General features: G+C 46.3%; 1 long non-coding RNA gene across 2 annotated transcripts; it reads right to left on the reverse strand.

Moving 5' to 3' along the window:
• Positions 1-28,709: 28,709 nt before the first annotated feature.
• On the reverse strand, positions 28,710-57,826 carry LOC124228129 (uncharacterized). Of its 2 annotated transcripts, none has more exons than XR_006885642.1 (3): positions 57,536-57,826; positions 57,300-57,433; positions 28,710-31,184 (listed from the first exon to the last, which is right to left on the reverse strand). It is a non-coding gene; the product is annotated as an uncharacterized LOC124228129 (long non-coding RNA). The 2 variants fall into 2 exon arrangements; XR_006885641.1 differs by lacking the exon at positions 28,710-31,184 and adding an exon at positions 54,920-55,679.
• Between the last annotated feature and the right edge of the window lie 13,508 nt (positions 57,827-71,334).

Raw genomic sequence — 71,334 nt, forward strand, 5'->3', positions numbered from 1 at the left:
TCAGATCACATCAGAAAACATCCCTGATGGCCATAGATGGAAATAGCCAATCCTCCTGTCACCTCTCATGATGGATGCACCTCCCTGACAGTTCTCAGCATCTCTACCTTGTTTACACTCATTTGTGCCTGTTGTCCCCCTTACTCTCCAACCCTCTACTAGCGCCGCTCAGTAAACATTCTTGGAATGAGTGAACAAAGGAAGGAAGGAATGATGTTGACTCTGCACAGCTTCTGGTTTTCTTGGATGAGCTCCCATCATCCCCACACTGCCCGCACTGTCTCACTCAGTGTGGAAGCACCACCTGCCCTCTCTCGGGCACACACCTGCAGACATACACTTTAAACGGACCCTGTGCCAAGTCCTGGGAGGTAGCATTCAAGGGAGATTCAGAACTCCAGCTGGCCTTGGCTGAAAGGATAGAGTAAAATGGGAAGAAAGGGGAAGTGGGCAGAAGTAGAGGTATAGGGCAATGGGCAGTGATGGTTCAGGAAAGAGTTGACACAGCGAAGGCTGCAGAAGTTAGAGGAATGGAAGATCAGCCAAAATAGGTTGGCTGGGGTCAGACTGAGAGGCTCTTGTTTGGGACAGCAGGCTTTGTTCTAATGAACAGTGGGGAGTCACAGAAGATTCTATGACATGATTTAAATAAAGTACTTAGTGCACTGTGAGTGTTCAATAAATGTTAACTATGATCATCATTGTTCATTTAAACTCAAGTCTTAGGTCTAGGAAGGTAGCCCCTGAATGTTTAGAAATGAAAATATCCAGGTAATTATATTCAGCTTCTACTTTCACCACCAACTACTGTGTGACCTTAGGCCAGTCCCTGGACCCCTCTGGAACTCTCTGGACCTCAGTTTCCTTATCTATAAAGTGAGGGAGCTATACTTGGTGATCTCTGACTTTTTCTTTCTACTCTAACAGTCCCTGATCCTGAGACTCTGCTAACAGCTTTGCCTCCAGCCCTCAAAGACCTGTCCTTTCTGTAAGTCCCTATTCTTACATTATGCCATGCAAATCCACAACCTCTGTATCATTCTCCATTGTTCCAGTTTCCAGAATTTCTCATCTACCCAGAAAATATGTCTTTATTTAGATCTCCTCATGAGAACCTACCAAAGAACTGAGTTCTTAGAAAGTTCTCAATAGTTATTGATTTAGGAGGAGTCACATCATAGGGAAAACCGAGAGTCAAAACTCAGCCTTGTCTCAAAAATAGTGATAAAGGGGCCGGCCCAGTGGTGCAGCAGTTAAGTTCGCACGTTCTGCTTCTCAGCAGCCCAGGGTTCACCAGTACGGATCCCAGGTGTGGACATGGCACCGCTTGGCAAGTCATGCTGTGGCAGGCGTCCACATATAAAGTAGAGGAAGATGGGCATGGATGTTAGCTCAGGGCCAGTCTTCCTCAGCAAAAAGAGGAGGATTGGCAGTAGTTAGCTCAGAGCTAATCTTCCTCAAAAAAAAAAACAGTGATAAAAATGAGGAGGAGGGAGAGGAAGAGAAAGAAGAGAAGAAGCAGAAGAAGGAGGGGGAGGAAAAAGAGAAGGAGGAGGAGGAAGGGGGGAAGGTGGGAAGAGGGAGGGGATGGAGAGGGCGGAGAGGAGCTAGCACTGAGCGTCCAGCACGTGCTAGGACTATGTTCAGCACTCTACATGTGTAGCAGACACAGTTGTCAGTCCAAAGATTCAGATGTTCAGGAAATATCACTCTCCTCTATTCTTCAAAATTAATCTAATTTCACCGTGTGCCCCTATCCCATGTGGGCGGTCAGGAAATTCCTCCTGATCGTTGTAGGGCCTCCTTCACACTCTAAGGTGTGCCCAATCCCAGGGGTCCCATGTGGCTCCCAGAGGACAGAGAGCAGCTTCTCCTCTCCGCTCACTCCTGGCTGCTGATGCCATCCTTCTCCTCAAGAGTGTGATGGCTCCTTACAGTCTGGAGGCTGCAACCGCACAGTGTGGGCACTGGGAAACCTTTGACAACACCAGCACCCCAAGACCCAGGGTCCCATATTCCCACCTCCTTTCTTCACATTCTGCTCCACTTCTCTCCAAGCCCTGCCGGGGAACTGGACCAGAGTTCGAAGCTCCTGGACCCATAGATCCCCCTGTCCCTTCCTGACTCTGCCCAGGGAAATGTCCTTCGAGTTGGCAGACACCCCCTCCACCCCTCCTCCCGCTCCAAAATGTGTTCTCCTCCCTCAAGGCCCAGCCTCCCTCCTACTTGCTCATGACAGCTTTTCATCACTTACTACACCTGGAGCCTAAATCTTTTACAGAAATGAAAAGGTCCCCTTTCCTAGAGGGCAAGGAACATTTCATCTTCAACCTTCCTAGAAGGTGAGGGGAAATATGGGTGGCTCATCCTTCTAGCATATGGAAGAAGGGCAAGGAGAAACCACAGAAGGACGAACTGACCTGCAGTGCTCACTGTCCTCCCTCATTCCTTCAGAGATGGGGCCAAGTTCAGGGCAGCATGCCCTGATGGGGGCCACGTGAAATGCCTGCAGGCGTGGGGCCAAAGCTTTCCAAACACTCTTCACCTGGACTTAAGGCCTTAATTTCCAGCCTTCCCTCCTCCTTCCCCTAAAGACGAAAGGTGATTCCTGCTCCCTAACCCTGTCCTCCATTCGAAATCAGCCTCGTAGGCCCGACTTGCTCCAGTTCAGTGCCTCTGCTGGCCTCACCCACCTCACCCTTAACTCCCGCCAGCACATTCACATGCAAGCTCTGGTCCCACCCAAGTCTGGGGCTCTCTCAGGGCCTCCCAGCCTTGTTCCTCACCTGGAGCCTGCTCCTGAGTCCCCCGGCACCTGATTCCCTCCATCCCCCAGAGGCGACACCAGAGCTGGCCCACCTCGGCTCTCCTTTGCAGCTTCTCTGGGTAAGAACCCTGCAGTGCACCGTCAACAGAAAAGGTTGATGCTCCCCCAAGCCCGGCCCAATCCCCCAAGACGGGGACTAGACACCTTGCTCTCCGTATTCAAGGATGGTGTTCTCCTTTTGTCTTCCCAGCAAGACACTGTAGAACAGAGATCACCCAGCTTTTTCTATAAAGGGCCAGATAGGAAATATTTTAGGCTTCGCGGGCCACACAAAGTCTGTCACAATGAGTCAGCTGGGCCACGGGAGAGCAAAAGCAGCTGTTGCCAATAAGGAAACAGACATGGCCGTGTTCCAATATGACTTTAGTTATGGACCCTGAAATTTTAATTCATATAATTTTAACATGTCACAAAATATTATCTTCTCTTGATTTTTTCCAACCATTTAAGATGTAAAAACAATTCTTAAAAATGTAAAAAAAAAAAAAAACAGAAACAAAAACCAATGGGCTCACAGGCCTTACAAAAAGGCAGCCAGTCTGATTTGGCCCAAAGATGTACAAGTCCTGAATCTGCGGTCAGACAGCCTGATTCTGATCCTGCCTATCCCGCTTCTTGGCCCCAAGAGCTTAGACAAGTTACTTAAGGTCTCTGGGTTTGTCTCCTCCTCAAAAAAATTGAAAAATAATAGCATCCTTCTCATCAGATTGTTGTGAGCCTGAACCGGGATACAATACAACGAGATATTGGGCACAAATACCCCAAAGGATAAAATCTAAGTTCAGATAGCAGTGACTGTTTGTCATCACAGAAGAAAAATCTGGAATCCAGAAAGCATGCAATAGCAGGGCAGAAATCAGCTTTGGAAACAGAAAGGTCCTGGGTTCCACTTCTGGCCCAACCACTTAGAGCTGTGTGATCTTGGTGAAGTTACTCAAACTCTCTGAGCTTCACTTACCTCCTCTATAAAAGAGCTTGATAATACACCCACCTCATAGGCTCTTCGGAGGACTATTTCAATAGCATAAAAAGTAAAGTATTTGGCATATAGTAGACAAAAGAATGGTAGCTATTATTTATCCCAACGCCATCTTGCTCTTTTTTCTATTCCAAATTTCGTTTTTCAGTGAAGAATCCCATCTTCTTTATCAAAAGCCTGCCTCCTCTCTATCTCCAAAACATCTCTTTTGATCATTCCCCCGTGCTCCATCCACACCACATGCTCCCCTCTCCCCGAGGAAAATCTTGTTGTGGAAACTGGGGCAGCCCTTTGCATTGGCATTCTTTCTCCACGCTGAGAAATAACACTGGGCAGCGTGCTGGGAGTTGTTTGTTTCTACTTTCTCATCCTTCAAGTCACCCCCTCTGGGTCTGAGGCTAACAAGGGGCCAGAATGGGGAGAGGCTGCTCACCGGCCCAGCCTGGGAGGGGCATCGTCTGCCCAGGCCTGAGCGACAGCTGCAGGGGCCTCGGATCCCTGCCGGCTTTTTGTAGGTCAGACTGCTGATGTGTTCCCAACCTGGTGTGTCTCTGATCTGATATAAACAGCACTCACACAGGCCAGGCTTGTCTTCTTGCAGAGAAAGTTTACAGACATGTCATTTTGGGTGGAGGCCTGTTCAGGGCTGGAAGGCTGGCGTGGCAAAGGAGCTGTGATGGATTAAGGGAGGAGGGGGTGGTGGAAGGCATTCCTCTCGGCTGTCTGGCCCTCCTGTCTTTGCAGAGAGATGGATGGGCTCAGCCTGAGGTTTGAGGCCAAGAGATTGGAGCCAGGATGGAGGCCAAAAATAGGAAAAGCCAGGGTGAACACGAACCCAGAGGAGCTGTGTGGGGAAGCAGAAAGCTAGGTTTAGTCACTGAGTCTGATGAGTGAGGACAAAGTCCAAAGTCAGGACAAAGTCGAAGAGTTAGATCCTTCCATCCGTGTATGTGGAGCACCGTCCCTACACCAGACACTGGGGAAGGTCCTAGGACCTGTGATGAACATGACACAGCCCCAGCCTCCTAAAGAATTTGCTTTCTAGGCAAAGAGGTATCCACATACAGGACTGCTATGTGTTCCCCAAACCTGTTGCGTTTTATTCCTGGGCACACAGCTGATCTGTGCTTCCTGGCTTCTTTGCAATGTGAGCCATATGAGCAAGTTCTGGCCAATGGATGTACTTGACGGGGGGCACTGCCAGGCCATGCCCACAAAATGCTCCCACAGCCTTTTCCTCCATTGCTGGCTGAACGCAGCATGCTGCATTCAGGGCCCTCCTGGGCCCCGGGGATGGGCAGAGCCACAACACAGAAGGATCCTGGGCCCCTGAGTGATCCCATAGAAGGCCACCTGCTGGCCAGGAGCATCTGCACCAGACTTGGCGTGAGTAAGACATAAACACTTAACATGTTACGCCACTGAGATTCAATTAACCTATCCTGCTAACATGTTCAAAAAGTACATAATCTCCTAAGAGCTGTGATGCTTGATAACAAGATGAGTGAACAGAATGAAACCCAACCTCTCTTCCAGCTGGAGAGTTCTAGGATTCGTGCATTCTCCAGGCCCCAGTCAGAGATGTTCCACGTCACACCCCCACTGTTGCCAGAGTTCGTTACTGGGCCTCCCTGTCGAGTCCGCCTGCCGTCCACTCCTGACTCATCCAGCTCCTCCTACACCCCTGCTGCTCCAGCAGACCCTGGCTGTCCCCAACCTGTTTCTGCAGGGTCCCTGAAAGCTGTCCGTGGTGATCATCCCTAGTGCGAGTTGGGCCTTCCTCACTGGGCTGTCAGCTCCTGAAGGACAAGGACCATCTGCATCGACAGTGTCCAGCAAAGAACAGAGAATAAAGTAAGGTTTTGATCTTTGCTTGATGCACAAACAGCTGAGCAGGTGGGTGGCTGTCACCTTGCCCTACTCTCCACATCCTTCCAAATGCCCCAGGCTTATCTATCTATGCTGCGGTAGGTTGTAAAGTGGCCACAAATTCCCTCCAGGCTCCTTTGCAAGGGGATTTGGCCACTCTGTCCAGCAAACACTGGGGTTTATTTCTCCACCCGTGAATCTGGGTGTGGCCACATGACTTACTTTAGCCTAGAAGACATTAGCAAATGTGATGCAAGCTGAGACTTGAAAGGCATATGTGCATTGGGATCTGTTCTCTCTCACTTCCGAGAAACCTCTGCCATCACGTGAAGAAACCTAGTCTAGCCAACTAGAGGATGAGACACTCCAGGGAGAGTCCCTGCCGTCATAGTGGAAGCCCCCGACAAGTGAGTGAAGCCATTCTAGACTGGTCAACTCCAACCACACTAGCCCAGAACAGAACACCACCCAGCAAACCCACAGAATCACAAAAAATAAATGTTTGGTGTCTTACCCAATCACATTTGGGTGTGGTTTCTTATGCAGCAAAAGCTGACAGATACACATGTCTAATCAACCCATGAGACCTTTCTGAGGATTCGGGAACCTAAAGCTGTCATCAGTAAAATCCTGCCAATTTTGCTCCACTTTCTCACCCCTGCCATAGCAGCCTTCCCACCTGTGAGACTGGGAAATGACAACTGGGGAAGTAGGTCATTGCCTTTTTTCCCCTGCATGCGGCACGGTAGGGAGGAACTGGCCTGAGGGGTCCTATCCCCTCACAGGGTCCCTCTCACCAAAACCTTCAGCACCGGTAAGACAAAGAAAAATAAAGTGACAGGTGGTTTCCATCTGCCCTGCACCCACGTGCGCACACACACACATGTGCACACACAGAGTGTTTGCATCCCTGCCAGTAGAACAGAACAACTCAAATTGATTCAGAAATTGGGAGAATCTAAGGTAGCAATGAGAGGAGGAAAATGAAAGTAGAAACAAATGAGTCTGTCTTTAAAAGTTCACTTCCTGGGGCCATCCCGATGGCGTAGTGGTTAAGTTCAGCACGTTCCACTTCAGCAGCCTGGGTTCACCGGTTCAGATCCCAGGCACGGACCTACATCACTCATCAGCCATGCTGTGGTGGCATCCCACACACGAAATAGAGGAAGATTAGCACATATGTTAGCTCAGGGCTAATCATCTTCAACAACAACAACAAAGTTCACTTCCTTAGGGCCTGAACAATGCACTGTTCAAATTGAAAAAGCAAGCTCTGGAACTGAACACTCTCCCCAAGCGTGTCTTCCCCGGGCAAGGGTCCCTGCACCTGGAGATGCACGTTTGGTTCTTCTCCCTGTGTTGTATTTAGCTTAATTACTTCATGTGCCAGGGACCATGCTGGGGGCAGGAGACAGATAAATAAAACAGAAATAATCCCTACCCAAAAGGGTTATAGTCTGGAAGCTTTGTGAAAGAGCTCCTAATTGCCCCATTTATTCCTAATGTGACCACTATTATTGAGCATCTGTTGTGTCTGGTGACACAGCAGAGACTAAGATGAAATTCCTGCTCTCATTGAGTTTATATCAGGTGAAGATCCATTGTACTTGTATGCCAACAAAGAAATCTGAGCTCAGAGAAGTGAGGCAACTTGTTATAAGTTACACAGCACAGCCAACATTCAAGCTCATGCTGCCTTCCTCCATCTGGGAGTGCTCATCCTATGCATCTCACTACAGCCTACCCAGAGAGAAGGATGGTTAACTCTGTCTTCACTTGGAGCAGCTGGAAGAGCTTCTTACTTGTCTGCTTTAGTCAGTGGTTGGTTAAATACAACATTAATGGCAGTTAATCCAGTTGTAAACAGTAACCATTCTTTAGCATTTAAATGGCGAGTGTAAAATAATGGTGCAGGTTAGACTTCCTCGGTTGCAAGCAACAAAAAGTAGCTCTTGCTAACTTAGGAAAAAAGAAACTTAAGGAAGGATATGGAATAGCTCCAAGAATCAAATGCAAAGCTCAAGAGCCAGGCTTCAAAAAAGTCAGCAATGAGAGCAGCATCGGGGCTCTGGGACCACCATCAGGAAGCATCAGCTTTGGTCATTTACTGTGCCCTGATTTCTGAATCCACTTTTTCATTTTGTATTTTCTGCTTCCCATAACTTCCCTCAAGACTCAGCTTCTTGAGGGAGAGAACCTGACTGGCCAAGCCTCATGCCCACCTCTGACAGCCCCACTGATACCTCACATCTTGGGGGAGAAACTTCCCCAAGTGGGAATCAGGGTGCCGTGGCCAGAAGGAAGTGGAATGGCTGCTGGGCGGGCAACTACAACTCCTGTCCATGACAAGAATCATTACAGGGTGTGTGGGCGTAGCAGGCAAGAGACATTCAAATGGTAGTGTGGTCAAGATGGTTGCACCAATATAAATCCTTATCTCACACATTTTTCTTACAGTATGACACTCCCTATGTTCTCTCCCCTGGAACCTTGGCAGACTTTCGTGACTGCCTCAACCAACAAAAAATGGCAGAAGTGATGTTGCCTGATTTCCAAGACTAAGACATAAAAAAACAATATGGCTCCCACCTGACTCACTTACTCAGGACATATGCCTTTTGAAGCTCTGAGCCACCATGCTGGACAGGATATATGGAAACATTACATAGAGGTAAAGAGAGAAGACCAAGGAGCTCCAGTTATCTGAGACTTCCCAGCCGGGCACCAGTCACATAAGCATAGAAGCCTTTGGGGTTACCCTAGCTCCAGTCACTGTCTGGCTTCATCTTCAAAAGAGATCTCAAATCAGAACCACCCAGCTGAGCCACTCCCAAACTCCTAGCCACAGAAAACACAAAAGGTAAGAAATGATTTTTATTAAGTTTTGAGATGACTTGTTACCCAACCACAGTAACTGGAACAGGCAGTACTATTTTAACAATGAGTTCGCCATCATATTAGGTAATAATCTTCCCATTAGTCAAGCATTTTACAGTTTATGAAGAACTTTCACATGCATCCTCCCGCTGGGTCCTCACAACAATGCACTCAAAAACATTGGTTTCCCCTGTCTTCTTCCAAATCCTTCCTCAGCCACCCGTCATTCTCTTCCACATGCATATTTTGAGTACTCATCAAGGCCAACCCTGGGCCTTTGTTTCTTATCTCTGTGCTCATTTCCTCTAGAACTCAAAGGTCCCATCTTCCAAACTAAACTATGGTCATGGCAATGGGGTGAAGAGACTGGGACCCATTCAAGAGATATGAATGAGCTAGACCCTCATAGTACCTCCCAGTGGGAGTACTACTGACATTTTGGGTAGGACTATTCCAACCATTGGTGGGACCCCTGCCTGCCAATTGCTGTTTCATTCCCCAGTTCTTGGGACAACCAAGAAAAGACCTTCTGCATTTCCCAACATTCCCCAGCTGGCAGTACTGCCTCCCTGTAGCTGGGAGCACTGAGGATGATCAGGGAGGTTGGTGAATGATTGGGATTAAGAGCTGAAAAGTAGTTCCAAGTTTCCGACTTAGGCAACTTGGCAGACGATGCCACTCCCTGAGACAAGACCAGGAAGGTGATCAGATTTGAGGTTGGGGCAGCTCACACAGTGCTAGAATCTGGACCATGACCATGGACTCTGCTAGGCCCTGGTAAACAGGACAAATAAGACCTCTGTGATCACACATTTACACTCTAGCAGGGGTGGCAACAAACAAGAGTGTGGCCAAATAAATCAAGAAACTCAGATTGTGCAAAGCTCTACAAAGGACATAAAGAAGGTGATGAGATGGAGCATCCTTAGCAGGGGGGCCAAGGAAGTCTTCTCAGGGAGACGGCCATTAAGTTGAGACTTGGAGGGTGGACCCAGCCATGGGAAGGGCTGGGGCAAGAGTATTCCAAGCTGAGAGACCAGCATACACAAAAGCCATAGAGCCGTGGATGTGGACAGGCTCAGCCCAGGTGAGTACCCGGGGTGAGAAGAGCAGAGGCCTAGGGGGGACTCTGGTGGCCCTGAATGCAGCAACATTTCAGGAGGACAGAGGAAGATTGACTTGACCAACCAGAGTAGGAGGATGAAAACAAAAAGCGTGCAGTCGCGGAAGCCAAAGGAAGGAAGCATGACGAGAAGATAGATATGGGCATGAGGGTCAAAAGCTGCAGAGAATCAAAGAAGAGAAGGGCAACTGTGTCTTTTGGCCGCAGCTGGGTCATGGGGGACTTTGTGAGCCATCTCAGCGGAGTGGTAAAAAGAACAATGGACAGGAAGATGGACTCTTGGTTCTAATCCCAGCTCTACCCACAAGGGGTCCTTCCCTTTCCTGGGTCTGGAGTGCTGTATCGGAGGCCCATTCTACCTGTGGCAGTCCATGATCCTAAAGACTTTGACCCCGGTCTTTTCATTTGTATTTCAAATCACTAGTACAACGATTCTGTTCCCATACTCAGGAACTTGCTGTGCCACGGGCACTGTGATCGATGTTTTCTCGGACGTGTTTTAACGCTCAGAACAACTGGGAGCTGGGTAGCATTACTCCTATTTTGCAGAAGAGGAACTCAAGACTCAGAGAGGAAAAGAGATTTTCCAGGATTCACACTGTGTCCCCCTGACTCCAGAACTCCTAAGTCTTTTCACCAATATCTCTGTCTTTCTGACCTGTGATAGTTCTTTCTGTTTTCTGCAAACACCCCAGGTATGTTGCCTCGTGGAATCAGCTCTAGGTTGGCTTGGAAAGCCAGGGATCAAGACCCAGACCTGCCCTGGAATCATGTGTGACCTTGACCCCCGTGAGGCCATTTCCTCCTCAGGAGGACCATCAAGCCTTGCTCTGAAACCTTGCAAAAGTGGAGGGGGATCAGGTGTGTTTCCAGATATAAAAACGCTTTAAAGAGGGAAACCGTCCAACCAGCATAAGGTGATGCTTATCCTGTGAGCACCAGCCCTTGCTGAGAGCAGAACTCGGAGAGCAACTGAGCTCTCCACACGTTCAGAACTTGTGGAGAAGAAGAAAGAGGTGTGTAATTTTTTTCGTTGTTGTTGCTTTAGAAGCTCGAAGAGGAATTGGGAAATCGTGACTTCCCAAGCTCACAGTTTTGAGTTTCTGGGGACAGCTGGGCCTGGAGATGATGTCATCTGCCATGAGTGAGAAAGCCTCTCTTTAGCAAAAAGAGATTTGCAGGAAGGGAATTTCTGCACTCTGCGTGTGGGCAAAGGATCACCAAATGGTCCCTGGCGTTTGCGCTTCGTTACCAGTAAAATGGGATCCCATCCTTGACCATCCACAGGGAGAAAAGGACATGAAACCACATGATACCACGTCCATTCTGACCCCAGACTGAGATCCTGCATGTGACACACTTTGGAAAACAGAATATAAGGAAATAATTTGAGAAGTACACAAAGATTTATAGACACACATTACATCACTATTTACTGTATAAAAAGTAGACACAGCCTAAAACATCTCAAGAGTGAATTGATTAAATCAATTTGATGGTCTCACCAGATATTAGAATACTGGATGCTATTGAAAGGATGTTTTCAAAGCCCTGTTAGTGGATTGAGAAAATGTTAAGAACGTGAATGTAAGGTCGGGGTACAAGGCTGCCCGTGCACCATGGCCCATCTCCAAAAGGCACATGAGTGACTGGTAGCAATGATGCCTCTGGGAAGAGAAAGTGCACGGCCAGCAACAGGGTCAGGAAAGACACTGACGTCTCATCATTCATCGTCTCATAACTTTCAAATCTTCAGATGGAAAAGGGTCCTAAACAACCAGGACAGTAATGGAAATAAGATCCACACTAAGACTTGTTATTATAAGATCCCACCAACTTCCAGAGAGAAAAGAAAAACAAGGTCCTATACAAAGGAACTGGAATCAGAAAAGCACCAGACTGTTTCCAAAGGAAGGAGCAAAATAAAGACATTACAGGTATTTGCAGGCAAAAAGTTAGTTTCTATGCACCCTTTCTTGGGAAGCTGCTGGAGGTTGTGCTTCAGCCCTACAAGAAAGTAGATCCAGAGGAAGATGGCACATCTAACATGGGCAAAGGGAAGATGGAGACGGAGCAGCATCCAGGCCCAAAGGAGCCCCCTCCAGATGGAGAAGGGGCCTGGGCGGTCCTGGAGGGAGGTCTTTGGGAAACAAAACCGACTGAGGGCATTTGCAACGTTAGGACCCTTGGAAAAGAGTAAGTAATGGAGCCTTAGAAAACTAAACAAGTGAAATACATGAGATAATTTTTAATTATTGGTAAATACAGTAGACTACTCAACTCAGGGTTGGAATTTATCCACAGTCATCACGCTGCCTGTGTTGGTCCCAGGGTTGCATCCAGGGCTCGTTTGCCTGTTGCAGAGACTTTAGAAGCCATAGGTCAAGAGAGTGATGACACGAGATGAAGTTTGCTTAAGTCCTTGAGTCAGCAGAGAGAGAGGACAGCCCCCCACAGTTCCACATCAACACCACCTACCCACCTCCCGCAGGAGATAGCTTGGCCACTTACTCCAAGGAAAGCCCAGCCACTGCCCTCACTGCCTCGCCTCTGAACACCAGCAGCTGTGCCAGCCTCCTTGCAGTGAGGGCTGGGCTCCACCATGCCTCCATCACACCCTCGGCAGCAGGTGCCAAAGCAGCTCCAGCACTCAGATCCAACCAGAAGGGACCCAGGCTCTGGTCCCCTCCACTTCCGGACTCAGGTGGAGTGCTGTGCTACGAGACGTGGGATCTGTCTTCTCCGTCAGCCAGGTGCTGCATACCACATCCAGCAAGTGCAGAGGAGTTAACCCTCCTGGAGCAAACTGACCAATGAGAGACAGGAGATGAGAAGAAGCCGGCGGGTACATATTGTCCCTTCCTGCCTGTGATGGATTGTTCTGCGGTGCGGCGCTCTAAAGACATCCTACAGAACCAGGCAACCAGATGGGTTCTCTTGTGATGCCGTAGCCGCCACAGCAATGCATCCTTGATCTTGTTCTCTCTGTCTGTCTTCCTTCCCTTCACCCTTGCTCTTGCCACCCTGGGATTACCCCTCGCACAAAGCCTGATTGTGGAAGCTTTGTCTCAGGCTCTGTGCTGTATGGCTAGACATCTCAGGAGGTGGCTTCTTGGATCTGCAAGAAACAAGTGCGTTCAGTGGGCAGAGGTGCCTGAGGACAGGAAGGGGAGGTTTGCTGGGCCCCGTGTTCAGGAGTCAGAAAGAGAAGCAGGACACCGACAGGGTTTCTGAACGGCTCAGAAAGGGAATCAGGAGCCGCAGACCAAGAAAATGGTTAAGATAACTTCATGAGACTCTGGGAACTTCATTTACCCACCTCTGTGATTTCTCTTCCTGCTGCCTCTTTCCCACGAAGATGAGCAGTAAAACCTATAACATGAAAAGAACTTCCAGACCTGCTTTGCAGGGCAGTAGGGAAGGGAGAGACAGAAGAGCAAGGGTCTGTATCCTGAGATAGTCGGGACTGGAGAGAAGGAGGGGATGCTAAGTTGTAGGGTACCCCATAACAGCGACTGAGTCAGGACACAGGCTGGGTCCTGGGCCTGTGGAAATGCCACCCACACCAACAATAATGACGAGAGCTGCAACACAGAAGAGTTGCTTCTCTGACACTCTGGTCCAAGAAACGTCATAGTTCTATATGTTGTTAAATTAAATTAAATTCATCTCAGCCTTGTCGGCCAAGATTGACAATAAACCCATTCTCAAGTTATTTGGGAAGGGAATGCGATGGGGGAGGGGAGGCCTCCCATTTCCACTGAGACTCTAAAATGATACAAATAGCTAACATTTTATTGAGCACCTATTATATGCCAGATGCTGTTCTAAGCACATTGTATGTATTAACTCATTTAATCTTCACAACAATATTTTCAGTTAGCTACTGTTAGCATCTCCATGTTATCGACGAGGAAACGGAGTAACTTGCCCAACATCATACAACTAGGCAGTGATGACAGAGATTTGTGCCACATTCTTAACTGCTACACTATAACGCATCTGATGTGAAGCTGTTACAGTCAAAAACATAGAGAAGGGTCTCTGATCTTCTGCTGCCACGGTGGCTGCTGCTGGTCCCCCTTGTCAGAAGCCCTGTGGGGTCCATTTGAAGGGAAGGGCTTTGTTGGTGACCACCACTCCTTCTGCATCCTGGGGACCTTTGCCATGGAGACATCAGCGGTGGCCAGAACACAATGGGCCCCAAGGCTCGGCCACTCAGCTCCTCCTGCTGTTTCCCAGCTCACGGGCCTGCTGCCACTGAATCCCTCCCAGCCCTTCTTCCTGGTGGCTCAGAAATTCCCATTATTTTTCTCTGGGATTGTGCCCCTGTCCTTTTCCCCTCTGGAGAATCAGCCTCCAGCCCCACCTCCACCAGGAAAGGACTGGACTTTCATCCACAAGTCAGTTCCACCCTGGGGCAATGGAGGTGCATCCGCCAAAGACATGAGGTCTTCCCCTTCCTCTTAGGAAAGGGAAAATACTTCTTTTTCTTGTTTTATAAAAAGATCCAGGGCCACAAGGAACTGTTGTAGAGGTTGTCCACTGTGCAACTCTAGGAGGTGCTGTTCACATTAATAGTCGTCATAGATTTAAATTATGAGGACATTTCTAGAAGACTGAAATGAAGTGCCTTAAGGAAGAGGAGGACGTTCTCTTGGGCTAGAGCTGGGGCTGAGAGGGGTCCACCGCAAAGCAAAGGGCGAAAGGTCGAAACACCATTAATTTCTCAATACCTCATCCTGCTAACATTTGCTGAGCACCGACCACGTCCAGCACATTTCTAAGTACTTTATATCCATTGTGTGGATTAATCTTCAAAACAGACCAGTGAAGTAGGCGACATTGTAATCCCCATCTTACAGAAGAGGAATCCAAAATTTAGTTAAGTAATTTGCCCAAAGCCATGCAGCTAATAAGTGGAGGAGCTAGGATTTGAACCCATGTTGCCTGACTTCCCAGCCCTCCATCTTCACCTCTGTGGGCCACAAAGGCGCACCAGGATTCAGCCTTGGGCAGAGAGGGACCAAAAGAGGGCTGCAAGCACAGAGGCGCTCAATATTTGCATAAAGTTACAGTCCCGCCAATGTCTCTTTTCCCAGAGTTCCATGATGGTGGAATCATATTGGGGGAGGGGGGGTCTGAGTGTTCAGAAATGTAATTGGATGCCAGTTTTCACCTGCTGGCTTGTGCAACTTTGGGCTAGTTGCTTAACATATCAGAGTCTCGAATTCTCTGCCCTGCAAAACACAGGCTGATGCTAATCGCCCAGCAGTGGGGAGGGTTAAACGACGTCTCCTATATAAAGTGCCTAGGATGTCTCCTATATAACTGTGAGTTTCTCTTCCCACCACCAACTCTCCCCATTCCTCAACTCCCCACCATTGAGTCTCTAAGAAACCCACCTGTTGGGTTAAATTCCTGGAGTGAGCTTTTAAAGATTTTATTTTTCCTTTTTCTCCCAAAGCCCCCTGGCACATAGTTGTGCATTTTTAGTTGTGGGTCCTTCTAGTTGTGGCATGTGGGATGCCTCCTCAGCATGGCCTGACAAGCGGTGCCATGTCCGCGCTCAGGATTCGAAGCAGCGAAACCCTGGGCCACCGAAGCAGAGCGCACGAACTTAACCACTCGGCCACTGGGCCGGCCCCTGGAGTGAGCTTTTAAAGAGAGACTTGAGCTGGGTTTTATTATCCGCTGCAGATAACTTTTTTGGTGTGTATCAATCATTTTCATTTGTAAGGTGGGTGGATTTTATATATCTATATCTAGCTTCTGGGAGAAAAATCTTTAATGCTTCAAGATGGGGTTTTAAAACATCTTTATAGATGAAAAAAAGCAAAAGTTTAACCTTCAAGGAAAATAAAAGAGAACATGAAGTCTATACTTGAACACACAGAGTCCAAAAAAAAACAAAAGACTGAGTTTGGTATTGCAAATGTATGACCTTGACATCGATTGTTCAGTCAGTGTAAAAAGGATTATTTTCATCTGTGTGGGTAGAGGAGGCAGCCCAATGCATCATAGGATTCCTCAGAGTCAGTGCCTGCCCACAAGGCTACCACGGAACCTGAAAGCCATTAGTAGAGATGTCTCATTGGTTCGCTCATTATCCATTCTCTCTCCCATCTACCCCCTTCACTCATTCATTCACCTGAAAATCTCTTTTCAACTGATTACTGTGCACCAGGCACTGAGTTAGCTGCTGAGCATTCAGAAATTATTGGCAGCCCCATTGCAGATAACTGCTTTACAGATAGAAACTGAGACAGGCATGCACACACAAACACAAGACGAAGTAAGTTTTATCTATAACATGCTATAAGAGCAATAAGAACAGGGGCAAAAATAAGACTCAATTCAAAGACAAACAGGAGAACAACATAATTTTTGTGTTTTGAAGTGCAAAGAGCAAGCACAGAGTCGACAGGATTTGACATCCCCTGGGGATGTTAGCTAAGCCTTGGGGGGTGAGGGAGGTGGTCTCTGAGCTGCAACAGTAAGACCAGCAGACCAGGAAAAGAGGTATCATGGACATTTTAGTCCCCTGGTAAAAGATGAATTATGCAAGAGGAATAATCTGGGTCATCCTAGTTGCCCATTCATATATTTGCTTCCATAATTCTTTAGATTACCTGATCATTTTCCAGGTCAAAGCTGCAAAGGTGTAGAACACAGGATAGGTATATTTTACAAACGGTTGAAGTGCAGAGGCTGGCCCCGTGGCATAGTGGTTAAGTTCACGCGCCCCGCTTTGGCAGCCCAGGGTTCACAGGTTCGGATCTCCTAGCGCGGACCCAGTACCGCTCGTCAAGCACACTGTGGCAGCATCCCACATGGAGGAAGACTGGCACAGATGTTAGCTCAGGGACAATCTTCTTCACAGAAAAAAAAAAAAGGTTGAAGTGCAGAATGGGAAAGACTCTAAGCATCCTCTGTTCCAACCTTGTCTTTTACAGGTCAGCAATTTCAGGCCCAGAGAGGTTAAGAGATTTGCCCAAGACCACATAGCAGATTAAGACCCAGAACATGGCTTTCCCTAATCCTCTGAATACTTCCCCCTGAAAGAGCATGTCACAGTATATGAAGAGCCTTCACACACCCTGCTAGAGCAGGTGCCAACGTCTGCATTTTATGGAGGAGAAAACAGAGGTCGTGGCACAGGAAGCAATGTGCCTAAAATCACACAGCGGAAGTTCCAGGCAAAACCAGCACTAGCTAGAGTCCCAGTGCCTTGACCCAGGCTCCAGAGTGCTTTCCACTATGCCGTGCTGCCGCCTACAGGCGCGCGTTTAGAGCAAGGGACCCAGGCAGGCAGGCCCTGTCCAGGCAGAGTGGCAGGACCACAGCGGGCACGCAGGGATGCCCGAGGAAGGAGGAAAGAGCAGCCGCAAGGAGAGTTTCATCTACTTCCCAGCCTAGCCCGGGCAGCCTCAGTTCTGCCTCCCACTGCTGCCCACACACTTGAAACTTCCCCCACATCCCTCCAGGGCGACTCTTGTAAGTTATACAATCTAATGTTACCAAACTAAAATTGAAACTGGAAATAGGTGCGCTAGAGGGATCGTTTTCTGTCTGCCTCATGATGAGCATATGGAGCGAGGAAGGCATCTCCCTTTGAAACAGTGGGCAGCAACCTGTGGGTTTTCACAACGAATCTGCGAGCCTTTCAGAGCGTAGGCAAGGTGGCATCCGTCCTGCAGGTACCATCCCCACAAAAGCAGGTACCAGGGAGCTGGGATGCAGCTAATCATCTGCCCCGTCCTATTCATTCTTGATCATTTTTATGTGGCATTATACATTGTAAGTCTAACTGTTGGTGGCAATCATCCTTTTGAATAATGCATTGTCACAGAGCAGGCAGAGACAACGGAGGGACCCAGCTGCAGACCAACAGCGCAGCCTAGTGGCAAACTATAAGATAACAACTTCATCTCACCATCATCAGCCACTCATAGAACCCGCAAGAGACTGACCTCGTTTCAGGTGGGAAATCAAATTCTAGAGAAAGGCCCACTGCTGCCCAGGCCGAAAAATTCCACTAACATCTTCATAGTCCTGCTATGTGCCAGACACCGAGCCATGCTTCATAGAGTTGATGAGGAATAGAACATGATCCCTGTCTAGTGGGGAAGAGAGATGAGACACAAAGGGATTCTAGCAGGACCTGATAGAGACTAGAGGAGAGATGCCACAGTGCCCGAGATGCTCAATAGTTCCTAATCAGGTCAGCAAATCTTTAGCGATTCTGCCCCTTTTTTGCCACATGTTCAAAATTATTTCCTCTCTCTGGCAATTCTGAAGAGTGAATTATATCCATCAGGATAATCCTTGACAGAGACAGTTTTAATTGTCAAAAACAGTTGTTCTTAGCTTTTCTGAGGTCACATACCCCATGAGGGTCTGGTGAGATCTGTGTATTCACCCTCCCAGAAAATTTGCCGCAACATCCTGCACACAACTTCAGTCAAGAGATTTCTAGACTCTGTGATGCTCCTCCAAGCACCCAACTAAGGGGCCCTGGTCTCAAGTCTTTCCCTCCTGATCACTTGGAAATCTATGCTTTTGAGCAAAAGCGTAACTCTTTCTACGTTAGGGACTATGTCACTGACTTAAAGATAAGTGCAATTCATCAATAAAATAAAGGAAATTATCGAGCACCCATAGCATACTCAAAAAAGCTCCTAGAAGTTGGCAAGGGACCCAGAAGTATACCTGTACCCCCTTCCATAGAGAGTCTGGATGCCACAGATGTTCAGGTCTCAGGCTTTGGGTTCATACGCTGGTTTCTTCCTCAGGACAATCACTCAATCTCTCTGAGCCTGGTTTTTTCATCTGCCAAAAGATTATAAGTCCCTCCCACAGTGCTAGTTAGAGTTAATGTAAATCGCAGTGCCTGACAAATACTAAGGGCTTGATCCATTTTTAGCTTCTTGTGTCAACATTACAATTGGGAAGAATTAATTCTTTAATCCATCCAGTGAAAATTTACCCATCACCTGCTGTTTACCAGGTCACAAATACTAAGTGTTGGGGACACAGATTTGGCCAGATGCCTGGTTGTATAACCAGACCCTGACTTCCAAAATTTGGTCCAAGGACAGGGAGCAAATGCATCACCCAGGAGCTTGTTAGAAACGCAGGCTCTCGGGCCCCTGCCCAGACCCCTGCATCAGAAGCTGCATTGTAACAAGACCCACAGGCAATTCCCAGACACTTTAAAGTTTGAGAGGTCCTACTGTAGATCTGGGAGAAAAAGAGACTGGAAAAGTTGCCTTGCTTTGTGGTCTAGATGGAATCAGAACTAGCTTGACACAAATGGTCATTCTGCAAATGGTCAGTGGTGTGGCCCCTCTTCGTAATGTAAATGTGTCCCTGTGCAAGAATCTGAGAGCACTGTATTGTGACCTCGCAAGTTTGTCCCTCTGAGGACCCCTCCTCTGTAGACAGGCTGGGAGGAAAGCTGTCCATTGGCCTAGGGACAAAAGGAAGCTCCTGGGAGAAAAGGGACAGGAAAGTCCCACACCTTCCTTTGGGAGAGTCAACATCACTGGAACTTCTCTGATAGACTGAGTGGTCACAGAGGGATCTCCCAGCAGGAAAGGCCACCAAGAGAGCTGCATGGGAGCACAGCATGAAGGAATGCTGGGGCAGCACGGTTCAACCCCAGGTCCAGGGGAGGTCCCGGATGAGTAAGCGGTGCTGGGAAGTGTCTGAAGAGGCTAGAGGTCCCCCCTCTGGCTGGAATGGTGTCTTCAAGAACAGTGAGAGAGTGTGCAAAAGCAAGTTAGGGATCCCACGGGAAGAACGTGCTTGGGGAGCTCAGAGCTTGAAAAGGTGGGTTATCTACCTTGTAAAACCTCTGTGTCCCCACAGATCTGGATCCACAAAGAGCTTTTTGCAGAAGTGGGTAAGGATGTGCCAGACTGTGTGGGACCTGCTGACAGCAGGGGCTGAAGCCATGCAGCCAAATGCCATGGCCCCCACTGTGGATTAATCAGATTCTCCAGGTCCCTTTCTGCCTGGCATTTATAAGCAGGGCTGCTTCCATGGAAATGCGTAAGCTCCTGGAGTTTCCTTGGCCCCAGGCTCTGCCTTGAAGAGCCCATGGTCTCATGGAGGTGCAGGTAAATACAGAAGTAAATCCTTATAACAGGAGTCATTCTCCCCTCTTCCCAATAAGGTGACTGCAGCCTGGACAAGGATGGAGCACTTGAGGAAGGTCACAGAGAGCTTAGGTGGCAAAGCCAAGAGTCACACCCAAAGCTAAGCCCAAACTCCGCTCTCTGCAAACCACCCACCCACCACACAGGGTCCCTCTGGTGAGGGGAACTACGGTCCAAATGTCATTGTTCGTTTAAGTACAAATTCAGTACTAAAGAGAAAGACAATCGGCATCCTCCAGGGACACACAGGGGGAACCTGGTTTGACACTGAGCCACCAGGGAAACTTCCCGCTTTTTGGACCAGACTTTGCAGAATGCGGGTGGCCAGGGGAGGTGGAGCGGCCAGTACGAGGACTGGGCCTCGGGCACAGGGCAGCTTCCCCGGCAGAAGCTCGAGAGTGAAGTGAGTTTGGGGCTACAGAAATAGATTAAGGTCTCTGAGGGCCTCGAGGACCATCCTAAGAACTTCGGGTTAGTTGGTGGCAATAGAAATCAACTGCCACTTTAAGAAGGAGCCAGACTTTCATCTTTGTTTGAGAATGATTCCCCTGAGGACCACAGGAAAGATGGTTTGGGGGAAGAGAGAGGTTAGAGGCAGGAGATCTAGCTGGAGGATGTCCCCAAGGCCTGACCCAGAAGATGGAGAGGAGGAGAAACACTTGGGAGGCATTTTGGAGGGAAAATACAAGCTTAGCAACTCATTGGAGAAGAGAGAAAGGAAAAGGGGGAAATGAATATGCCTCCTAGTTTCAAACCGTCAGATTTGGGGCCAGTTGAAAGAGGAGAAGTTGGAAGAGAAGGGACGAGCTCTGGGGGCTGGCAGCACTTGGCCTGGTGGCTTCTCACTGGCGCCACGGCTCTCTCACCCTTGTCTTACTTGCCTTTCACCTTGCAGCCCAGCAGGAAAGTACTCGGAAACCTAGACAGCGCCCAGGAAGATCTGGGAGCAGGCATAGCTCAGTTAGCACAAGGAGCCTGGAGACCGGGCAGTTCAGGTCAGCCACGTGGGCACTCCATGCCCACGTGGCTAACCCCCAGTGAACAACTGGACCCCAGGGCTCAGTGAGCTTCCCTGGTTTATAATGGCTTGTGTTTGTTATCCCATGTCACATGGGCCCTCACTGGGAGAGAACAACTGGAAACTCGCGCCTGGTTTCTCCTGGTCTCCGCCCTAGGAGCCTTTTTCCTCTGCTGATTCTAATTTGGATCCTTTCACTGTCATAAATCATAACCGTAACTATAACAGCTTTTCTGAGTTCTAGGAAATCATGAAACCGAAGGGTGGCCTTGGGGCCCCCCATCACACCCACCATATTCTCTTGGTCCACCTTTTAACTCCGAGCCTTGCTGTAGCAAACGAGCATCACACAGGTACATCTGGACAGCTCCTGGCCTCAGTGGTACCGTATAACCCTTGTTTTCTTTGTCAACATCTTGTGGACACGTTTGAGGAATTTCTCAGCCACTCCGATGCATGTGCAAACCTGGAAGATGCACGTTACACCCTGTGTCTACCCTTCAGGAATGGGAGGTGACAGTCAGCGGATGAATACTGCCATCCTCATCCCTCAGGTGGAAAACTCCAAAATGCATTCTACACAGCTCTTCAGAGGGTCCTCGGTGAAACTGAGCTCCAGGTACCCATGGCATTAAGCGGCTCAGTCCCTCACTCGCTGTGGCTTCCCTCCATCCCTATTTCACTCTTCTCAGTTCCCCATTCTGGTTCCCTAGGATCCTTTTCCAAAATAAACTACATGGACACAAGCTCAAGATCTGCATTTGAGAGGAACTTAGGCTAAGGCCCAGGAAAACTTTCAAAGAATGATGAAATCATGCTCCTGGGCCTGTGTAACACCTTTCATCTCATCAACAAGATCTTCTGGAGTAAACGGCATCATTCAAAAGCCTGATGGCTGATGCTCGTTTCTGAGCTGCCTCTGTTTCCCGGGTGCCATCAGTCTGCAGGAAACCGTAAAGAGACAGGCCCAATGAGAAGACACAGGTGAAAGGAAATGCACACTAATTCTGCCCCCTCTGCACAGGCAGGTCTGTGAGCACTGAAGCTTCCCTGCTTTTCTGGCCTGGTACAGCCCTTAGGCCCTGCTCTGCAAAACCCATCTTCTTAATAAAGGCAGCAGCACCCACCCGCTTCGCTTCTCTCTGGATTACACTGGTAATGCTGTGCACCATGCAAAACCTTGATGGGTTGGAGTGGGAAAAAATGTCATTTTATCTGGCCAAAACATTAAATGTGAATCTAGACCAAACCTCTAGATCTAATTACCACTTTATAGGAAATAAGAAAGATAAAGGAATATGTTAGGATACAATCCATCAAATCCAGAACATGGAAAACTCTAGAAGGTAAGTGACCTGTTTTCTTTAACAGGAAACAGACAAGAGTGAGAGGAAAAAAAGAGTGAGAGAGAGGAACTATCCAAGACTCGATGAAGCTTAGAAACACATCAAACAAACACAATAGATGGACTGATTCAGACAAAAGCAATTGTAAAAACATGTTTTTAGTCAATCAGGGAAATTTGAAACCTCTCCATATATTTGGTGATACTAAGAATTATTTTTAGTTTTTAGGAGTGATGATACTATGGTTATATTGTGGTTATATATTTTTTAAAGACCTTATCTGTTGTTTATAGATCTGCATTTACAGACGAAATAATTCGACGTCTGGGATTTGCTTTAAAAGATCCCAGCACGGGGTGAAAAAAACAAAGGGGGATGGGGTGTAAATAAATGAGAATGACAAAATTGTGATAATTGTTGCAGCTGATTGATGGGTACACGGAAGTTCATCATACTCTTCTCTCTGCTCTCATACAGATTTGGGAATTTTCCATATAAAAAAAAGGAAAGAAAGGGAGGAAGAAAGGGAGCTAGAGGGGAGGCAGGAAGAGAGAAGTGGGGGAGAAGCTTAAAACTATAAGAGATTTTGTTGCTGTTTCTCTAAAGACGACATCTTGATAGCACTTTTGTTAGTGGACTGCCACCAAATGATGATAGCAATAATGACGAGGATGCCTGTGCGGAGGTAGCACAAACACTCTATTCTGGAGCGGACTGAGAAGGACCAGCTGAACTGCTTTGCCAAATTACATCAACAGTTGCCCCCATCCTGAGAAGTGCTGCATCTCCACAGGTTGTGCCTCCATTTGGATATGGACCCCACTGGCCCTGACATGTTTGTTTGGGAGGGCTGCGTGTGCACCTTTGTTCAAGCTGGTCCCCATGGAAAAGATGATGGCAGGAAGGCCTTGGTCCAGGGGGATTTCTAGGAGGGCGGACTTTTCTGAAGCGCCCACCTCATCTCTCCACCAATGGAGTGGGGTGGGGGTTGGAAGGCCTTCCTGATTGGTCACTGAGAGGGAAGTCACTGGATATCCATAGTTCAGCGCCCTCCTTTCTTCCTCCTGGAAGTGAGCCATCCCAGGGAACAGGCTCAAGAACTTGAACCCAATTGTGAGGACACAAGGAGTCACTGAAGGATTTTAAGCAAAGAAATGGGGGTCTTATAGCTTTCATTTCTCTCTTCCCGTCAGCCTTTTGCATCTTCTCTTCCTGCTGCCTAGAATGCTCATCCTCTCACTCTCCACCTCTTCTCTTGATTAACTACCACTCATTCCTTAGGACACAGATTAGATGACACTTCCTCCAGGAAGCCTTCTCTGACTGTTACAGAACTGAGAACCTACACGGTGTCCTAAGTCTGTGTTTACTTGTCTCCTGGCTAGACTGCAAATCCATGAGAACAGGGATGGTCTGCACTGTTCGTCCTTGAATCCCAGTCTGTAGCTCCCTGACACATCTAGGACTGAGTAATCATTTAATATGAGTTATTGAAATGACTCTGTAATGTCCCAACAATCCATATAAGGATGGAGCTGGGGTCATTGGTCCTCTACAAGAAGGATGGACAGGGATGACAAGGACAGGAGAAGACCAAACATAGCACCTGTACCAACAGGTGCTTGGTAAAAGTCCACTGAACTGGAGCCTGAGTCCCTTTCCTTCTTCTTCTGCTCCAAGCACCTGTCATAAGCTTCTTCTCAAAGGAGAAGACACGAGATGGGAGAAGGAACAGCCAGGCCAGTAGGTCCTGGTAGCTATTAGGACTCTGGCCCTTCCTCCAAGTAGAATAACAGAGCCTTTAACGTGTGCTCAGCAGAGCAGTTTAACTACTGTGTTGAGAATAGACAAGAGAGGGCAAAGGCTGAGGCAGGGGCTGGTCGGGGCTGACATGGCATCTCAGCGGGAGGTGGTGGTGGCTAGGAGGATAGTGGCAGCAGAGGCAAAGCTACCAGGATTCCCTGCTGGATTAGAGTGGAGTGTGACAGCTGAAGAGATATCAAAGGGACTCCGTGGTTTGAACAATGCAAGGATGCTGGTGCGGATAACTGAAACGGGCGAACCTGTGGGGAGAGCAAGGTTGGGGAAGATCGAGAGTATAGTGTTGACTGGTTAAGTGGTGTTCCTGGATCCCAGGATCCTTTTTCTCTTCTCACGTGGTCCTGCTGGGTTCATCATACAAGGAACAGGGCAGTCACATGACCCAGGCTGACAAGGCCTCAGTTGTTGGCTCAGAGATGGAGTCCAGCTCAACAGGGCCAGTCTGTCTTCCCTGGGATTGAAATGCAGATAGAAGAGTCCACTTCCTGGGAGGCCACGAGCCCAGGGCTGCCAAAAGCTGCCTAGCCTGACCTGTGGAAAGAACCTGGAAAGGAAATCAAGAGGCAAGCAGAACAAAAAGATGAAAAGAGAGTTTATTTGTTATATCTTTTGGACTAATCCTGGATCCAGCCTTACCTGAAGGCCACAAACCCCCATTGACCATTGTGCCAATTATCCATTTATTGCCTCTCAGCTCCAAATTCAGTCTCCATTACCTGCTCTGTGGAAATGGACACAGATCCTTTATTTTCCCCTGCCAAGTGGCGTAACACTAACCTATGTCAGTAGAGGGCGCTGGAGAGACACGACTGAAGGAGGTGACTTTTTTCCTGGTTCTAGCGCACATCAGCGGGCTCATGGGACCACACTGTTCCCAGGGGCCCAGCTCCAAAGCACAGGTGACTTCCCCAGCACTTGGCTCCAGCGGGACACAGCGACCAGCAGTTTCCCCGGCAGCCCCTTCAGGTAGGATGCAGCAGAGTGCCCGGTGGCACACGTCCCTGGGAACAGCTCTCCTTGACCCCAAAGAAAGCAGATTTCTCACAAAGTCCAGAGAGCATATTTCCAGTAAGTTCTGCTGGACCTTCTTTGCCAATCAGTGAGCCACAGCTATGCCATGTGCAACACAGTCAGGACCTCAGCCCTGGGAGGGGGTCTTCCTTGGGTGCCCTACCTCAGCCCGAGGGGTGCTGGTATATCCTTTAGGGTTCCCTTACTTTCCTCAAACCAGTCCCTCCTTACTCCAATCCCTTGTTACACTGAAACCGTCTTTACATCAAACTTGCCCTGCTCAGTGCTCTGGTTTTTTCCTATCCTGATTGTATCCTGACAGATACAACCTAAACTGATACATTTTATCAACAACATGATCAATCCCATCTTTGCTTAAGCTACTTTATTTCTTTTTTTTAATTCACCTCTACTTGCTATATTTATGCTTGCCACCACCATGACAGGAGGAAAAAAAGCAGATACATATCATGCCCAAAATGCTCTAGATAAGTGCTTCTCAAATGTTAGTATCATGGAAAGGACCTGGGGTTCTTTTATACATATATATTTTTGAGATATAGTTGACATATAACATTATGTTAGCTTCAGGTGTACGACATGATTCAACATTTGAATATATTGTGAAATGTACTGGAATAAGTCTGGTTAACATCCGTCACCACCCACAGTTACAAATTTTTTTCTTGTGACATGAACTTTTAAGATCTACTCTCTTAGCAACTTTCAAATGTACAATGCAGTATTGTTAAGTATAGTCACCTGCTGTACATTACATCCTTATGACATTTATTTTATAACTGGAAGTTGGTACCTTTTGACCCCATTCACCCGTTTCGCCCAACCCCCCTCTACTTTATTTCTCTCCCTTACAACTGACAGGTGGACAGATACACAAGTAAAGAAATCATTGAACGTGCTTTAATGTTGCTGAGGCTGGTGGCCGGGAGAGCTCAGGGAAGATGGCTTAAGTCTCCTAGAGAGATGATGCCTGAGCTGAAGTTGGAAGGGCCCACCACCCACCTTTGCCCCTGTCTATAGCATGACGCTGCCATTGAGGCGAGCTGAGAGGATGGTTGCCCAAGAAACTTTCCCAGAGCTCTGGATTAGAAGCCCTTCCCCACCCGGAACCTCTAGTGATCTTGCCACGATCTCTCCTAGGACACTTAGCCCTTCCGAGCTTGCAACAGAGCTGCATGCGGACCTGACTTGGGGGGGGGGGGGGGCAGAGGCTGCGGGATGCACCTGTACCCCTGCTCGCCTCTTCATAATGAGTTCAGGCCTGGGGAAAGAGAACAAATGAGGTACACTACTTCAGAGTTGACCCACTGAGACCTCCCACACACAATACTGACTCCCTTTCTCCATCCACCCAGCTGAATGGAGAGGACTCTGAGGACACACGGAAGAAGGAAGCCACAAGGTGGAAGGAGCCTGGGTCTCTGCCCTGCCACAGCCTGCCTCAGAAAGCTGGGTGAATGAGAAAGAAGCATTTATTGTGTTAAGCCACTGAGATTCCAGGATTCCTCTGTTATAGCACCTACGTCATCTACCTTAATCTTAGACCTTTATTTTCTACTACACTGAGGTACTCAAGAGAAGACCCTGTGTCTTACTCATCACTGAATTCCCAACCCCTGGCTGCCGTACATACTCAGGAGATGTTCTTTTGGAATATCCCATGTATCTGCCTTGTTCTCAGTCTTTTGAAATTAAAGGAAATTAGTTTGAGCCCCACACCCATGGCAATTCCTCTGAGGCTTTGGGAGAAGGACCAGGGCAGAGAAGTAGAGAAGAATAGCTTCGTTTTCCTCTTGTCCCTGTTTTATATCCTCTTGCCCCAGATGTGACCCTAGACCCTTTTTCTTGATTTGTACAAAGAAACTTACTCCCCTAAGACATGTGGGCTTCTCACAGACTACTTAAATATCTGAGGAGAGAAGAAAGGAGCGATTCCATCAGCACAATGCAAATCACTTGAATTCATTGCTCCTAAAAGTTCCTTGGGAGGATGACATCAGTGGGAGCAGTAGATTAAGGACCTTCAAAAATCCACTCCTTCATAAACTCAATGACCTGGGAAGTATTCATTTAAGAAAAATGGCTGAAGCTCAGTTAAAGGGAAAAAAACAGCGAGCCATGTGACAATTTCACTTGCCTTCTTCCCATCCTCCCTCTCCAGGTCCACGGCGGGCTTGGAAGCCAACAGCCCTAAATCACAGTGAAAGCAGCAGCCCACCACCCACTGGAGGGGGGCGGAGTGGGGCTGAAGCCCCTCCGAAGGCCCTGTCTCTGAGAACTGTCACTATTTGGCCCATGGGGGAGTTCACTGGAAAACTCCATTTGCAGGCCTGGCCTGTATTTGACCTGACTCAGAGCTCACCAGTGGCAAGACTTCTTCCCGGGGCATTTGCAGGAAACCTTCGGTGACAATTGCTCAACACGATAGCTGCCTGAGGTGATGGCAACATCTGGGGAAAACAGAGAGCTGAATACATCACTTAAAAGGAAAAGCAGCGGGATAAGAGGTTCATAGATGGCTTTGAAAAGTTCTGACCTACTCTCGGGAATCTAGAAGACCACACACCCCCACCGGGCTGTGCTCACGCCCAGGAAAGACCCTAAGGCCTAGAGGCCCTGAGCACTCACCTCTGGCTGACCTTGAGGTCTTATGCAAGCAGGAAGTGAAGGCTAAGGCGGAGTCGTAACCTGTGTGAAAGGGGGTTGAAGGTGCGCCCAACATGCACAGACAGCCCTTCAGCATCGTCGGGGAGATTTACTGGACTCGGGCATTTCAGGAAATAACTAAGCTGAATTATTAGCTGACAACGAAGCTAACCAAGCAGAGACTTCAGAGGCCACAAATGACAAAGAATAGATCATCACAAGAGCCAGGCCAGCCCCTGGGTGTCAGGGACTGCTTTCCTCTTTCCCAATATCATCTGATTCTCAATCTGCATTCAATTAACCCCAAATGTCTCAAAGTGTGTTTTTACAATCAGTGTGTTCAAGTTAAGACCTAAGGGCCACACATTACAGTGGATTGAGATGTCCCTAAAACCTGTTAATCTGTCACAGTTCGCCCTTCCTCTTTTCCCCCTAAACTGGACCGGGCTCATTGCATCCTCACAATGCCGGGCCACGTTCTAGGACTTCACAGGCACTGGGAGATTTCATCTTCATGACAAACCCATGAGGCAGGCACTATTATACGGTATTCCCCTGAGCCAGCCTCATCTGGGCAAGGGCAGAGCCACTCTTCACCACGTACGTCATAGGCTGTACCTCAGCTAACCCTCACATGGCCGTCTGTGCAATAAGTGTTGTCCTTTCCACTTGACAGGTGAATAAACTGAGGCACAGAGAGGGGTCTGTTAAGCCCTCAGTACATGTTAGCTGGCTCTGCATCCGCCGCAGTAGCATCAACGCCAGTCATCGCAATTTCTTCTTCTCCCATGATGCTCAGCAAATGACAAAGCTCAGGATAGAAACTCAGGTCCCCTCTGGTGCGAATTGTGCCACACACCCCCCCTTTGGAAGGCACAAATGGCCACCTTTGGTGGTGTTCTAATTAATGTTCTCCACCCTTTATTCAACACAGAGGGAATAAATCTGATTCTCTGCCTTCCAGAAGCCCATGGTGTGCCTGGGAAGACAGGGAAATACTCACAGATGCCTCGAATGCAAGGCAGGTGTTGAAAAGTCTAACATGTAGCAGTTTGTCAGTAGATACTTGAAAGATGGGAAGATGAGTAACAATAACTGAGGAGGCAGACGTTATTTGTGGATGGAAATATAGGAGAACATAGTGGAAGAGATGACATCTGCCAGGTCCGCGGATGGTAGGCACACGAAGTGAAACACAATAAATGTGTGTATTACTAAGTAAACAGAATAGAGAACGCTGTGTTCTGGACCTGGGGGCCTGTCATTTCACATTTAGCCACCAGAGGGCAGTATAAGATGTGTTGGTATTTAAGAGAAGTAAGGTGGTTTTGGTTTTGGTTTTGGTTTTTTCTTTCCCAGGCCCAGTTGTCAGGAAGGTGTTAGTTTCCAGCTTCTGGGGACTTGGCTAATTCTGAGCAATGCTAATGCCCCTGCACATAACAGGGTCTTGGCTGAAATGGGAGGCTGTAACATTTGTACGGAGGGATGACGAACAGTTTTTCCAGGTTTGAACACATCTCTCTCCCTTCCCCCTGTGCTTCCAGCAAGAGGGTCCGGACCCAGGCAAGCAACCTGTTTCCTCCTCCAAGATTCCTTCCTCTAATCCTTTTCTCCTCTGGACGAGCTCCTACTCATTTGCCAGGACTACTTTCCCTATGAGTCCCCTGACCAGAGAAGCTTAGTGGTTCCATTAATATTTATTAGATTGGATTGTAAGTATTTGAGTTATTTTAATTGATTTTTTAACAGTCAGAAAATTACTCAGTTCCTAGTGCGTCTCAAGTGCATCTGGTAAAAGACCAGAGGTCTTGCATCTGCCTGTGCCCTGTGCCCATTGGGGAAGCCAACGTCCACTCTCTGCTGGCTGGTGCTGGGCCGACAGTTTCCTTGTCTCCCCACAGCATGGGAACTGCTCCAGGTGGGGACACATCCCAGACCTCTCTGTATCCTCGGTGCTGAGCAAAGTGCCTGGCGCATGGTCAGGGCCCAAAAGCACGTTTGCTGGATGAAGAACAAGTGAATGAATGGAATCGCTCTTCTCCCTCTGTGACCATGGCTCCAGCCATCAGGCCACACTATCCTACCTTTGAGGCTTACAGATGCTGGAAGGACCAGCACCATAGCCAAGGGGCCAGCGTCAGTCAAATATACCCCATCGGATCATGGTCCTCCTCTGCTTACAGCTTGCATAGCTTCCTAAAGCACTTAAAAGGAAATTCTAACCCCACGCTGTGACCTCTGAGGCCCTGCACGATCATCTCAGCCTCCTCTCCCTCCTCCTCTCCTACCACACTCCCGCCTGCCATGCTCCAACTACACAGCCTCTGGCCACACACACCTGTCCCGCCCCCTTCCATGGGGCCTGGCACACGCAGGCTCCTCTCCCTGGAATGCCCCTCCTCCTGATCATCAGGTGCCTGGCTCCATTTTGATATTCAGATCTCAGCTTCAATGTCACTTCTCTAAGAAGCCTTAACCGTCATCTCACTTAAAATAGACGCCCATCACTCTTGATCACATGAGCCCATTTTAATGCTCTGGAGAGTGCTCCCTTGGGTTTCTAGGTGTTGATTTGTTTATTGTCTGATGCCCTAACTAGACAACAAGATCCAGGAGATTGGGTGTGTTCCCAGTGCCCGGCATGGAGCCCCAGTGTGCTGAGTGAACGCTTCTAGGACGGAGCCTGAGGCTCTGCCATCCCAGCCTGCACCCGGCTGACTCTAGTCCCTGCCTTTCAGCCACGATGAGGTGAGTCTCAGGAGAAGGAAGGCCAAGGTTCAAGAAGAAGTGAGGCTGGGGGAAAATGCGCCAAGCTGGAATTTAAAACCAGCAAAGGCACCACTTAAGCTTTCAGAGTTCTCCAATTTCTCCAGGTGATCAAGAAGCAGAAACTAATAGCGAGGGCATGGTGCTAGAGGGCGGGATGTGAACCCCAGCTCCCTGCTTACTAGAGACACCCTTGGACAAATTACTTCACTGCCCTGTGCCTCAGTTTCCTCATCTGCAAAATGGAGATGATAATCATAACATCACCTCACAAGGTTTTGGTGACCTTAAATTACTTAATGCTTTTAACATCCTGCATACAGTAAGCAGCCCACACATGTCAGTTGTCATGTGAATACCTGCTCTGTCATATCAAGAGGGATATTTGTGTGTGTCTCCCTAGCAGAGCTGTCCACTCTGAGCAGGCAGGGATGGTGACTGTTCCCGCTTCTTCCTGGGGGACCCAGCACTTTCCACAGTGCATGGCACATCCTGTGATGATCACTGGGGTCTCTCTTGTCTCAGCTGAAAACCAAGAGGTCTTGGATTTTGGGGTCTGCTAATCCACCTGGAAGGTGCTCGGGTCCTCCTTGGACATTCTTCTGCTTCTTCTCCTTTTAATTCACTTAGCAAGCTGCTGGTTTGCAAGTTCCTTCATCTTCCAAAAGGAGCTGCTTCACAAGAGGGGGTTGGACCCATGCAGCAGGCGATGCGGCTCTGCAAAAAATTAGAACAGATGCCTTTCATTTCAGGCTATTTGTGCTCCCCACCCCACCCCTCTTGTGAACAGTGTCACTCCACCTCGAGGCCCCATGGAAAAGCTCTCGCCGAGAGGGATGTAATGCATATCCCACAGAACGGCCAATATTGCAGCTGATTTCCAAGCAAAATTGCCTCTATCCATCAAAGCCGCCTGGAGCTAGACATGAATTCATGGAGAAGACCCCAAGCCAGCTTCTCCCGAGGGGCTTCTCAGAGGCGGTGAAGAGAAAGCCCATCGCTGGAACAAAATAAAAGGCGAGAAACAGAGAGGAACAGAAGAACCACCCGGATCAATGGATACCCCCACCCCCCATAGGCCCTCACCACCTCCTGTGGATCCCGGGCCAGATAGGGTCTTGGAGTCCAGGCACATGAGTTTCCCAGCCACCTCCTCCTGCGTGGGAAATGGGAGCAGGGAGCCAGTCGGGGTTTGGAAGGCCGGGCGACCACAGCTGCATGGTGACTGCCCCTAGAGCCAGACTCGCTGCAGGAGCCCCATCCAGGCCGGTCTGCCCCCCCCCCTCTCCTCCGTGGATTCCAAGGCTGCCAGAGATGGGCAAAGAAGACACCCCTCCAGGGAGGTTAACAATGAAGAACACGGCCACCAAACACGTTCCTACAGAGCACATTCAGGCATGTCCTCTGGGGTGACAGGAGATCCCACAGTTACTCCAAAACCAGGAGACGGCTGGGAGCAGGACCTGAGCTTCCCTCCCTCCAGGGATGTTGTGACCTTCGTGAGCACTGAAGACAGGCGACAAGGAGCTAACCTCATGCAACTTCACAGCCACTTACCTTCACATTTACAAATGACCAAACGGAGGCTCAGAGAGGCCGAGAAAGGTGCCCAAAGTCACAGGGCAGGAGGTGAGGGGTAGCATTAGAACCCAGGTCCTCCAGAACCTGCCCACTCTGATGCTCTGCCTCCTCTCTCTGAGCCTCGACTCCTCGTCTGGACAATGGGAAGAACGTCGCCCTGTCATGGGGTTTGCGAGGATGGTGTGGTTAACATACGGAAAGCATCTAGCTGCTGACACAAGGTCTCACACAGTGTGAGATGAGAAAAGGGGTTGACTTTCCTGCTCTCGTCAGGCCACTCAGCGGCAGCCTAGTACAGATGCTTCTGTTTTGTGCCAGCCCTTCCTCAGCCCTGCCCCCACGTCCCTGGGAGACGACACTCCCTCCTTCATCTCTATTCCTGCTGCCTGACTCAGGGCTCAGACACAATGGGCACATAACTAGTGTTCCTGGGACTGAACTGAATTCGCTGGACCTACCATGGATGGGGAAGATGGTGAGACCAAACTCCCCTTTGCTGAGGCTTATAATAAGCAATAAACCCCGAGTCTCCTTAAGCCCCGCAGAAAAATAAAAAGATGAAGCCAAGAAAGATCCTGCTCCCCAAAGCAATCCATGTGTTCTAGCACTCGACTTGTTCAGGTAGCCTGGCCACAGCGCAACACACATCTTCTTTCCTTCCTCTAGCAGAGAGCACAGCAATTTGGGGCTTGGCTGGAATCAGGGGCCTCTCCACTTAACGTGGTTGTTTGGATGGAAAATTTGGAACAGAGCTGCAAGCCTTTGTAGGCCACCTCTTAAGCAAGGTGAGCATCTCAGTGATCAATGACATCCAGAGGTGAACATCCCTAATTGGTAGCCGATGAAAGCCAAGTGCTTCCTGTGGTCGACCACTCAGCAAAATGCCTGGAAGACATGGAGTGGTGCTCACGGTTCACCTGTGCACAACCTTAGGGGCTCCTCATGTTATTGAAGGCGGTGGGCTAAGCGCTGTGGGGAACCAGGAGGCTGTGATACAGCTGGAAGGATGCGCACCCAGAGCCGGGAGCCTGGGTGCAAATTCTAGCCCTGCCACCTTGCACTCGCATGGCCTTGGGCAAGTCGCTCCAACCCTCACAGCCAGTTTGCTCTCTGACAAAGTGAGTTGAGAGGATTCAGGGAGTGGCAGTCACACATTCCATGTCATATGGACCCACTGGAACAGACCATGGTCAAATGATACCTGTTCCCTGTTCTACAGATCCATCGCATTCCAGAGGCAGCAGAGGAAACCAAGGGGGTTTACTGGGGCTGTTTTATAGATATGAGCATTCCACCAAGGATTTATGGAGAAAAAGGGGAACCTCTGCTATACAGGATGTTGGTCTCCTAGTCTGCTTTCTCTGACCACTTGTCAGTTGCCTTCTGGTTCAGGTTAGCCACACCCGGCTCAGGTTAAACATACCTGCTCAACTTAAGGGAGCCCATTCTCTTAGAAATACTTAAGTCAAAAAAATAATAATAATAATAAATCATTAAGAATAACAGAACACACAGAGAAATGAACCATATACGGTTTGTAAGACAGTTAACATAGAGAGAGGGAGTTTTCAGAAGTGTATAAGCAACATTTTGCAATAATGGAGAATGTGTGTGGGATTCACGCCAGCCCCTTCTCCCTAGGGAATGGTCCAAGCCCCAGCTGAGCATGCCCATGGGAAAGCTTTCTTCCCAGCTCCTTTTCTCATGCAGCATGACCAGATGGAAGGTTCTTTAAGGGATCGAGACTTCCCTAGGACAGCACCATGGTGAGGCAGCTACGGGTACCGGAAATGGTATGAGTGTTAGACCCCTGGACCAGGGTTGAAATCCAGATCATGTCATGTGAGGCTGTTTGGTTCAACTTGAGCCAGCGTTATCTCCTCTAGAAAATGGACATAACCATACCTCGCTCAGGGGGCTGTAGAGAGAATTCAAGGTAATACACCTAAAGCGCTCAACACATCGACGGTCCCAGGATATGGGAACTATTCTCATATTCCGTTAGTGGAGACGCTTTCCACGGACGGAGGCGGCTTAGCTTTGCAGAGTCAGAAATCTGATTTTGTCAGCCCCTGGAGAATTTACACCACATACCCTGAAACTGAAACATAAATCAAGACACCAATTTATTCATTTACATTGAGAAATCACTGCCATGGTGAATTAGTTTCCTATTGCTGCTCTAACAAATCACCACAAATTCAGTGGCTTGAAACAACACAGATTTATTATCTTACAGTTCAGTGGGCCAGAGTCTGGCATGAGTCTCACTGGGCTAAAATCGCGCTGTCACCAGCTGAGTTCCTTTTGGAGGCGCTAGGAGAGTCTGTTTCCTTGCCTTTTAGAGCTCTGAGAGGCTGCTTCATCCCTTGGCTTGTGGCCCTCTGCCTCCATCTTCACAGCAGCAACACTGGGTTGACTCCTTCTCCCACCCTGTCACTCTGACCTCACTCTCCTTCTGCCCTCCTCTTCCACTTTTAACGACACTTGTGATGACATTGAACCCACCCAGATAATCCAGGGTAATCTCCCTATTTTCAGGTCAGCTAATTAGCAACCTTAATACCATTTACAACCTTCATTTGCCTTTACCATGTCCCATATTCACAGGTCCTAGGAATTAGGACATGGACATCTTTGGGGAACCATTATTCTGTCTATCACACATGAGAACAAGAATACGTGAGTCCGTATAAACAGTATGCTATTTCCCTGTAGGCACCTACTCAATAGGCTTGGTGAGCATGGAACTGAAATCACAAGGGCGTCAGGCTTACACAATCCCAGGCAGCCACCTCCACCATGGGCACAACTTGACCGATGGACCCAGATGACAGTATAACTCCTTCCCCGATGACAGTTGGGCTGGTCCTGGCAAAATTTACTTCTGTGACTCCCTTTTCCATTCCTCCAAGGCTGAGCAACCACCAGTGACATCAGCAGCCAAGGCTACCTCCTGATGGACATGCTTTTTCTTTAGAGGATAATTCTAAAGTCTTAGGTGGCCCGGGTGTGTTCATACTTCAATGGCTGCATTTTGCATCTCTTTTGTGATCCATGATGTATAGGATTTAAAGCTGTATTCTCAAAGTGTAAACTCATTTCCAAGTTCTTAGAGAGTATCTCGCTATGTCCCCAAGTGCTCACAATATGGACTCAATGCTGCGGGTACTCATGAGAGCCTTCTTTGTGTCAATGCAGCGACACAGTAGAGGGTGAATCAGATACAGCCCAACCCTCAAAGAGCTCACCCTGTTTTGAGTTAGATAAGGCCTGCGCAATGCTCATGATACATCCAGAGACGTCACATGCCAAGACCTTCAAAGGGGAGAGATGTCCATAAGCCAGGAGGAGCAGGGAAGAGGACCCAGGGCTGTGACAAAGCCATTTCAACACTAATTCAATCATTTGACTGTGCAAGGCTTTGTACTGTGACCCATTTTTATCATGCTCAGACTTTGGCAATTTTCCCTTAATGTTGAATACTAACCCAAAGGAAGAGAACAAGTAATTTGTTCTTCTGCTCATACAATAGGTATGAAACCATATGCTACGTTTTTCAGTTGCCAAGATGCTTCATTGTGTTCCTCATGTTATGCATAATGATGAGCATCTATTGTGTTTTTTTAGGATCACTAGGTAGGTGTTATCTTTTCTTAGGTACCAACAACAGCTGACATTTACTGGGTGCTTCCTTCTTACCAGGCGCTGTGCCCAGCATCTTCCATGTGTCCCATCACTCAATCCTCACAATAACACCAGGAGGTAGGTCCTACCATTGTCTTGATTTTGCAGACAAGGTAACTGCAGCCCAGGGAGGTTACCATTGCAGAGATCACACTGCTGGACCACACCACTGGCAGAGTCCAATTTGAACCCACTAGTCTACCATCAAAACCTATGAGCTTAAGGTCTTTGTTGCTTCCATGCATCGTTTACCCTTAAACAAGGGGTCTTAGGGACCAAAGAGAAACTGTAATATAAAAAAGACTCACTAGAAAGGATGGCTACTGGGAGGAAGTGGCTGAAAGAATAGTGGGATCTTGGCAGGAGATTTGCTTTGCAAGCGGAAGTGACAGTAATCACAATCTTTTTAAAAATCGTGGTAAAATACACATAACATAAAGTTTACCATCTTAACCATTTTTAAGTTTGCAATTCAGTGGTATTGAGTACGTTCACATTGTTGTGCAACCATGACCACCACCCATCCCCAGAATTCTTTTTGTCTTGCAAAACTGAAACTTATTCCCCATTAAACAGTAACTTCCTGTTCCTACCTCCCTACAGCCCCTGGCAACCTCCATTCTACTTTCTGTCTCTGTGAATTTGATGACCCTATGTACCTCACATGAGTGGAATCATACAGTGTTTGTCTTTTTGTCACTGGCTTATTTCACTTAGCATAACATCCTCAAGTTTCATCCATATTGTAGCATGTGTCAGAGTTTCCTTCCTTACTAAGACTGAATATCCATTGTATGCGCATACCTCATTTTGTTTATCTATTCATCTACAAGCTTCTGTTTGGATCAAGTTTGCAACTGTCCCATTGACCAAAAAAACTGCAATAGGCAGAATTCTAAGATGAGCCCCAGAGAGTTATCCCGTTGCATAATCCCCTACTCTTGGATACAGGTGGGACCTGTGACTTGCTTCTGGTCAGTAGAATATGGCATAGGTGACGGGAAAGTCACTCTCATGAGTGCACTTTGCAAGACTCTGTCTTAGCAGACTGGAAGGAGAGGTCCTCCTTCTGGCTTTCAAGAAGTGAGCTGTCACGCTGTAAGAGGGCTACATGGCAAGGGACCATGAGTGACATCTAGGAGCTAAGAGTGGCCCCCAGCTGATAGCCAGCAAGAAAACAGGGACCTTAGTCCAAAACTGCAAGGAACTAAATTCTGCCAATGACCTTGGGAGCTTGGAAGAGCAATCTGAATACATAAAGGAAGACATCCTGGCCAAACCTTGATTGCAGCCTTGTGAGTCCCTAAGTACAGGAGCCATCAAAGCTGTGCCCAGATTTCTGACCTACCCAACTCAGATCATAAATGTATGTTGTTCTAGGCTGCTAAGGTTGGAGTGACTCGCTATGTAACATAGGAATCTAACACAGCACACCACACAGCCAATCCCAGGGTCAGCACGGGAGAGCATTACCAAAGGATGGGAAGCAGAGAGAGGCATGAACAATTGGGGCTATTAACGTACTCAAGCCATCACATTCTCCACCAGTGGGGGTTGAGGAAGGTTGGGCCAATGTTGGCAGCACTTTGTCAAAGTAACGTTGCTCTGTCATGATTGCATGCTCTACAAACTCCAATCAGCCTTTCTTTTTCTTATTTTTCAGAGGCCATTCATAATCTCCCTATGCTGGCAACTGCAGATTCAAAAAAGGAGTCAGCTTAGAAATGAGGTCACCGTACTGGGTAAGAGCAAAAATTCTAGAGCCAAATATCACGGGTTCAAGTCCTAGCTCTAATACTTATCAGCTGTGTAGCCCTGGACAAGTTACTTAACTTCCCTGTGCCTTAATGACAGCAATGAAAAAGAGATAACATTACCATCTTAGGGTTGTTGTGGAAATGATATAAGTTAAAATGTATACATAAAACACTTAGAACAGTGCCTGGTACCTTGTAAAGCCTACATGTGTTTGCCACATTATTATTACTGTTTCCAAATGGTTAATCAATGCAAAGATTACAGTCTTTCCAACAGAATATTCAGGTAAGGAGAAACCCTAGTCCCTGAGACTATGGATAAACACACATTTTCCTTATGTACTTCAAAACTCTTATAAATACAGGACATATAGAAAAAGGCACAACTAAAATACTTGCTATAAAACATACAACCAATAAAATGTCATATAGAGCAGAACAAGAAATAAACAAGAAACATCATTTTTACAGTAACGTAATCCTCATATAATAAACCTCTTTTATTGAGATTTCTTCTTCCTTTTGGAACTTAACATGGGGACTTACTAACTAATTCTAGTTCTTGCTTTTTTATTTCCAAGGAATGTATTCCTTGAAGCATAGGTTTTATAATGCTTGCAACAGGGTGTATAATAATGTCAGCTTTACAAGTCAAGGTGGGAATCCTGGATTTTCCCTTGTAATGAGAAGCAGCAGCCAGGCTCTGGAAGGATGAGCAGGGCCATTGGTGGCAGGGGTCCTGGAGCCAAGTTCTGGCTCCACATCACCTACAGCTTGAGGGACCCTGGAGTCTTGGCCTGAGCTGCTTGGGCCTCAGTTTCCCTGGTAACACTAACAAGCCCTGCTTCACAAGGTAGAAATGTGGACCAGAGGAGAAAAATGATACAAAGGGGCTTTTTACACCATATTGGAAATTAAAGAGCATTGCGTCAGCCAGGGTCCCATCAGGAGACAGGAGCTCTACCAGCTACTTTAACAGGGAGAGTTGGTATAAAGAATCATTAACCAATATGGGAGAATTTGACGGAAAAAAGGGACACAGAAATCACAGGAGTAACAGATGCAGAAGCAGCGACAACCCCAGAGCTGGGGACAGAAGAAGAGGTTGGGATTATTAAAATTTAGCTCGGAGGAGGGAAGCCCCGTGGAGCTAGAATGCCAGACATCTGAGGGAGGGGTCCAGGTGGCTAGTGCTGGGGTCTTTCTTGGTTGGGGACACAATGAGGCTGAACCTGGGATGTGGGACACCTGCCACTGGAACCACTGTGACTCCTGGAGTCAAATGTAGTGACTACTGGGGAGAAGCTGCTGAGGTCATGCTCGGAAGCAGGTACAGACCAGCCCTCCTTCCTCCTGTATCTTCACAGACACCCTCTGGCACCTCTCCTGAAGAACCTGACATGGAGCCAGTGGGTGGAATAGAAACATGGTTTTCAGACTCCCAGCCCTGGAACCTCAAGCAGATTATGAAAGGATGTGTTTAGAGCTGAGAGTCAATAAGCTAACATCCATCACACGTAGGTAGAGAAAAGGGCCTGAAGCCTGCAGTCAGGGTCACCCATCTCTCGGTACTGTGAGAGCCCCTTCAGCTCCCAGGGCCACAAGTTCATCTGTAAAATTGGACCACTAGATTTAGGCACTAGACACGACGATTCATCTCTAACACTGGAGTTTCTGAGCTTGTGACCCTGGTAAAGACTTCAACGGGCTTCCTCTTCTGGAAGGGGGCCTTTCCCTGGTTTATTTTCCTTTGAGAGAGAGAGAAAGACAGACAGACACACAAATAGGTTTCCTGGAGGCTGAGCTTGGATTGAAGGAATCCACAGGCTCCTTGCATCTCAGGGTCAATGACGGATCCCATGATTTCCAGGTGCTGGGGTCCCAGGTGGGGCCCAGCCAGCCTGTGGATAGTTTCTCAGTGCTGTGCGTACCTGCCAGGCAGCATCAGGGGCTGACACTGAAGACCACCCTTTCTCGCGGCTGGACACCTGCGCGCACGTGCAGAGCTGGCCCACACTGCCTCTGACCGGTCTCTCACCACCATCTCTCGCTCACCACCACCCCGCCCACCAACCTCCCGCCTCTTCCTCAAGCTCACCAAGCTCTCGCCCACCTTGGACCCTTGCCGCAAACCTCCTTCCACCTATCTGGAATGCCCTTCCGCAGGTCTCTGCACACCTGGCTTGTGATTCAGCTCTCGGCTCAGTTCTTTCCTTCTCCCAAAGAAACCCAGCACTGCCTTCCATCCTTCTCTCTCAGATACTCTCTGACAGTTGACCTTGCTTCATCTCCTTCACAGTATATATCACTGTTTTTAACTTGTCTATTTACTTTCTATTTTCCCATGTAGAATGAAGATGCCGAGGGCAGCAACCTTTCCCGTCCTGTTCACAGCTGCATCCCACACCCAGCACAGACCGTCCCATAACAGGTGCTCAAGAAAGATTTGTTGAATGAATACATAAATAAATAAAATATTTTAAACTCCTTGAAGGTGGGCTCTGCAGCCTGGCCTTCAAATACCTGAGAGCATTTAGCAAGACACTGAGTACATGCATGGCACTTAATAAATTCCTCATTGAGGTATTCCTCCCAGCAGCTCTCCCCTGGGACCCCAGTGGATGTCTTCACAGCATCAGATCAACCATTCACTTGGGGGTTGAGGTGGAGCAATGACCTAATCTCAGGTCAGAGAAGACCCTTGACCTCTGATCCAGTGGTTCTCACACCCGAGCTCAGTCAGTCACCTGCAGAGTTTGTTAGAAATTGCTGGGCCTCGCTCCCTCCTATCCAGTAGGTCTAGGGTGGGGCCTGAGAATCTGCAATTCTCAACAAGTCGCTAGGGAGGCCAATGCTGCTGGTCCCACCGCACTCGGAGACCACTATTTTAAAACTCAGTGTGTAATTACAGGGCCAGCCAACACTGAGAAACACTGCTGTGATCCCTACCTCACACAACCATTGTGAGGACCAAATGCAATTATAAGGAACGTGCTCAGCACCAAGCCTGGAACACAGTTGGCGTCTAACAGTGTATCTGCTTTCCTTGCACCATTCCCTCTCACCCGGGAAACCTGACCAGCCGCCCAGTGGCCGCTCTGCCTCCTCTCTCCTCCACACAGTCGATTCCCCCACACCACTTCCAGAAACATCATCTTTAAGGAGAAATCCTGTATCACTGCTCTCTTCAAAACATTGCAAGACTTCCCTGATGCCCACAGAACTGAATCCAAACGGAAGCCGTGATCAAAAGGCTTTTCACAACTCACTCCAATCTGTCTATTTTTCTATCTCATCTCCTTCTGAATAACCCCCCCCCCCCCAAAAAACCAGCCTGAATTTTTTGGGAGGAACCTGTCGTGGTCGTACCTATTAGATACACAGAGTGCCGGGGTCATGCAGAAAGCGGGGTGGGAGCGGAGGCTGTGTGGTCAAGTGGCTGGGGTCCAAACTCTGGCTCTGCCACTGTCTAGCTGTGGGCCTGGGGCAGGTCCACTCACAGCTCTGTCCTCAGTTTCTTGCGTCTTGAAGGGAGGATCAGAGCAGTCCTTTCCTCAGTAGTTTGTTGACTGAAATAATCTATGAGAAGCACTTAGCAGAGCACCCAGTTCAGTGAGTACTCAGTGAAGTCCTACTGACAGTGAGTAGCTAGAAACGGGAAAGATGAAAACGCCACTTTTCCCATCTGCACAGCACAGGAGCCGACCGGCGTTGGTGCGGGGGGAGCGAGACACGACCCCTCAGAGTGGGTTACTGCCTTCGTCTTCCTCTTCACTCCCTATGTACCTCCATGCCAGGGTATAGTACACTTAGCATACTTTTCTTTCCAGATTGCTCTTCCCTACCAAACTGTGATCTCCCTCTGGACAGGGACTGTATCTTCTTCACCCCATGGAAGGAAAGAGGACCTGTCGTGGACCAGAGGGGGCTCCAGAGAGTAAAAAGCAAGAGAGTGGTTGTTATAGGGGGAAAAAAAACAAAAAGCCGTCTTCAGCAAGCCTGCTCTCCTGTCCCAAGGCTTGAGGGAGTGGACTTTTCCCTCTTGGCCTTGCCTCAAAGGGACCCCTGAAGACAAATGTCCTGTTTGGAGCCTCGACACCAGCTTGGCTCCCAGCCAGGGCCTCCCCCGCCTTCCCCTCTCAGTTCCCTCCACTGCATTGTTTATTTACACAACTCCCCTCCTACATTTTAGACTCTATTAAGAGCTACTAAGATAATGTCATCCGTCCTTGTAACTATGCGACGAATAAAAGTAAAACAAAAATCAGCACAAGAAAACAAGAAGGGTTGGGACATAATTCAATGTAAGGGAAAGCTTGCAAACAGCCAAAGCTTCTCAGTAGAAGAAAGGGCAGCTGTGGGAGGCAGCGAGCCCCTGCCTCAGAGGTTTACAAACAGGAGCTGCAACCACCTGTTGGGAAAGCAGGGCGACATCTCCTGCAGCGAAAGTAGGACATAGAATTCGTAGGTACTGGATGGCTTCTCTTGGTTCTTCCAAGAAAACTATCTGGGCACCAAGGTGATTAAATCCTGCTCTGCCATGCCAGGCCCTTCTGTCTGCACAGAGACGGACAGAGAAGCCTGGGAAGCAGACATCCCGAGTCAGAGGGTCCCCAGCCTTGCCACTCCAGGGTCACTGAGCATTGCCCTCCTTGAGCCCGGCTGACCCATCTTAGGATGCACTCCTAAGGCCAGTTCCACAGAAATGCCAGGTATGCAATCTCTTAATTGGATACTTGGCAGAGAATGAGGGCAATTCATTGCCCAAGCCTACATGGAGGTAGGCAAGGGAGAAAAGAGTCCTCGGCCAGAGCAGAGAATGCCAATTTCCAATTGGCAAGGTGGTGGACATTTCAGAGAGGATTACAGGGCAACTCTAACCAGCTGTCACAAGGGCCGAGTGTTGTTCTAACCAGGTGGCCCTGGGTGAACCCTGCTCTCCCGCCAGGCCAGTCTGCCCTGTCCCCTGAACGCGCAGTGCTTCCCTCTGCCTCCACCCCGTGTACACACTGCCTGCTCCACCAAGGTGACTCCACCCTGCTCACAGCCCACCCACATCCTCCCCAGCCTCCAAGGCCCACCTGAAGCCCACCTCCTTTCTGAAACCTACCCAGACCCCCAGACCACAGGGATCTCAGCAACTCCAGAAACACCGATTGGCTAGTGAAATAATAACCACAGCTGCCGTTTATTAAGCTCTTACTGTGTGCCAAGAACATGGTAAACACTTTACGTGTATTGTGCTAATTCTCAAAACAATCCTGCAAGGAAGGAAGGTGTCCCCCCTTTAAAGATGAGAAAACTGAGACTTTATACTATTTGCTAAGCTCATGCACGACAAAGCCAAGGCTTCCTCCAAATCCCATGTGATTTCCATGCAAAAATCTCATGGAATTCTTGTCCTTAGGGGCTTCCCTTGCCCTTGGGGAAGAGCCTGTGTTCCTCGAGATCAAGGGCGACATCTTATAATCTTCTGTGCCCCAAAGTACTTACCACAAGATATGAGCAAAACTCCTTCCAATGAATTTTCCCTTCTACCGGATCCATTCAAATTGGGTTTCTGTCACTTGCCACCAAAAGAATCCTGGAAAATATGGTTTGGAAATTTACTTCTCACTGAATAATCTTAGATCTTTGAGTGAGAGTGGGCCTCAAAAGGTCACCTGGAGCAGGTAATAAGGCTACACCTTGGCCATCCCATATGAGGGAATGTCTGTCACTATCTGTCTGTGCAGATTTCCAGCCCAGGCATTTGAATGATTTGGGGAAATAAATGAAATCCTCCCAAACTCTTGTAGATAAGGGGTTGAGGTGTATATTTAAAAAGGATGTTATGTAAGGACTCCCAGTGCAGCCGGACAATGAGAAAAAATTATTCTAGTGCTGTTCCAACTGCGAGCCATCCAACTAGCCAGAGAAGGTTGTCCCTCTAATTACTCCCTCCCTATCCTATGCCAGCCCCACTCCTAGGCTTGTTGCATCCTAAGCCTGGCCAGCACTTTAAGACTCTTGGAATGCTGCCTCTGAGGTCCACAGAAACTTGCCGAGTTCCGCGCCTGACATTCGGTGGGGCCAGTCAGAGCATGCATTGGCAATAGTGTAAAAAGACCTTGGAGGCATCTAGAGCAAGGACCCCACTCCAAGGCCTGCAGTTATAAAGAAGTGGATTGTACAGGCAGGTTATACAGAAGCGTGAACAGTCACGCAAACTCAGTGCTGACTGGTGGCTGGCTCCAGCCTCCGTGTCAGGGAGACCAAGCAGGGAACGGGAGCATGCATAGAGAGCCCAAGAGCTTTGCCCAACTCGGGACGCAGGAGCTGCCCTGTCTGCCCAGCTGTTGCCAGGTAAAGTCAGGCCTGGAGTTGTTAGCCCTTCCAATTTTTCAAAGAAGCCATAAATCCTTACTTTTTTGTGAAATCTACCCATTTTTAAATATTGGCAATTTATTCAAACTGTTTTTAAAAGTTCACCTGGATCAACGAACTCGATTGACGGCTGGATCCTGCCTACAAATGGCCAGTTTATGACCATCCCACGGAAGCAGGACCTGAGTCCAGAGAGGTGAAGCAAGCTGCCGAGGGCACACAAGCTGGTGGCAGAGAGGGCACAGGGGCTGAACTTCCTGATGGTCAGGCCAGGGAACTTTCCACTCCAGCCCTCGCTCTGCATCATCTTAGCTGGCATGGATCCCCGCCAAGGTTGCTGTGATGAGATATATCTGCAAGGTCACAACGGGGCCACACCTTTGCCAGTATCCCTGCACATCACTGCCATGTTGACCTCCCTAACCCATGACTCTTCCCTGATCCCCAACTGCTTCCTGGACTCATGTCCCATCTTCTGGGCTAAGCATAATGTTCTTTTCTTTCTACCACGCTTCCTCCAAGGTCATCCTGGGAGCTTTAGAATTTGACTCATTCATTCGTCTACACATCCCGAGCACCCACTGCATAGGGCACAGCGTTCAGCCCTGAGGACATGAGTTCAATCAGACCCAGGCTCTGCTTGAGGAGCTGTGATGGCCAATTTTGAGTGTCAACTTGGCTAGGCCATGGCACCCCCGTGTTTGACCAAACATCAGTCCAGATGTTGTTGTGAAGGTACTTTTTAGATGTGACTAACATTTAAATTCATAGACTTTGAGTAAAGCAGATGACCCTCCATAATATGGATGGACCTTGTCAAAATCAGTTGAAGGCTTTAGGAGAAAAGACTAAGATCCCCGGAAGGAAAGAACATTCTGCCTTCAGACTGCCTTTGGACTCAAGCCACAACATCCACTCTTCCCTGGGACTCCAGCCTACCAGCCTGTCCTACAGATTTTGGACTTGCTGGCCTCCACAATCATGTGACCCAATTCCTTAAAATAACTCTCTCTCTCTTTTTCTCTGTCTTGTCTCTCTCTCTCTCTCTACACACACACACACACACACACACACACACACACCCTATTGGTTCTGTTTCTCTTGAGAACCATGACTAATACAGGAGCTCATCATCTAGCGGGAAATACACAGGCTGTGACATCCTCTCATGATGCTAAATTCACATTTGATGTGAAGACACAGAAAAATGGAAGAACAGGCAATTTTTTTCCCCAGACTTTGTGTGTCTGTGCTATGTGCATTTTTCAGAGAAAAGTATCAAAGAATTTTGGAACCCCTAAAAAGTCAAGAACCACTGAATTTCCTGGTCTTGAACAGCTCTTCCAGCTCTGATGGTCTGTAATTCAGTGGGACACAAAGCTTTAGTGTAGTTGGTTTTGCTCTCGACCAGGGATTGGTTGAGAGCAAAACCAGAGGGTCTCTGGTCCCTCCACCAGGGACCTAGAAGGCTTTTGGTGCCATTCCAAATGAAAGCACCAAGGAGTGATAGGAAGTGTCCTAAATCCAGAATCTGATATTTATCAGAATCTGATAACTCTGTCTCTACCATTTACCAGCTCAGTGACCCAGGACATGTCACTTAACCTCTCTGAGCCTTGATTTCCTCATTTGCAAAATGGAAATAATACCATCCCACAGAGTAACTGAGAGTCTTAAAGGAGATGACAAACGTGACTGATCGGCTCAGGGCCTAATCCACAGAGGGACTGTAAATGTCCCTCTATCTATTTATTCCTATGGATACCCTCAAGGCCTGAGATGACACCATCCTCAGTTTGTAGGACTTCAGCATAAGCCAGCCAGCATCAAGCTGCTTTCCTTCCAGTCATAGACACACTTGCCCGCTGACTCAGTTTGGACCCAAACCACAGGGAGAGAAACCTAACACACATGCTCTTTTGAATCCAAACTCCTAGGATGGGACAAATCCTTTTCTCTTGTAGAGGCAGTCTTGCTTTTCTCAGCTGCCGATCCGAGATAATTACACCTCCTTCAAAGAATTGTCACAATGCCAGGACATAGGTGCTTTACAAATGCCCTTCTCTCCTTTCAAATCCAGAAGGCAGAGAGTGTGGGGGCCTGGAGTCTGGGATCTGGAGTCAGAGAGAAGGGCCTTTTGGTTCTGCCTGACAGCATCCTGGTCTCAGGGCTTGGTTTGGCCCAGTATCAAACAAGGTTAGTAAAATGAGGCATCTCATAGTTTGCAAGGATTTAATGAGTTGTCATACAAGGCTTGAGCTCCTGTCTAGGGGTTGTCAGCAAGTATTCTTATTATTTTTACTGTTACCCTATCCTTACAGGAAAAGGTGGTCAGTAGACTGCCCACACCAAGTTCTTGCTGTAAATTTCCCCTTTGCCTACCCTCTTTTGAACTGGCGCTCTACCACTTGCCAGAGGAGACCTGGCAAATGCCTTTTGGAAAGGTACGTCTCACTTTCCTTTCTGGATCACTAAGCTGGGCAGGCAATTAGCTCTCATCCCCCTTTCCAGATGTGACATCTGAGGTCCGAGAGGTGAAGCCACTTGCCCAGTGGGGCAGGGCCAGGAAGCAGCGGGAGAGTTGTCCACTCCCAATTGTTTCTGCTTCATCTTACTGACTGCATGGGGGTCAGGAGGCTGATGCAGAAGCAAGAACCTTGGCAAGAGCTTCCTGGTCAGGGGGTCACAGAGAAGGAGAAAGCATGGGAATTTTATCCCTATTTATGTCCTGTTTAACTTGGCCCTGCCCATAGCTGGCAAAGCCAAACTGCCAGCAGAGTCCTTGCCCTTGGGTGGCCATCAGGAATTCTGACTTCTAATTTGGGCTGATTACTTTGGACAAGTTGCCCAGCCTCCCTATTCTCATCTTCCCATTTATAAGTCTGGGATAATAATAGCTTCCTCTCTTTGGGGAACATTTCAATGGCTTTTTTTTTTTAACAGAGTTACATCATTTGTTCTCCTTAATTTGCTTTGTTTGGATAGGCAGGAAATTATTTTCAGCCAGCAGCCAGTAATCACTAAGTACACTGACAATTTGTAAAAAAATTAACTGCCAAATGTATTTCAAGACTAGGTCTCTATTTGCCAATGAAACATTCCCCCAGGAGTGGGTCTTAGCTGACATTCAGGCACCACGTGGCTGTGGTTAGAGGTTGGACTGGAATAGAAGGCACACTGGGCTGAAAGTTAGGGAGCCCCAGGTGAGGCTGGGAGACCCTGGTGAAGTCATTTCACCTGTCTGAGTCTCTGATTCTTCAACCACAAAAGGAGGGAGTTGGACTAAAAGACCTCTAGGGTCCTCTTCAGCAATGCCGCTCTGACTCCACCTATGGTCATCATTTAATAAAAGTACTTCTCAGTCATCCTGGTCCCCCCTAACCCTCACCCTTCCCTAGTCAGCCTCCAGACAGCTACCAGCATAAATCTAATCATGTCACTACCTGTTTGAAACTCCTCTGACAGCAGACGAAGGGACATGAAAATCACGATCTGTCCATGCAAAGGTACAACATGCAATCATTTAAAATAAGTATAAAGAAGAACTTTCAGTAACATAAGGAAATGAAGAGCTTAATTTAGGTGAGAAAGGCAGGATGCAAAATTATGCAATAATAGCTCAATGATTAAAAATGCATAAGGCAAAGACTAGAAGGAAATGTTACAAGATGTTAATAGCAGTCAATTGACTCAGCCTACCAAGTGCCAGAGCTGGGACTTGAACTCAGGTCCTTGGGTGAAGACAATGTGGACTAGGTGTTAGAGAAATAGCATGGACTATAAATGGCCAAAACTTTGAAGAGTTCAAAAACAAAAGGGTATTGGAATTGTACCAAGAGAACCTATCTAGAGAATTCATCACTGTTATCTGCCATGCACTTTACCATGGATTATAACTGAATAAAGTTAGTTGACGCATTTTTTTCCAGATCATTCACTTGATCCCCTCCCTTCAATAAAATTTCTGCACGTTAAGAAGGCATGTTTTGTTCATTCTTCAGAATCCTCCGAATATCTGTAGAAGCTAAGCAATAAATCTTTGGCACCTTAAGCAGTGAATCTTTTTATTTATCCATTAGATCTCCATTAGATGTCTTGGATTAAATAGCTAAATGACTCAGTAGTTCAAATAAAAATCATGTCCTTTTTCTCGGGCTGGACCACTGCCTTTGAAATTACACTCTCTTTAAAAAGATAGGTCATTTCTCTTGGTCTTAGCACTTGAAGAATCTGAGATGCTCCAGCATGCCAAACTTAACAACCCCCTCTCCTACTAATCACCAGGGTTTTCTGGACATAGCTATAACGTCACACTCATTGATCACAGACACGTCCCCCAGGCTGAGGCTCAATTCCTGGATAACAGGAGATAATATGAACTAGACAAGTATAGACCCAAGAGGTAGGTAAAAATCACTGGATGTATTATTTTCTTAAATAAAAGGGTTCACTTTAAACAAGTAAAAACTACCCTGTTTCGTAAGATGATGGGGTACAAGGCCATTGACACTAGGAAAACAATCCACCTAAATGATCGAGAAGGAACCATTCATTCAAGTTAACGAGTATTCCATGGGGCAAATCTCTTAAAACAAAAAAAATATATAAGGCAAGACACCTGGCAGTATTTTCTCAGGAACAGCACTGCACTTGGAATTGGAGGCCAGGATTCAAATCCCAAGCTCTGCTATTTCCTGCATGGGTTTTTTGCAAGTTCGCAAGCCTCCTTAAGCTTCATTATTGCCATAAAAAAAATGAGCCTCAGGGCTCATGAGAGTAGAAGTTCTCAATCTGCAGCCATGAACCTCTAGGGGCTCCATAGATATGCAGCCTTCAAATGTGAGATGGATATCTGTAGTCTTTGCCTTCCCTGTATCCATTGCCCCATCTCACGGTAACGATACCCTAATTTTCCTTTGGAAAACCACCCCTGTTCCACTCTTCACATGGTTCGGGTGGGGTCCACCCACCCCATGTTACAGTGACAGGCATGTGGCCAATCCAGCATCTATCCCACTGTCCACAGGGATGGCATCAAGCCTGGGTGGACTTTTAACAGAACCATGAGAAAGAGCTGTGCTCTTTATGTTAGGGCTGCTCAACTGGTGGAATGTCAGCCTCCTTTGCTGATGGGCATATTTGCCATCACCTGGGGAGATCCTTCCTGAAAAGAAAGCCAACAACTCAACAGTGCAAAGAGATAGAAAGAGACAGGCTCCCAATGGCATTCTTTGGACTCCTGGATCCAGCCATGCCTAAAGTTTTATCTTCTCCAAAGCTTTTGAGGACCATGAACCATGAACCATTGCATTGTCTTTTGGTATATGCCACTTGTGATCAACAGAATCCTAACCAAGTCAAGAGAGTTCATGAATTCCTTGAAACCATATGCAAATTGTGTGTAAATCTTCATAGGTATACTGTCCCAGAGAGAGGATCAGTATTCTTAATGGACTCCTGAACTAGAAAGATTAAAACTGACTATCCAATGATCGCATTTTACAGACGAGACAGCTAAGACTCAAGTCAACAGAGTAAATTGCCTCAAGTCACACAGCAAGTTGGTGACAGAATATGGACCAGAATCCAGTTCTGCTGACTCATCCTAACCCTATATCTTCCTCTTCACCAGTACAGCCCACCCCTGGCCACTCACAATCACCTGGGAGCTGCTAACCATAACCGTGTGCAAGCTCTGCCCTAGACCAACTAAGTGAGAATGTCTAGGAATGCAGATCTGAGCACTGGTATTTTAAAAAGCCCCCTGGAAGATTCTAACATGGAGTTAGGATGGAGAACTCTTGCTTTACAACATGAATACAATGATGAAGGTATGCAGAAACCAACTTGGGCAATATTCATTAGTAAACATTAAATAAAAATACCTTACTAACACAAAATTAAATATCTTACTTTATCCATGCACTGTGCTAGGTGTTTAGGTGCAAAATTGGAAAACACATAGGCCCTGTGCTGAAAAGCACTTCATCTCTTGTGTAAAAAAAAAGGAAGAACCATCCATCAAAAAGGGGCTACTTTCCATCTGCAGCAAAATGGAATTCTTGGCAGCCCTGCCTTCAAATCCTCAGCCACCTAATTCTCTCTTGGTCTCTCAAATTAAGTAAACAGTTCCTTTAGCAGATACAGCCGAGTGCTTGCATCTGCTGGAAACAGTCCTCTGCAGGGAATGTCAAGCATTTGAGTATATTTACAAAAATGCCCTGTAAGGGTAGGGTTTTTGCATGCGGTCAAAGTTAAATTGCTATCAGTGTAAAATAGATTGTTTTATCTATAAGGTGTTTTATGTAAGCCTCATGGTAACCACGAAGGAAAAACCTACAGCAGAATCACAAAAGATAAAGAGAAGGGAATCAAGCAGACTGGTGCGGAAAATCATTAACTCACAAAAGAAGGCAGCAACGGAGGAAGAAAGGAACAAGGGAACTACAAAACAGCCAGAAAACAATTAATAATGTGGTGTCAGTAATCCTTACTTATCAATAATTACTCTAAATGTAAATGAATTGAATTCTCCAAACAAAAGACATACAGTAGTTGGATGGATTAGAAACAAGACCCAACCATATGCTGCCTATAAGAGACTCACTTCAGCTTTAAGGACACACATAGGCTCAAAGAGAAGAGATGGGAAAAGATATTCCATGTAAATGGAAATGAAAAGAGAGCAGGGGAAGCTATACATCCATCAGACAAAATACTTTAAGCCAAAATAGTGACAGGAGACAGAGAAGGTCATTATATAATGATAAAGGAGTCAATTCAGCAAGAAGATATACCAATCATAAATATATATGCACCCAACATCAGAGCACCTAAAGATATTAAGCAAATACTAGCAGAGCTGAAGGGAGAAATAGACAACAATACAATAATAGTAGGGGACTTCAATATCCCACGTTCAGCAATGGATGGATCATCCAGACAGAAAAATCGACACAGAAATATTGGACTTGAATCACATTTTAGAACAAAGGGACCTAGTAGACATATACAGAACATTCCATCCAACAGCAGCAAAATACACATGCACACAGAACATTATCTAGCATGGATCAAATGATTGGTCACAAAACAAGCCTTAACTAATTTAATAAAATTGAAATCATACCAAGTATCTTTTCCAAACACAATGATACAAAACTAGAAACCAAGAACAGGAGGAAAGTTGGAAAATTTAATACATTCCTGAACAACCGATGGGTCAAAGAAGAAATCAAAAGGAAAATCAAAAAAAATCTTGAAACAAATGAAAATGGAAACTCAACATATCAAAACCTATGGGATGCTGAAAAGCAGTTCTAAGAGGGATGTTTATAGCAATAAATGCCTATATTTAGAAAAAAGAAAGATATCAAATAAATGACCTAACTTTATACCTCAAGGAACTGGAAAAGAAGAAAAAATTAAGCCCAAAGTTAGCAGAAGGAAGGAAATAATGATAAGAGCAAAAATAAATAAAACAGAGACCAGAGAAATGATAGAAAAGATTAACAAAGAGTTGGCTTTTAGAAAAGATAAATGAAGTTGACAAACTTTTAGCTGGACTAACTAAGAAAAAAAAGAAGACTCAAATAAAATGAGAAATGAAAGAGGAGCCATTACAACTGATACCATAAAAATACAAAGGAGCATAGACTACTATGAATAATTATACATCAACAAATTGGATAACATGGAAGAAATAGATACTTTTCTAGAAACATACAACGTACCAATACTGAATCATGAAGAAATAGAAAACCTGAACAGACCAATACTGAGTAAGGAAATCGAACTGGTAATCAAAAACCTCCCAACAAAGAAATGCCCAGGACCAGATGGTTTCACTGGTGAATTCTACCAAACATTTAAAGAAGAGTTAATGCCAATTCCCCTCTAACTCTTCCCAAAAATTAGGTAGGAGAAAACACTCCCAAACTCATTTTACCCTGATACCAAAGCCAGATATGGACACTACAAGAAAAGAAAACTATAGACTAACCTCCCTGATGAATAATAGATGCAAAACTTCTCAACGAAATATTGGCAAACCAAATTCAACAGTACATTAAAAGGATCATATACTATTATCAAGTGGGATTTAACTTTGAGATGCAAGGATGGTTCAATACACTCAGATCAATAAGTGTGATACACCACATTAACAGAATGAAGGGTAAAAATCATGTGATCATCTTGATAGATGCAGAAAAAGTATTTGACAAACGACATCCCTTCATGATAAAAACACTCAACAAACTGGGTGTAGAAGAAACATACCTCAACATAACAAAGGCCATAGATGACAAGTTCACAGCTAACATCATAATACATGAAATCATAAAAGCCTGAAAGTACTTCCTCTAAGATCAGGAGCAAGACAAGGGTGCCCACTCTCACCACTCCTATTCAATATAGTACTGGAAGTCTTAGCCAGAGCAATCAAGCAAGAGAGAGAAATTAAAGACATCCAAATTAGAAAGGAAGACTTAAAACTGTCTTAGTTTGCAGATGATACAATCTTAAGCGTAGAAAATCCTAAAGTTGCCACCGAAAGACTTAGAACTAATCAGCAAATTCAGTAAAGTTGCAAGATACAATATCAACATACAGAAACCAGTTGCATTTCTATACACTAACAACAAAACATCTGAAAAAGAAATAAAGAAAACAATGTCATTCACAATAACAACAAAAACAATAAAATACTTAGGAATAAATTTAACCAAAGAAGTGAAAGGTCTGTACACTGAAAACTATGCAACTAGGATGAAAGAAATTGAAGACACAAATGGAAAGATATTCCATGTTCATGGAGCAAAAGAATTAATGTGCTAAAATTCCCACCTAGATTCAATGTAATCCCTTTCAAGATTCCAATGGCATTTTTCACAGAATTAGAAAAAAAAATCCTAAAATGTGTATGAAACTACAAAACACCCAGAATAGTCAAAACAATCCTGAGAGAGAAGAACAGAGGCGATAAACACTTCCTGATGTCAAACTATCCTACAAAGCTATAGTAATGAAAACAGCATGGTACTGGCATAAAAATAGACACATAGACCAATGGAACAGAATCAAAAGCCCAGAAATAAACCCAAGCATATACACTCAACTAGTATTTGACAACAGAGCCAAGAAGACTCAACAGTGAAAGACAATCTCTTCAATAAATGGTGTTAGGAAAACTGGATGACCACATGCAGAAGAATGAACTTGGACCTCTATCTTACACAACTCACAGTGCATAAAATTAACTCAAAATGGATTAAAGACTTAAACATAAGAACTGAAAACATAAAACTGCTAGAAGAAAACATAGAGAAAAAGCTGCTTGACATCAGTCTTGGCAACCAGTTTTTGGATATTACAGCAAAAGCACAAACAACGAAAGCAGAAAATTAATAAGTGGGACTACATCAAACTAAAAAGCTTCTGCACAACAAAAGAAACAATCAACAAAATGAAATGGCAAACTACAGAATGGGAGAAAATATTTGCAAATCATATATCTGATAAGGGGCTATATCCAAAATATATAAAAAATTCATACAGCTCCATAGCAAAAAAAACAAACAATCCAATTTAAAAATGGGCAGAGGAACTGAATAGAGAATTTTTTAAATACATACAAGTGGCCAACAAGTACATGAAAAGGTACTCGATATCACTAATCATCAGGGACATGCAAATCCAAGCCACATGAGATATCACCTTTCACCTGTTAGAGTGACTATCAACAAAAAAACAAGAGTTAGGGTCGGGCGCCCCTCCTTGGATCAGTCACTCTGGTGGGCGTTGCAGCCAAAGGGGTGGCTATGTGATTGGAGCTTAACTGCTACTTATGGAAGTCCCACTGCAATAAGCAGACAGTAAGGCAGGAGTCCACGACACTGAGGGTATATCCCTCATTTCACCTCTCACTTTGCTTTGCCAATCTTGGCTTGCTTGTTCCTGCTCTTTTAGATTTTTTAGGGCAAGGATCCTGTTTCCTCCACTGTGCTTAGCACAGTATCTGCCTCACAGTGGCCTCTCGTTTCTCAGTACATTTCTAACTGAATGATAGTAGATAGCATTTATTGAGCCCTACCTTGGGCCAAGGACAATGCTATGTGCTCTATATGCATCAACCCATTTAAGCATTACAGCAACTTTATGCGATGGATTTTATTCACTCTGTTTTTCAGATGATCAAACTGAGTCTCATCAAGGGAAAGTAATTTGCTTAACATCACACAACCCGTTAAGTGGTGGATGTGGAATTCAAACTCCTATCTATATGACTTCTCATGATGCTAAGTCTTTTAAAATTAATGAGTAGATGTTAGCATAACTGATTTGATTAAACACCAAGAACTAGTGGCAAAATAATTGTTTAAAATTGCATTCTACTAAAAAGTGATAAGTATGTGGCCACATTCAGAAGGACCTCTGAGTACTACAGTTGATGTGTGTTTTCTGTGAAGACAACAACACATTCACACCATACTCAAGGAGCAAAGATGTAGGCTGGCACTATGTTAAACACAACTTAATTAGTAATGATGTTCTAAGTGAAAACAATAAAATTATGAATGAAGTTGCCTGCCAGCCTTTTCTACTCGGCACAGCCAGCCTAATCTTAGGCCCTTACCTGTCTGCATTATGCACTTGGCCTCTGAATGTCAGTGACTTACAGTCTGTAATTAACATACAATTAGCATCCAGGGTTCCCTCTAGCTTATATTTCTTTGCTGGAGCCAATAGCTCTAAAGAATAAAAGCTAAATCTAACTTCCTCAATTCCTTATTTTGTAATTCAAATACTCTTTGAGTATTTGCCTCCTCCCATACTCTTCAAAGAGTGGTCTACACTCTCTCCGTTCACTAGCCCTAGAATAGGTCTTGTACGTTCCTTCTTCTACACCTTTGCTCATGCTATTCCAGCCGTAGTGTTTGCTTTCTCACCTCACCTAGGACTCATTTAGCCCTATAATTTCTTCAAGGACCAATGAACCAACACAAAGTGAATGTGAGTAGTTTACATATTCCCTTGCCATCACTGCCCGAGGAGGTGTTTAATGTTTGACATAGGAAGTGTAAGGTGCTGCAAGATGGGAGCTCTGTTTTCAATTCGGACTTTGTATCAGTCGGTTTTTGCTGTGTAACAAATAAGAACAAAAATCTTTGTGTCTCATAACAATAAGCTTGCACATCTACAAGACAGCTGGAGTTCAGTTGATCTAGGCTGAGGTCCTTCAGGTTTGGCTCCAAGTGCAAGTTGAGTCTGGGTATGCTCCATATGTTTCCCCTCCTCCTTGGTGTAGGAGCTTCCTAAGGCATGTTATTCTCATGGCAAAAGACAGGAGCACTAGTGAGTAAGCCCAACCAGGCAAGCATATTTCAAGCTTCTGCTCAGAGCACATCTGCTAGCATCCCATTGGCCAAAGCTAATCACATGGTCAAGGCCAAAGTCAGGGAGTGGGGACAGTCCTTTCCTCTTATGGGGATGGAGGAAGGGAGTGAATATTTGCTGAACGATAATCTAAACTCTACAGACACTACCATGTATTCAAAAAGTCTCTTCTTTTGCCATAGCAAGCTGGAGAATGCAACCCAAACAAAGAGGCAGAAAGCATATCTAAGGCGTACAGATGGCCGAGAAGAAGAGCAGAGCTGCAGTACACACAGCCCCTCCTTGGGTAACGAGTGAAGTTAGCAGAGCACTCTGGAGAGCACGTGGCAGAGCAGCAACATCTTCTCAGAGGAATGTGTTCTTGGCAGTGACTTAGGGGGAACTCCACTCTGGTGTCATCATACACAGCTGATGGGAGCGTGACCTGATGCAAATGTTTTATAGGGAAATTTGTCAGTACATGTCACAATTTTTAAATGCACATGCCCTTTGATCTAGCAATCCCACTGCTAGGGATGTGCTCTATGGATAAAAACTAAGTACACACAAATTAGACTCATTTGTTTGTTATAGCAAAAAACTCCTTAAACGAAAATAAGTAAAAGTAGAAAACAAAGAAAGAAAGCAAATAGAGTACTCATCTCTAAAGGCCTGGTTGAGTGAATTACAGTACATCCATATGGCCTATTATAAAGCTATTAAAAATAATAAGTTAAATCTATACATACTAATTCATTCATTAAAAGAAAACTATTTATTGTGTGTCTGCCATGTGCCAAATCCTTTTCTTAGCTCTTGAGATGTAGCACAAAATGGGACATGTAGGGTCTCTCTTCTCAAGGAGAAAGAGTGGTAGGAGAGAATTAACAAGCCAAGAAATAAATAAGATAACCTCAGGAAGTGATAAGTGCTATGTGAAGATACAACAGGATGATGTGCTAAAGGGAGCCTGGGAGCCTTTGATGGGTGTCCACAGGCGGCCTCTCTGAGAAAGTGAAGTCAGAGCTGAGACTGGAATGAACGAGAAGGGGCCAACTGCTTCTTAAAGAATATGAATGTATAGGGGAAGAGCATTCTAGGACGAGGACACAGCAAGGGCAAGGGCCCTGAGGTGGGAATGAGCTTGGTTTTTCAAGGAAAGGACCAAATGCCAGTGTGGCTGGAGCAGAGTGAGTGGGGGAAGTAGTGGTACAAGATGAAGTTGGAGAAGAGCTAGAAGACCCACGTCTCCTCTGTTCCACCTCTTACATTCCTGTCCTCGGTTCTTCCATCTGTAAAAAGAACTTACTAATCGTTGACAGCTTTTATCTCCTAGGATGTCTGCAAGAAGTCTGTGCGATAGGCAGCACAGACAACTCATTCCCCACTTTACAGGCGAGGAAACTGAGACTCAAAGAGTTCAGTGACTTTGCCCCAAATCGCACATTTTGTGGTCGGCAGAATCAGGACGCGACTTCAGGTCTCCTGATTGCTATCACAATGCTCTTTCCACTATATCATAATCTCTTCCACCTCATTTACGTATTTCAAGAACAGTACCCCCAAATCTTTTGGCGAGTCTTTATAACCTCCAATTCTTTTTAAGAGGGATTTAACCCCAGTGATACAGATACATTGAGTTTTTCAGTCTGCAGCTTAGAGGCTCCCGTGGGTTTTATTTTCAATATAGTTTGTTGTTTCCACATCTATCTCTCTTACCGGAATGTGAGAGGTCAGCGTGCTGGCACTGTTCACTGTTCACTCGGGTAGGCAGAGATGTTAAGGGGTGGAATATATGGAGAGGGCCTCCACTGTGCCCACTCTACACATCCAAGGTCACACAGCTTGTAAACTGTGAGACTAGAATTTGAACTGATATCCAACCCAGTCGAAAAAGCGTGTTCTTTCCAGTTATTGGGATGGTGCATGTGAAAGACCACGGAGAGCACCTGACACGCGGTAACAGCTCGGTGGACTTTGGTTGCCATTATTGTGTCACACACTGCATTGTTGGAAGGGTCTCTCCCTAGTCAGTAGTCATCCAGTCTAATGACAAAGAACCTACCCAAGGATCCACGGGATTAAACAGATCAGGTCGTGAGGATTCCAGATGATTCCCATGCCATGAATCTTCCCTCCGTAATTCACACAAAAGCCTGGCAGTCTCGCTCCATTTCTCAGAACAGAATCTGCTGGGGGCTGGGAGATTAATCAGACTTCATTAATTCTGCAAAATAAACCGTGGCATGTTTACCCGCGCACTCAGAGGCATTGTCATAAATCACCCAAATTAAAGCTCACCTGTCTGAGTAGAGGCACAGTCTGCACTAGGGCCCCGCGAGCAGCAGGGCACGGCATCCGTGGTGTCCCCATGGCTTCGTTTCTTCCCGAGCCTCCCCGTGACCGGCAGGACCAGCTGCACGATGCTGCAGTTTGATCATTAACAGAGTCATGAACATCAGCCTCGTGGTTTTGAAGGGGCTCTAGTGCTGTGTATGTATTTTGCTTGGAATAAGTAAAGACTAAGCTACATTCACAGCACACTAGAAGTTTGAGAGGCACTGATTTGTTTCTTCAAGCCATAGCTTCTAAAGGCAAAGGCTGACCAGGCCTTAGAGATCCAGAAGAATTAGGAATGTGGCCAAGGTCACACAAGTCATTAATAGCAGATCTGGAACCAGAACTCGGGACTCCTGATTCTCAGTCTAGCATTCTTTCCACTTCAGTGCATCTGCCTAAGGGCTTGGGGTTAATAAGAATGCATTAAAATATATTTACTCCTTACTGCTTACACTGGTATCAGTCATGTGACTTCCTTTGGCCACAGAATAGAAGCCGCCCCATTGCAAGCAGCCGTGGAAATGTGCTTGCACAGTTGGGTGTGCTCTGCCTTCAGCATGAGAGGATGGTACCCTGAGGAGCCCATGGGTCCAAGGATGATGAGAGACTCATGGAGAAAACCCAGACCCAGCTTGCAGCTTAGAGGCGCCCAGTCCTATCCGGCCTGGTTCAGCTGGTTCCCAGCTGATGCGCAGACACAGGAGTGAAATAAATGCCTGTCTCTGAGATTTTTGTGGTTGCGTATCATGCAACAGTAGTTGACTGATGCAAGACTCATTCTGCAAACAAACGTACAATTTCTGTGATGCAGAATGATGCATTAGAAGGAGCTTGGGCTTTGGTGGAGTTTAATTTGAATCTTGGTTTGGCATTTAGTTACTTTGGGACCTCAGGAAAATCATTAAAACTCTCTCAGACCCAATTTCCCAAACTCTGAAATGAAAGTGATAATATTTACCCATAGGGAGATACTATGGATTGAATTAGCTCCTCCCTAAAATCATATATTGAAGCCTTAACCCCCAGTGTGCCTGTGTTTGGAGATGGGGCCTCAAAGGAAGTAATTAAGGTTAAGTGACTTCACAGGGTGGGGCCCTGATCCTACAGGAGCAGAGTCCTTATAGGAAGAGACACCAGAAGGCTAGCTTGCTCGCTCACTCTCTCCCTCCCTCCCTGTCCCTCCGTCCTTGTCTCCGTTTCTCCCTTCCTCTCTCTTCCTTTCCTCCTACTATGTGAGGACACAGCAAGAAGGCTGGAAGAGAGTCTCACCAGAAACCAAACCCTGCTGATCTTGGACTTCCCAGCCACCAGAAGTGTGAGAAATAAATTTCTGTTGTTAAAGCTACTCAACCTGTGGTATTTTGTCATAGCAGACCAAGCAGACTACCACAGGGCATGATCAGAACTAGAAATTCCGAATTTTATATTACCTGCCTAGCACAGAGTGGGGTTTAGATCACAAACCTCTAGCCAGAGAGCTGAGAAAGGTCAGTTTTAACTACACTGAAAATTAGTATGTCAGAAACGCATTCTTCTCTAATATGGTCATAAAACCCTGATTTTTAGCTGGGCACATGACACCCAAAATAAAAACTATATTTCCCAGATTTCTCTGCAGTTAATGTGATTTGGCTATGTGACAAAAAGTTCTTCCCAAGATGTCAATGGAAGGGCCATGTACAACTACCGTCCGGGACATGTCCTTAAAAAGAGAGGGGACATCCTTCCCCCTTTCCTTATTCTTCTTACTGGCTTGAATGTGGACATGATGGCTGGAGCTCAAGCAATCATTTTGGAGTGGGAAACCACATGCCATGCAATGAAGAAAGAATGGGGAGGGAGCCTAGGTTCTGACACCTTGGTGCCAAACGTCGACCACCTGCCTATGGACTTCTTTAACATGAGAGAAGAATAAACTAACTTGATTAAGCCACTATCATTTAGAGCAGCCCTAGACAGCATCACTTAGGAGCTTGTTAGAAATGCCACTTCTCGGTCCCCACTACAGACCTACCTAACCAACATCTCTGTGGCCCAGGAATCTGTGTTTTAGCAAGCTCTCCAGGTGATTCCTATGCTCACTAAGGTCTGAGAGGCACTGATGTAGAATTGTCCACCACAGAGCCCGAAACCGATAACTGACACAGTAGTCCTAAATGGCAGGCTTTGTCAAGGACTTGGTGAAAGCTTAAAAGGCAAATCATACAAAGCCAGGAAGGGCAGCAAAGCCAATAACTGACAGTGTCAAGATTTAAATGATTTTGACGAATGGAACACTGGACCAAAGCCAAGAAGAGGAAACGTAATGGGGATATATAAAAAGCAAATCAAAACGTTCTTTTTTATTGAAGGCATATAAAATGTTCTTGTCTTTGACTCATTAAATTAAAAGTAAAATTACATATTTTAAAATACAGCAAATAATGCTATAAATCAATGCCAATTATGGCTAGTGAAAGGAACAAGGGAAAGGAGAGAAGATCAGGAAAGGAAATGAGAGCAAAACTTAAAGTAATAAGGAGACATAGAGTCAAAGACAGAGAGGAAGAGAACTGGGGTCCCAGTTTAGGGTCACTCTAAAATGATCTTCACATCAGAGGTAATCATCCTAATGAGTCAAATTATATTGAAACTTACTATGTGCCAGGCACTGTATTGTGTGTGTTATGCAAATTTATCCTCTCAGGAACTCCGTGAGGTAAGATCCATTATTATTATTGTTTTTCAGATGCAGAAACTGAAGCAGAGAGAGGTTGAGTAAGTTTCCCAAGGCCACACAGCCAGCACCAGGTGGAAGCAGGATATGGACCCAGGTGGCTAGAATTCTGGGCTGTATCCTCAGCCCTCTGGTGTATTCTAGCCTTTCTGGTGGACTCTACCCTTTGGTGCTGCCCAGTTCCTGTGACTGATCCGTTTCTATGAATTGAAAGCCTGGCATAAAAATAAGGAAATCCGGTTCCCCACAGAACTGCAAATCCAGAGGTAGGGTGAGATCCAGGCGCAGGATGATTATCGGCTCCAAGGTGTCATGACAAGTACAAGTTCCTTCCATTCCTGTGTGCTGTTGTCCTCAGCATCCGGCTTCATCCTAAGGCTGCTTCCCCTCGTGGGTCTAAGATGGCAGCCAACAGTCTTGAAGCTTTGCCCTTTGTTTTTCACGCTCAGCGAGGGAGAGAAATCTTCACCCCAAGCACGGAACATACTGGAATATATATATCTATGGAGTATGCTGGATATAAAAACTGGAATAATGCAGTTTTATTGTATCGCAGTGTAGGCAAATGACAGTTCTTAGACAATAGGGGTCATCAGTGGGCATGCTACGAGTTGACTGTAATAGATGACTCAGGACCCAACCCTGGAGTCAGGGATGGGGTCACCAAATCAGGGCTCTGTGGTACCCAGGACAAATGGGCTCCACTGTTAGTTGTTGTGATTCTCTCTTTTTTCTCCCAATGCAAATCAAGTTTCTTCATTTGTTTGAACCTAGCAAAATAATCAAGATGGAGAAAATCATAAAATATTCATTAGAAAGCAACTTGGACGGGCTGGCCCAGTGGCATAGTAGTTAAGTTCATGGGCTCTGCTTCAGTGGCCCAGGGTTCGGGAGTTTGGATCCCAGGCACGGACCTACACACTGCTCATCAAGCCATGCAGTGGCGGCGTTCCACATATGAAGCAGAGGAAGACTGGCATGGACCTTAGTTCAGGGACAATCTTCCTCAAGCAAAAAGGGGAAGATTGGCAACAGTTGTTAGCCTTGGTCAGGAAGATTGGCCCTGAGATAACATCTGTTGCCAATCTTCCTCACCAAAAAAAAAAAAAAAAAACCACACCAACTTGGGTATAAACAATAAACCCCTCTTTAAAAATCTTCAACAGCCTTCCAATCTTCAGAGGCATCAGAGAGAAAGGTATCTGGGGCAGTAACCCTCTCACTTTCCTTTGACAGGTAACATTATATTCTGTCAGGAGGGGCCAGCATATGGGGTGGGTGGCAGAAAGTGCTTTAGGAGGAGGGGGTGTCCCGTATTTATTGAACATCTAGGTGCCAAGAATGATGTGTCATGTTTTATTATTTATTTATTTTAATCATAATGAGGAGATAATATTCTCCCCATTTTGTAGATGAGAGAACCCAGAATTTTTGTGCAATTTGCTCAGTGTCATTCACCTAGTGAAGTGACAGGGGTGGATTTCAAACTCAAGTCTATCTGATTCTACCACCGCAGTTCTTTCCACCACACTGCACCAACTTAATCTAGGATCATTTCCATTTGCTGAAATTATCAGCACTGAACTTTTTTTTTTTTTTTTGAGGAAGATTAGCCCTGAGCTAACATCTGCTGCCAATCTTCCTCTTTTTGCTGAGCAAGACTGGCCCTGAGCTAACATCCGTAGCACTGAACTTTTTAACTGAGATTTCTTGGCGACTTCTTATCTGCTCTCTGGCACACATTAGTTGTGAGAACTACTCTCAGGTTATAACAGACTTTATAAAAATTTCTATTTATTGAATACTTGCTATGTGCCAAGAACTTTTCTGAGGGTCTTATGCGTAAAACCTCTGTTTATCCTGCCAACAATGCTGTGATGCAGTTTATTATGGAGAATGCTTTGAGTTGCAATGATAGAATCCCAGATCAAACATCACGTGCCAATGGCCACATCCACAATTCTTTTCTAGTTATGACTCTCTCTAGACTTAATCGCAGGTTATCTTGAATTTATCTGGCTTCAATGGGAGAATCACACTTACAATATCTCTTCCCTGAACCATTTTGTCCAATTGAAAAGATTTAATTGGTGCCACCTTAATCAATTCAGAAGTTTTAGTAAAGGGACCATACCTTCTATTGGTCCTTGCCACAAGGCTGAATTTTAATCAGCCTTTGTCACTTAAAGACTTCAGTTTTATCTTTTATTGTTTGGAAATTAGAATCAATTACATCCTCTGGTCCTCTGAGTCCTCAAATTTCTGGACATTTCTACTCCCTTCGATCTCTCCAAAATGGACAATTCTTTCCTAAGCTCAGCTTTCTCTTATAGGACGTCTTACGTGCAGACCATAGTACCTCAAGCAGGCAGGTAACATTATTTCATAACCTCTCTAACTAAAACCACAATCTCATTCAGTACATGTCTGTCTTCCCAGTGATTGCAGGTGTCAGTATTACCAAATGTGTCACCACTAGATAACGTGGGTTGCCATTTTTCCATCCTGCAATAACTTTTTACTTTCCACTTGCAAGTCTCAGATTTAATGCCTCATTATTTAGGTTTTCTGTGATAGCAGCACCTTAACTATGAGTCCCAATAGCTGTATCAATCAGCTCAGCTAAGTAACGCAGGAGTAACAACAAACAAGCCCCAAGCCCTTTACACCAGCAAAGATTTATTCCTCGCTTATGTCCATATCCTTTACAGGTTGGCTATGATTTTGCTCCATGTCCTCTTTATTCCAGGACTTACATTGCACATACAGATGCTATCTGGGACATGCCAGCTTGTGGCAGAGGGAAAAGAAAAAATGGGTACATGTTCCTCTGCTTAGAAACGGCACATGTACTTCTGGTCACGTTTGACGGACCAAAGCAAGTCATACAGTCAAGCCTGACTTCAGTGTGTGAAAAATATTCTCTTCTCACAGGGAAGGGGAGATATGCAGATATGCACAGTAAAGACGGTGGATATTTTTGAGCAAATAATACAATCTATCTAGTAGCATGCTGGTAAATATTTTAACAACGGCCTCTTGGGGGATAAAAGCCCTGATTTGTAGCAGTTGCCAATTTCCATGGTGTAAACGGCCCACAATGGCCGATTTCAAGCTACCCATGAGATGTCACCGAATGCAGCATTGGGAAGTGTACAGTCAGCTCCTGCGAGCCCGTGTCAGCAGGCTACAGCACAGCACTGAATCTCTCCTATTCTAAATCAATCAATTACTCCACCTAAATTGAGCAATACCTGTTCAGCAATATGAATATGAAATCTGGCTGTGGACTAGAGCCAAGGGGCCAAGGGAGAAGAATATTATATGACTCACCATAAACCTGCCTTGAGCCTAAACCAAGGCTTTGCAGAAGGATCAGGGGGACTTAGACAGCTCAAAACTGTCTTCACATTATTTGCTATTACCATATTAATTGGCAAATTCAAGCGGAGAGTAAGAATGTGAGATTGAAATAAAAGTCATCTTTTGCCTTTATAAACAAGATTCAGCCCCAGTTCCTCTTTTGCAGAAATTCTTATTTAGGACTTGCCTCTCCTCCAAGAAAAGTAAAGTAGAGATCATTCAAAACCCCTTAATTCCAAATTATTCGTGATAGGAGTTGCCTGATTTTTTTTTAGTATATTTACCATATTAACTTTCTTTCAGTAAAATCTTTGTTTAAAATGTCCCTGAGCTTGGAATTAGCTGTTACATACATAAGTCTTAAGTTATTTTTTTTCAGAGAATACCCTGGAAGCACATTGACATCCCCACTTCGGTGGCATTGAGCAAGCTGCATACGTGCCCTGAATTTCTGTTTCCCCACACGTAAGATGGAATAACAACTCCTTCCTGGCTATTCCTTATAACCTTGCATGGCTGTTATGAGGCTTAAATAACTGGCATATATAAAGCAACTAACAGAGTCCCTGGCACAGGGTGGTCACTCAATAAATAATCCTTATCATGTATTACTGAAGATACTGAAAAGAATTTTCGTGATTATTATTGAGACGTGGGACTGGAGGGTTTGAGTTACTATTTAAAATAGTGAAAGGCTTTATTCAGTAGCCTTAGAGCATTTGGCAAGAGTAATTTGGCTGTTGATTTTTAGGACATCTGACAGGAATGACTTCTGCAGCTTCCCCAGAAGCATGGATGTTATTGTAATTGAACAAAACTTACCTCTCTCATTGTTCGTGTATTATGTGTCCTGGTCTCTAGCTTGGCTCAAATTGTCAGCGCAACAGAAAGATTGAATGGTTTGCCGCAGGGCGAAATCATGGCCTGCAGGGGGTGGATCCTGGACCCCACCCTCGGGGATCCTGGAAGACTCACTCAACCTTGCTGATTCACACGTCAAATATCAGGAGGAAATTCCACCTCTGACTCCACAGGAATTCTGGAGGAGCCGGAGGGCCATTCAGACACAGATGCCTAGCATAACACTGCATGCCACATGAGGGCACAGGACAAACATCACAGACAGAGGGTGATGATGACTCACAGAATGAACAGCCCACCTTCCTGGGGACCACTCATTCATTCTTCCTGATTTGCTGTGACTAGTCAAGATTATTATTTCAGAATTCAGTAAGCCTCCTGACTCAAAAAATAATGGTGAGGAAGATGCTGATGCTGATAATGATAATAGTAAATGGTGAAAGTTGCTTGAGACTCTATATTCGTCTATTCTGTAGTGTGTATGTGTGTGTGTGACTCTATGTATGTATCTGTGTATTGGTTCCTACTGGGTGGCTTTTTTTAAAAGTAATTATCAGCTTCTGGAATTGCACATAATTGTCCAGTAGTGACAATGACTTAACGAGGTGTATAGGAAGGCCATCAAAGACTTAGAAGCAATGCAATAAAGACTACTAGACGCCCATCAAGGGACAAATGGATAAAGAAGATGTGGTGTATATACACAATGGAATACTACTCAGCCATAAAAAATGATGAAATCCGGCCATTTGTGACAACATGGATGGACCCTGAGGGTATTATGCAAAGTGAAATAAGTCAAAGGGAGAAAATCAAATACCATATGATCTCACCCATAAGTAGAAGATTAAAACAACGACAAACAAACTCACAGCAACAGAGATTGGATTGGGGGTTACCACAGAGGAAGGGGAGATGGGGGAGGGCAAAAGGGGCGAGTAGGCTCACATGTGAGGGGATGGACTATAATTAGTTTTTGGGTGGTGAACATGATGCAATCCACACAGAATTTGAAATATATTACAAAGCACATCTGAAAGCTATATAATACTATAATCCAATGTTACTGTATTAAAAAAAAAAAAAGGCTACTAGAGACAGCGGCTCACTTAATTGGGTTTTCCAAAATTAAGAAGTTAACGCTACTAGGGGTTGGCCCGGTGGTGCAGCAGTTAAGTGCACACATTCCGCTTCAGCGGCCCAGGGTTCGCTGGTTCAGATCCCTGGTGTGGACACGGCACCGCTTAGCAAGCCACACGGTGGTAGGTGTCCCACATATAAAGTAGAGGAAGATGGGCATGCATGTTAGCTCAGGGCCAGTCTTCCTCAGCAAAAAGAGGAGGATTGGCAGCAGATGTTAGCTCAGGGCTACTCTTCCTCAACAACAACAAAAAAGAATTTAACCCTACTTACATGAGTAGCTCTGCAAATTTGGGGTGCAAATATGGTCATATTACTTACTTCTCCAGTTAATCCATTGAGTAAAGCTTGCTTCTAGAACAAATAACCTTCCAAATTTTCATTTATTTCTTACTCATATAGCAGTCCAAATCAAATTTTCTCCATGGAGCTCAGCTTTCTTCCAGAGTGATCCAGCGATCGAAGCCTGACCACACTTCAGTCTCTTTCCTGGACAATGGAGTCATGGACTCATTCTACTAACCCTGGTTTCCCAGTGCTCCCAGGAGATCCTTAAAGCAGCCAACTTAACTTTCTGGCACCTCTCTTGATAGAGCTACGAGGAAAAAAAAAAATAAGCGGATAGGAGTGTATATAAACTTTATATTCACTGGGGCATCTCGGCATATTGGATTGTTTGAAACAGATGAACTAGACATCATTTCCAGGTTTTAGTGGCTAAGTGTCTATCAAATAAAGAGGATTTGCAGAATACCTTCAAATATAAAATGGCATAAACTGAAAAAAGCATAAGCTTTTATTTTTGAAGGAATCACTTAATGATTTTTCTGAGATTTTTAGTTTGCGTTCAATACATTTGTTGAATCTAGCTTTCGAATCATGCCTGGAATGCAGATGCTCAATTATTGTTTATCAGAATAAATGCATGAACGGTAGTGATATTAGGCTAAAAGCACTTTGAAATATGCACAAATCTTTACATATAACTTTGTACAATAAAACATTCAAGTTTTTGAGGTGATAACTGGCAGTCATTCAATAAATATTTATTGATTTGTATTATCAAAGGTATAATCGGGATGATTTAAATTGCCAAAGTAGACAGAGATGTGCCTTGTAGGTGTCACCCAGGACTGCTACGTATGTTTATGCAGGTTGAGCACTGTACCGTCCTAGAGGATGTCATTCACATAGATGCCCATGTGAACAGCTCCCCCTGGGGTTGTGCAGCGCACACAGCTGCTGACTGCAGCCTTCATGGGCTATGAGGGTAGAAGAGTATTCACCTCGTTCAGGCCACGATTGACTGAGCTGGTCTGGCTAACTGGGTAGACGTGGGCTCTCACCTTCCCTCTTCCTCCTCATTCACCACCTCCCCCTACAAGTTTATGTTCTGGTTAAAGCTGTTGACCTTCCCAGAGAGGGGAGAGGGCCCTCCAGTCAAGAGTGTGCTTGTAACTCTGCCGGAGCCCCACTCAAACTCCAAGGCCTCTCAGGAATCCTGCAGCAGAGGGTCCCTCAAGACAGGAACTCAATGTTCCTCCCTCTTCTACTGAGCCACTTACATAAACTCTCACACAATGGCTTGCTTTCTAACCCAACTTTTTAAGGATCGCCTTTTAAATACCAAGATTCACCCTAGCGCTTCATGAACTGACAATGTCACTGATTCAAAAATGTTTTCATTTTCTAGCCTACAAAAAGGCCTCTTCTGGGTCCTTCATATCCCAAAGGCCAATTTTATACATCCTATCCTTGCATGCTCAACATTTGTCTTCGAAAACTAAGTAATCTTTATTTCAATCACAGAAAAGTAATTCTGAAAAAAAGGAAAGACAAATACGACCCCTCCTTTCAGCCTGATTTGTGCATATTCACTGCATGAAACGCAGTCACCTCTCTTCCTCTTGGAGCAAAGGGAGCACTGATTTCTCTGATAAAAAGCAGGAGCCTTTGGCCACCACAAAACAGGTGAGGAAAAGAGGAAATGTGAAAGTCATCAGCGGCACCGCCACCACCATCGTCACAGCAGCAGAACGTCTTTTCTCATAGTCTATTTCCAAAAGCAGGTGACCTTGTAGTCAAATCTTGACTTGGCCAACAACTAACAGTGTGACCTTGGTCCAGTCACATCCCCTCCTTGGCTTTAGTTTCTTTATCTGCAGAATGTAGATACCAATGCCTATGGTATAGGGTTCTTAGGGGATAAACTGAGCTAACGACTGGAAAGTATTAAGTTTTAGCCCATGATACATGGTAGGTTTTAATACCTCATTACTATCCTTTCATTCATTTGTTGTTATTTTAAATATCTACTATTACTTGCATAATACTGGACATGGCTTTGTGAGGAATCAAAGAAATGCAATAGCTTTTTTCCTTCCTGGAGCTTACAACACATCCATTCATTAATCAGCAATTCTTGAGTGTCTGTTACATGCCAGGCACCCTGGTAGGTGTTAGTTACATACAGGAGTCAAATAAGCCACGGCCTCTGCCCTCAAGAAGCTCACATTCTAGTGGAGACGATAAGACATGTTTATTTACAACACAGAGTCAGAAAAGCTCTACCAGAGGTACGCAGCATGGAGTTCTCCCAGACCTAGTGAGCACAGATGAGATTAACCTGGTAGAGAGAGCCTGAGCAGAGAATTCTAGGCAGGTGAACCCGTGTGCACAGAGAATATGGTCTGTACGAGAAACTGCAAGCTTTCAACATGCGTGGAGCAAAAGAGTTCTTACAAAAGTAATGGGAGGCACGGCTGAAGAAACTGGTTGAGGATGAAGCACGATAAGCCACTGAAGAAGTTTGCTCTCTTTCCTGAAGAGGCAAGGGGGAGCCGTGGAAGACTTTTAAGGTGTTTGGGGACATGCTCAATTTTCTGCCTTTCAGAAAAGTCCCTCTGGAATCTAAGGTATGGTGGAAGTTGGGCTGGACCAACCCAAGACAAAATGAAAAGGGCAGTAAGGAGGTTTTCGTCCAGATGGGAGATATGAGGGCTCACACTAAGGCAGTGGCTGAGGGAGTGGGGAACATTTGGTGGCTGCCACCGCCACTGAAGAGGGAGTCTTTACGGTACTCAAAGATTGACAGGATGGAGGTGGGGATAAACTAAGAATAACCCACGCTACCCAGTGTTTGGCAGTGCCATTCGCATAATCAGGAATTACGGCAAGGATTTACACACAAACACACACAACACGGTGAGTTAAACAGCACATAAAAAGGAGAACGATACTACATATAAGAACACCACTGGGCTTTAGAGATTTGTGCCAAATTAGACAAAAGAACAAATGCTACCAGACCCAAGTAAGCAAACACGGCTTGATCTCTTTTTCAAGACTTCTGTTTGCATAATTTTTCCTCTTTCCTGGGAGCAACATTTCGGAAACATCTTGGAGTAATCTTTCTGTTATCTCATCCTTAACCATCCAGAAATCTCTCATCCTAGGTCCACAGCAGTAGTTAAGAAAGTATGACCTCTTCTTCCCTGGATTTCCTGCTTCTTGCTCTGCTGAGTATCTTGTGCTACCGCGAAAGCCTTCTTTCACTGTGTGAGTGTGACCATGTCATTTCTGGTGCATTTTAGAGTAGTTCAAGATTTATCGAGAACTCATAACTTCCCAGACAATCTTTGATTTTGAGATATAAACGAGGTAAAGTCTGGCCCTGAGACTCTCATGAAATAGGCAGGGAGCTCATTCAGCCATTCAATAGCTCAGTAGTGTTCAGTACTGTTACTGTACCGAGGAAGATGCTAGAAATGCAAAGTGGAACTAGGCACGATTCCTGCCACTGAGTTTTACAGTCTGATGGAGAAGACAAATAAATCAAGCCTTACAGGAATGGGTAATAAGTGATATATTAGACCATAAGATGCTATGGGAGCAAGGAGTAGGAACAGCCAACCCATACAAGGATGTTCAGCAAACCTGTCTGTAGGTGACACGCACATAAATCATAGAACACAAAGTCTAGTAGGAACAGTGTCAAAGCAAGCTCTACAGCAAGGGCTCCGGAAAAGGGACTAATTCATACCCACTGAAGAGATCCAGCAAGAATTCTTGGAAGAGATTACATCTTAGCTGGAAGCAGGAAGGGTCAAGCAAAGTAATTCCTGGAAAGAAAGTGGGAAACATAAGGGCACGTTTGAGGAACCGGGTGATGTCCTTTGACCAAGATGACGTTTAGGTTTGGGGCTACCAGACAGAGGAGACAGGTATATGCTTTTTAAAAAGCTAGCAAACCTGGAGTTAAATAGGACTGCAACATGCGAGAAACACCCCAGGTGGGGAGCGGATAGGAGCTAAGTTACAGGCCACGTTTGAAGAATGACAGGTCACCGGCTGCCTGGATCCTAAGGAAAGGCGTCTTGCCTGCTGGGCGGACGCGGGGTAAACGTCAGTTCATTGAGTTAATCTTTGCCTTCTAGCTAGAAACGGTGGAAGACCTGGACCTCCCTGTTCCCGTGTTTAACCAAATTTAGGATGACACCTAGGCGCCCCACAGGAACTGAGGGGAGCACCATTGTGGCTTGTTCAGGTGCAAATCGAGATGGCAAGTACCTGCCCTCGGAAAGCTGCACCAAGGCTGGACGTCCAGCCCTTCTGTCCCGAAGTCTAAACCTTTGCGGGGATCAGAGGGGGATGGGTGGGGACTAAGAAGGCATCTGCAATAACCAAGAAAAAGCTCTTACGGATTTTTCTGGAATGCTTTTTCCCCCTCTCCCTGGGGCAAGGCTATGTAGGACAAAGAGTACTGAACTTGAAGCCTGGGTCTCTGCCACTACCTGACACAGAACAAGTCACTTAATCTTTTAACCTCTCCGCGTCCTGTGTCCCCATTTGTAAAATATGAAGGTTGTGCGCTCCATGCTGAGTATTTAGGGTCTATCACGTGCCAGGTGAGGCGTTTTCCACTAATCTTCACAACCCCCGTGGTAGATTTTACTAAGCCATTTTACTCAAGACATTTAATTCAGAGTGTTTAAGTAACACGTCCAAGGTCACACAGCGGGGTGTATAGCGCGGGGTCAGATTGCAATCCGAGGTTGCCTGACTCTAACTCTACCCATTCCCAATTCGATACCGCTTAACCTCTCCCAGACTGTGACCCCGAGCTCTCTTCCTGCAGCTACCCTACCGCCGCAGCCGCCTTCTCCCTAAACACCCAGGGAGCTCGCCCCTTTCCCCAACACGCATGCTCAGTCGCTCTGGAAGGGTTTTCGCTCTGCCTCGGGAAATTTTTCACGCGGCTCTGGCAGCCCAGGCCGCCCCGCCCACGGCTTCTCCTCACTGGATTGGTCGAATTCAGGGAGGCGACGGAGAGGCCCAGATGACCTCCCAACCTCCCTCCCAGCGCTCTAGGCGCGCGCGCTCCGAGCGTGCGTGCGTGCGTGCGTGTGAGTGAGCACGTGAGGCCCCGGAACGTGCGCGGAGGGCGGGGGCAGGAAACGGGAAGCGAGGGGCGGGGCTGCCGTTGCCATGGCAGTGACGTCAGGCGTCGGGGAGCAAACCCGGCCCCTTCCCCACGCGCGCGCGCGCACCGCCGGAGACAGGCACACGCGCGCGCACCGCCGCTCTCCCTCAGACACACTGGAGGGAAAGGTCAAACTAAAGGCGAGGGAGCCGGGAAGCCGGAGGGAGCCGCTGCCGCCGCTGCCGCCGCCGCCGCCGC

Source organism: Equus quagga, chromosome 16 (assembly GCF_021613505.1).
Source record: "Equus quagga isolate Etosha38 chromosome 16, UCLA_HA_Equagga_1.0, whole genome shotgun sequence".
NCBI classification, from domain to species: Eukaryota; Metazoa; Chordata; class Mammalia; order Perissodactyla; family Equidae; genus Equus; species Equus quagga.